This window comes from Benincasa hispida, chromosome 11 (assembly GCF_027475165.1).
Source record: "Benincasa hispida cultivar pf3 chromosome 11, pf3_genome.v1.1, whole genome shotgun sequence".
Taxonomy (NCBI): domain Eukaryota; kingdom Viridiplantae; phylum Streptophyta; class Magnoliopsida; order Cucurbitales; family Cucurbitaceae; genus Benincasa; species Benincasa hispida.
The window spans coordinates 15,091,556-15,163,644 of record NC_143488.1 but is presented as its reverse complement, the minus strand read 5'-3'; the positions used below and the strand labels follow the sequence as shown (position 1 = coordinate 15,163,644).

At 31.5% G+C, this 72,089-nt stretch overlaps 4 protein-coding genes across 6 annotated transcripts; 1 reads left to right on the top strand and 3 right to left on the bottom strand.

The window, feature by feature from the left end:
* Positions 1-27,914: 27,914 nt before the first annotated feature.
* Positions 27,915-32,266, bottom strand: LOC120091769 (nuclear transcription factor Y subunit B-9-like). The gene is made up of 2 exons (XM_039049891.2): positions 32,100-32,266; positions 27,915-28,806 (listed from the first exon to the last, which is right to left on the bottom strand). Exons 1-2 carry the CDS (start codon positions 32,176-32,178, stop codon positions 28,169-28,171), a joined length of 717 nt encoding a protein of 238 aa, XP_038905819.2. The 5' UTR covers positions 32,179-32,266; the 3' UTR covers positions 27,915-28,168.
* Positions 32,267-37,096: 4,830 nt separating this feature from the next.
* On the bottom strand, positions 37,097-44,233 carry NMNAT (nicotinate/nicotinamide mononucleotide adenyltransferase). Of its 2 annotated transcripts, XM_039047087.2 has the most exons (10): positions 43,900-44,233; positions 42,621-43,045; positions 42,367-42,440; positions 40,098-40,183; positions 38,326-38,409; positions 38,132-38,216; positions 37,759-37,838; positions 37,580-37,681; positions 37,435-37,493; positions 37,097-37,349 (listed from the first exon to the last, which is right to left on the bottom strand). In XM_039047087.2, exons 2-10 carry the CDS (start codon positions 42,746-42,748, stop codon positions 37,256-37,258), a joined length of 792 nt encoding a protein of 263 aa, XP_038903015.1. In that variant the 5' UTR covers positions 42,749-43,045; positions 43,900-44,233; the 3' UTR covers positions 37,097-37,255. The 2 variants fall into 2 exon arrangements, with proteins under 2 accessions (XP_038903015.1, XP_038903016.1); XM_039047088.2 differs by lacking the exon at positions 42,621-43,045 and having other exon boundaries at positions 43,900-44,147.
* Positions 44,234-55,126: 10,893 nt separating this feature from the next.
* On the top strand, positions 55,127-57,407 carry LOC120090926 (Concanavalin A-like lectin protein kinase family protein). The gene has a single exon (XM_039048619.2). It carries the CDS (start codon positions 55,252-55,254, stop codon positions 57,262-57,264), a length of 2,013 nt encoding a protein of 670 aa, XP_038904547.1. The 5' UTR covers positions 55,127-55,251; the 3' UTR covers positions 57,265-57,407.
* An 18-nt stretch (positions 57,408-57,425) lies between these two features.
* AHG2 (Polynucleotidyl transferase, ribonuclease H-like superfamily protein) lies at positions 57,426-61,617 on the bottom strand. Of its 2 annotated transcripts, none has more exons than XM_039048616.2 (7): positions 61,009-61,617; positions 60,733-60,863; positions 60,209-60,537; positions 59,653-59,766; positions 59,170-59,296; positions 58,822-59,089; positions 57,426-58,320 (listed from the first exon to the last, which is right to left on the bottom strand). In XM_039048616.2, exons 1-7 carry the CDS (start codon positions 61,380-61,382, stop codon positions 57,633-57,635), a joined length of 2,031 nt encoding a protein of 676 aa, XP_038904544.1. In that variant the 5' UTR covers positions 61,383-61,617; the 3' UTR covers positions 57,426-57,632. The 2 variants fall into 2 exon arrangements, with proteins under 2 accessions (XP_038904544.1, XP_038904545.1); XM_039048617.2 differs by having other exon boundaries at positions 58,876-59,089.
* Between the last annotated feature and the right edge of the window lie 10,472 nt (positions 61,618-72,089).

Below are 72,089 nucleotides of genomic sequence, written 5' to 3'. Positions count from 1 at the left end.
ACAGTCTAGATGTGCAAAAGAAATTATTCTTTTTAATTATTATTTTAATCAAGGAAGGGAAGTCCGAACTCTTCACTATGAAGTTGCATGATGAGTAGTGACTAATAACCAAAACCAACACCACTACAGAATGAATAATTTTTCGATGTTATGAGAAAAAGTTATGACTTGAATAAAATTTAAAAATAAGTAATTCAACTAAATTAAAAGAACAATAACCATTCCAATATAAGTGTATAATTGTCACACTCCGCCCCAGACTACCCTCTGAGCCTGAGGAAGGGCATGACTGCAACAGTTATCAACCCTTTCGTTGACACTTACTACCTAATAACTCTTGCTAAAATAACTCTGATACCAATGTACAAATTGAACAATCAACTGATTAAGTAGGCCCATTTTATTTTACAACAATGTAATATTTATACAACTCCAAGACTTAATTACAAGTTTACAACAACAACTGTAAAATCCTCCAGAAGTGTAACTGTGGCATGTGGCAGACCTTGACCTTAGCAGCACCCTGGAACTCCTCACCTTTCGCTACCTGGGAAGAAAAAAAAAACATTTGGAAAACATGAGCTATAAAGCCCAGTGAGTGACTAGAAAACTGATTTTTATCAAAAGAACTACCCCACACTTGGGTACTTTTTCTCAGATACCTTTTCAACTGTGTCCTTCAGTATCGAGCTACTCAGATACCTTCTCAAATGTCCTTTGGTATCGAGTTTCAAGTAAAACTAGTCATACAATGACTTTCTTTAATAAAACTTAGAAAACATGTATTTATCTGAAAGATCTTTCTTTAGCACGTGGTTTCTTAAAACATTTTAAATAATTTAGTCACTCACTTTGATCGTTTAGGAACCTCTCTCTCTAGAAGTTCCTTTGTCACCTCGGGATCCCTTTTGAACCCTAAAATCCAAATTCAATTTAAAGCTCAGATTACTTATAGTTCTAGGCTTTATCTCGAGATACTTCCTTCCACAAATATGCTCTAAAATGTCTTAGGAAGCTTACCTCAAAATATTAACTCCTAACTCCTCGTGGTTTGGCTGAAAAAATCAAAATATCAAGACTGGCCCAAGCTTATCCGACAATCTGACCCTTCTGCTTTCTTCTTAATTTCCAGCCCGATCCCTTCGAGCTTTTTCTCCAGAAGCCCTACCCTGAAAACTAGACTTCCGAAGCTTTCAGATCATTTTAGAATCACTCCAAACACACGAGTAAATTGGGAGAACTTCTCGTTCCAAATTGATGCTGCTTTCCAAGCTTCACTGTCCAATGTGTTCTCTTTGAAATTCTATGATTAACACATGGATTTTGGCCTCAACACAAGGTTTGCTTAACTCTCCCACTCTTTTTAATCTGAAAATGAAGTCTTTTGGCCCTATTTATAGGTGTCCAAACCTTCTCCAAAGTCGACACCTCCTACTTGGCTGCATGTCTAAGTGTTTTCTCCTCACACCAACAACGCAATTCTTTGATCAACGCAATCTAAGTGTCCTTCTCCTATGTAGCCAACGCATGAGCTTCCAATCTGATGCAACCACCTCAAATTCTTAAGGCTTAAGGCTTTCTCCTAAGAAGACACATGATTTAATGACGTTTTTTAGGTGATCTCATCCTTTATATGCGTCCAACTCTTAGATGTTCAACGCATAGTCCATACTTAATGCATAGCCTATAATCAACACATAGCAAGCCAATTCACTACCATCGCAATCCAACTTAGCCATTGCAAGAGCTAGCCATCACCAACGCATAGAATGGCTGCTCATCCTCAATGCATGGCTCACTAGGTATCATCGCATGGCTTGCTTGGCATGGCCGCATGGTGCTTGGAAAAGGCGCTGGCCACCGACGCATGGGCATGCTGCATATGCACTGGCCATCGCTTGAAAACTTGCTCGGCCGCATGGGCACATGGCAAGGAATTCGACGCATGGCAAGGGTGTTCGACGCATGGGCGGTGCGCTTGGCATGGCCGCTCGGCACATGGGCAGGGGCGCTTGGCTGGCCGCTCGACGCATTGGGCAAGGGCGTTTGGCTTCGACCGCTTGACGCATGGGCTACCTTCCAATGCATGCCTTACCTACCCTTGTGCCTTCCAATGCGTCACCTCCATCTTTCTTCCTTCAGCCGCATGTCATCACCAACAACCCTTCCAACACATCAACACAATCCTTCCAACGCATTGGTCCCTTCCAACGCATCCATCATCCAACACATCCAACGCATCCAACGCATCCAACACATCCAACGCATCCAACGCTTCCAATGCATCCAATGCATCCAACACATCCATCATCCAACGCAAAATTTTATACTTAGCCAAAATTTTCCAAGTTTTTTTCCCAAAAGTCAAGCTTCCAAATTCCCTTTTTTCTCCTCCCTTTGCCCAAATAATCTCTCCAAGATCTTATGGCCAATGCATAGCACCACATCAACGCATAGTCCAATACTTAGCCATTTTTCTCCTTGGCTTCCAACGCATGACAACTCTTGGTAATGCCTCTTGCCACTACTTCAGCCAATCATGCGTCCAACCTTACAAACGCATGGTTGCCTTTTCAACTTATTCATTAATGTCTCCTAATACTTCACGCATGGGTCCTTTTGACCTTATACTTAGCCAAATTTCATCAATTAAAACTTAACTCAAAATTACTCAAGGAAAATCTATTCAACACCTAGAAATTTCCTTCACTTCAACATAGGATTTAACTTCTACTTAGTTAATTTCCTTAACCACCTGCTTAAGTAGGAATAATGAAAATCTGGGTTTCACAATAATAGATAAAATAGATAGTGACTAAGAATTAGTTTGTGATTGATATTGTAGGTTTTAAGGTAATGACGGGTATATATATGGTTTTAGAAGAATGTGAAAGTTCTAAAATTTCAAATTGAAAAAGTAGATTAAAGTGTTTGACCAATCACATGAATATTATTTGTATTTTGATTATTAATATCCTATTATATAATAAATCAATTGTTAACAAGTTTATATGGTTTAAATTCTATGCTATATTGTTTAATTTAAATTATTTGATAATAGTTAAGGAAAAGCAATTGTTATAAACAAAAAAATCAAGTATAAATAATTATCTTTTTAGTTTTTTAATAAATATTTTAAAATGAAATATTTTAGTTATTTAAATGAACATACTAATGCATTTTTTCCACAAAATATTTTATAGTGATCCCCTTTCTCTTGAATTCCCTCACAAATCCCAACTCCTTCCATCTCTCATCAAAGAAAATTTTACAAAGAATTTTTAGCATAAATTTTTAGTTGACCAATTGGATTTATAATTTCAATCAAATAAACTTCAATAAAATCTATATTTAAACAATTTACATTTTTTCCATTTTAACATCCTTCACAAAATCGATTTTTAGGAAGAATTTTAATACAACGAGTAAGATTGAGTAAATAACCCAATTTAAATAGAGGTGCATTTTACTAATATGAAAAATTTTGTTTTAGAAAAAAAAACAAAGAATAGGAGAAAGATTGTGGAGACAAATAACTGCCGCAAGTAAAAATTTGTCATGTGACCCCAAATCATTGCTTTGAAGAAAATAGAGATATTAGATTTACATTATCAATCAAATATATTAAAGCATAATTTATATTTAAACTCTTTTGTGACACATGTCCACAACTAATATATATGTATTTAAAATTATACTAATATGCATGTATCTATCTAAATATTTACAATCCCAATTTATTAAGGGTACTTGCATAAATAAATCTTTTTAGCGTTTAAATAAAAATGTTTGCATAGATTTGTGTGATCTTTTATTTTGTAAATTTGCTCTTTGTGTGGTCTAGATAAGTGAAGAGAATATTTGTTTTTATTCTTAACAAGGAGGGGGACAAAAATCTTTTATATGAAGGAGCATGATAGATATTGAGAAAATAACAAATCAAAATACTATTGATTAACTTCTCGTGGTGATATATAATTTGGATGAAAATAGTTTTCCGATGTTATGAAAGAGATATCTACTTAAAAACATAGACTATTTCTATCAAGTTAAAAAAAAAAAAAAAACAATGTTTTGCATAAGCTTCCATTAAATTTTCACTATTTGCCAATTTTTATAATTTTAATAAAGGATTTTTTTATTAAATAGTATACTTGTTTTCTTTTACATTTCAAATTTAATCTGTCAGGTTGTAACCCAAAAATTTATCCCCAAATCCTCTTTTTCCTTTCTCAATATCTAAGAGAAAATATTTGGGTAATTTTTTTGGCAGTAGAATTTTCTTATACCCAAAAAGTTTTACAAATAAGTATACGTATAGATGTTTAATTTCTAATTAATTGAAAACATAAAAACAATTTCCAAATCACAACAACTTTATCTCCTAATTAATTTCTTTGAAAAGGAAAAACAAAAGGGTGAAAATGTGCACATGATAGCCATATGTTGACTTGCACATAATAGTCATGTACCTACGAAAATTGTTAATAGTTGGTTTGAGGTGTTACATGTAAAGTATTTCTTAATGATCTTATTATTTGTAGAAAATAAAGTTTTTTAAGTGGATTTTATTGGGTTTTTTGAAAAATTAAAGGCCAATGGCATTAGCAGGGGCATTTTTGTAATTACCCTTTTCTTCTCCTCTTAGGCAGTATTGCGTGTTTTTTTTAGAAACGAAATTTGCAGCCGTCTGTGAAGGAAAGGAGGCGCGCGCGGCCGACTTGAAGAAGAAGACGCCTGAAGCCGCCTGTGAGTAGCCGTCCTTGAAGAGTCACTCGGCTGGATCTTGGAGTCGCTTGGCTGGTTCTTGGGCGGCGGTTCGGAGAAGAGCAGCGCCAGTTCGAGCGTCGGTGGCGGTCCGGTCTGGGAAGCTCAAGGCGTGGGCGGGTTTCCGTCAGTGTGGGGTTCGGACGGTCCTGTCTGGAGAGGTTCGGTCTAAGCAGCGATTCATCTGGCAACGGTTGTCGGTGAGAGATACGCGTGGGTCTGCGCATGGTTCGCCGGTCAGAGGCGGGTAGTACGCTATTTTGGGCTGTTTTGCAACGGGTTGTTCTCCGTTTTCAGAGGCGACGTTGTGTGCGGATCTCTCGATATCAGTGGATACTTCAAATTACAGATTGGTGATTTCGTTGATTATCTGTTTTCGATTTATTTCTGTTGATTGTTTGCATTCTATTTGACCATCTAAGTTAGGTTTAGAAACTCTCACATTATAATGCAAATTTTCAAAAAGATATTTTATCACGATCCTCTCTCTCTTTTGATTTTTGAATTCCATCGAAAATCCCAAATTTTCCATCTCCTTGATTTCTTCATTATTTTCCTTTTTATATTCCACTAAAGCAATTTACATTTTTCTCCTTTTTTCTTTTTATGTTCTTGTTCTCTAGAAAAGAGATAACGTTGAAAAATTAGAAAAATTGGATTTTTGTTATCAATAAAATCTTATATTTAAAATCATCGATGACACTTGTCCACATCTAATTTGTATGAATTTCTAGAGAGTAGAAAAATGATACTGACACTCCTATTTCTATCTAGTTGCAATCCCTATATATTAGGGATACATGCATAAATGTAATATTTTTAGTCTTTTGTAGATTTAATCAACCACGTGTCAAGTATGTATGAAAATTTGTGCTCTATGTGGAATAGAGTGTAAACAAATCTCTTTTATTCTTTAGCAAAGGGAGAATAATAATATAGACTAAGATTAATTTTTCGATGTTATTAGAGAGATATCCAACTTAAACTAAAATTAAAACAATTTCTTAACAAACTATTTCATGATCTCTTTCTTTTTATTGTCTCCTCTATCTATCACTAATGAAGATATCATCTCCTTTAGCTTCTCCCTTTCAAGTTACAAATTTTTATCTCAGAAAAACAAAAATATTTGACATACCCACATTTCAATGTCGTCTCTCCACTTCTTTTCCTCTTTTGATTTATTACCATTCTCTTCCAACACCTAATCAAATACTCCAATTTCAATGTCCATTTGTAGAAATTTTCTCCTTAAATCAACAATTTCCCACAAACATATAAGAACTTGGAGCTTTAGAGGAAAACTAATGTTGTGTTTGAAGGATAGACAAATAAGTAATGAATAATAATCCAAAACATATATATATATAAGAGAGAGAAGATGTAGAACAGAGATACTTTTATGGGATGTCGATCATAATACATCAATATTTCATTAGGGGTACATGCGTTAAAATAGATACTTCCTTTTGAATATTAACCACTTGTTCTTTTGACTTTAATTTTAATAAATATGTGTAATCTATATATAGTCTAGATGTCTAAACATTTTACTTTTTTTTTCCTCCAATTAAATGCTCAAACTTCACTATCTTAGTAGCATTTTTTTCTTCACTTACATCAACAATTTTTGGCTTGAATTTAGTAGCCTTTTCATCAACCTAACAATAAAAAGATAAAAGATTGAGTAAATAATATGATTTGAATCTCCATTAATTGTGCCCACTTTAATTGTAGGAGAGAGATCTTTGAGTAGATATAATAAATATATTGTGATCCCAAATGCATATCTTCTTAGTTGTTTTAATTGAACAAAATATTTTATGATATCTTCTCCCTCTTGAATTTCCTTTAGGATCCCAATCCCTTTTGCACTAAAACAAATTTGCCTTGAAATTATTCTCACATCACTTCACAAAAGAAACTTCATCGTGGATGAAGAATTTTGAGTTTCAATTTACTATTTCTCTCCTTCACCATCTTTTTTCGACTAAGATCTTATAGAAGTATGTATTACGATAGAGAAGATGGTCTATTATATTTTTAAGAGAAAAAGTGGCATCTATCATGCAATTCCTATTTATTAGGGATACATGCGTGAATTTTTTTATAGGGACAACGACTCTCAAACTATCTCCACAATGGTATGATATTGTCCACTTTGGGCATAAACCTTCATGGCTTTACTTTTGGTTTCACTCCAAAAGACCTCATACCAATGGAGATAGTCATTCTCTCTCAGTTATATACCCATTTGGTCGCATTCCCAACACATTTGAACTTTATATATTCATGTAATCATCTTAAATGAAGATATGAGTTCTTGAGAAAACATAATAAGAGATAAATCATGGGAAGGAGAAGATTGAGCATGAAGAAGGATGAAAAAACTCATAATAAGAAGGAGATGAAGTTATAGCCTTCCACACTCCTCTCTTTATTTTATTTTTCTAATTTTTTCATCTTATTGTTCTCTTCTTCCCTTTATTTATATATATATATAAAGAGAAATAAGGGAGAAACTAGAGAAATTGGATTTGCATTATGGATCATATATATTAAACAAAAGCTTATATCTAAAATTATTAGCGTCCACACCAAATTTGTATGGATCTTTAGATGAGTACTACACTCCTATTTTTATCTAATTGCAATCCCTATTTATTAGGGATACATGCATAATATTTAAGGATTAATTGATCAAAAATCATAATCATTCAAAATTAATTGTTGGATGTGTAACAAATAAATTTAATTATAATTTTTTGCTTTAGTTTATTTGTTTGAGAATATAAATCCAAATTGTCAATATTTTCTTTTCTTTTTTTGGATCATGATCATTGGGTGGAGAGACTAGATTGAAGTGTGGCTATGGAAAACTTATATCTATATATATTTTCAAATTAAAGAGATTAGAAGAAAAGTCGAGATTTGAAATGGATAAGATATAGACATATAGAAGGGAAGATTTACACATGTTGACAGTTAGTTGATTGAAACCGCAAAAGAGATTTTAATTTAATCATGTATTCCTAATAAATAGGGATTGCATTTAGGGGAGTGTCAGTGTCATTTTTATGCTATCCATAAATATATACAAATAAGGTATTGATAGGTATCGCAAATGATTTTAAATATAATCTTTGTTTTTTAATGTATTTAATTGATAATATAAATTCAATATCTCTAATTTACCCGTGATTTCTTTTTTCTTAAAACAATCTTTCTTCCTTATCTAATACACACCTCTATAAATAATATGGTGATGTATTAAGGAGAAAAATAGGAAATTGAAACTCAAATTCTTCATCCACAAGAAAATTTATTATTAGTATAATATTATACTTACGTCTCTTCAACAAAAGAAATTTTCTCTATGTTTCAATTTCCTATTTCTCTCTTTAATGACTCGTCCATTTAGTTTTTATAGAGGTGTGGATTATGCCAAGGAAGAAGTTTGTTTGTTTTAAAAGAATGAAGGAGATCCGGAGTGAATTAGAAAAATTGGATTTATATTATCAATAAAATATATTAAAGAAAAATATTATATTTAAAATCATTTGTGACACAGTCTACACCTAATTTAAATACATTTTTTTAGGATATCATATAAAAATGACAAGTCTAAATGCAATCTCTATTTATTAGGGATACATGCATAAATGTAATTCTATTTGCAATTTAAATCAACCAACGATGAACATGTGTAAATCTCCACTTCCCTTTGTATCTTCTCTATTTCAAATTCCAACCTCTCTTTCCAACCGTCTCTTTAGTTTGGAAATATATATAGATATAAATTTGGCATGCTCACACTTCAGTAGTTTCTCCACTCCGATTCCTCTTTTAATCCACTCTAATTTCGTAATCCTTTTATGGACACATGTAATTTAAAGACTTTGGATTTAAAAAAAAGAAAAGAAAAGAGAAATCGATTTGATAAGATTCATAGGATTGAAGAAGAGAACAGTAATAGGCAAATAATCCAATTCAGAGATAATTATGGTGTCCATTGAAAGTTTATATGTTTATGTAATTATCTTAGATGAAGATGGGCTTTTTCTAGAGAAAAGAGAATAAGCGGGATAAATCATGGGAGGAGAAGATTGAGAATGAGGGAGGAAGGAAAAAACTCAAAATAATCTTTAGGGAGGAGATTGGAGTGATAGCCATGCATATATTTTGTTGAGAATTTAAGTCTATATTTTTAATTGAATAAACTAAAACTAAACACATACGAATACATGCCAATAACTAATTGTAGAACCACTTGTATCTTATTAAATATAGTTTAACAAACAAAATAGTAAAACCACTTGTGTATGACAAACAAGATACTTCTCTTCGATATGTCAACCACTTGTTCTCTTAATTTTCATTTTCATAAATACTTTACTCTCTATAATATACATGTGTAAGCATTTCACTTTTCTTCCTTCACCAAATGCACAAACTTCAACATCCACGCCAATTTTTTCAACTACATGTATCAACCATTTTTGCTTAAAATTCCTAGCCTTTTCATCAATAGCACTAGGAAGATAGAGCAAATAATATGTTTTGAATTTCAAAGAGAGACCGTGAAAGAGAAAACAACGAAGGAAGGAAGGTGTATACTTTTAATTTAAAAGAATGGAAAAGAGAGAGTGGGAAAAATTAGAGAAATTGGATGTGCTGTCGCACCCCGCCCCGAGCCCGCACTACTGAGCCCAAGGAGAGGCGTGAGGGACTACAGATACCATCCTTTTGTGATACCGACTGTCCAACTATACTCAATAGACTTTAAGTCAAGGAGATAAACAACAACTAATTAAGTAGACCCATTTTATTACAACAATGTAAAGTGTATGCAACTCCAAGACTTAACAACAAAGTTTACAACAATCACTCTTAAAGCCCTCCGGAAGTGCGACGATGGCATGTGGTAGACCTTGACCTTAGTAGCACCCTGGAACTCCTCACCTTTTGCTACCTGGGAAGAAAAACATGAAAGAAAAGAATGAGTTTCACAAAGCTCATTGAGTGGTAAGCAACTTCTAGAGTCTATTTCAACTCATAAATAACAAGCATATCATAAATACGAGGTTACATTCAAACTTCAGCTTCGAATGGGTCTGTTCTTAACTCTATCTACACACACGATAGATAGCTAAACTGATAACTACTTAGAATGAGTATGCTGTTTACCTACACACACGATAGATAGTTAACTGTTACTAATTACAAACGCTTACTCTTTTGCGTTCCCTTTGTTCCATATGCCTCCTATGTGCACATAGCTCCCCGCTCATGGGCTTAGAAGCTAGACCCGTCGGCCCTCTGACCATCCCATACGAGGATCCTCCCACAGGCTCAGGAACTAGACCTCTCGATTCCCTGACCATCCCGTGAGGTTTTGCTTTCGGTTTCAGGAACTAAGTCTATTGACCCCCTAACCATCCCGATCACATAATCTCATTCTCATGCTAGATACTCATTCATAACATAAGCATATACAATTTAATCTAAAACATATGCTTAATACTTCAAGAAAAGTACCACTCACCTTGGTAAGGATAAGAATCTTTTTCTTAGAAGTTCCTTGATCTTCCCGGGCTCATCTTTTGAACCCTAAATTCTAGATTCAACTTAAAACTCAGATTACTTATAGTTCTAGGATTTATCACGAGTTACTTTCTTCTATAAATATACTCTAAAATGTCTCAGAAATCTTACCTCAAAATCTTAGCTTAGACCTTCTCGTGGTTTGGCCGAAATATTCAAAGCATCAAGACTGGCCTAGCTTACCCGACAGCTCGACCCTTCTATATTTTTCTCATTCTTCAGCCCGATTCCTTGGAGCTTCTTCTCCTGCAGACCTACTCTGCAAACTAGACTCTCAGAGCTTTCAGGTGGCTTTAGAATCACTCCAAACGCACGAGTATTCTAGGAGATATCCTTGTCTCAAATTGATGCTACTTCCAGACTTCACTGTTCGACAACATCTCCTTCTCTTGGAACTTCATGACCAACGCATAGCTATCTCCGAAACTGCTCTTAAACACTCTTTGTATTGTATTTCAAGGGGATTTCGGATTATATACTCAATAGAAGGCTTGTGGAGGTATTTATAGGCTTAAGAAAATGACCATTCTCATCTTTACCAAGCCTCTAATGCAAGACACCTCCTACTCTTGAAGTGTTTGCACCATGTTTTGCCACCACCTACTCCCTTGACATTCACCTACTTCCATGTCACATACCTACTTGAGTTGTCCTCTTCATGCATAATACTTCCTTTGCATGAAACTTAATTCGTCCAGCTCCTACTAACTCAAGTCTACCCATCTCTCGGTACAGCCATTTGTCCAGATGAGTTCATCAATCTTGTGTAACGCAGTCCTCAGCACCGTCCCATCGTTTAGTTCCTGCCTCTATCGCCTAGCTCCAACAGACCATCGTGTAGCTCAATCGTTTAGCAAACGATCTCGCACATAGCCTATTGCTTAGCTACTGCGAGCATCGTTTACCTCCGTCATTTAGCGTTGATGCCTTATTGTCTAATGCACACGCTCATCGCGTAGCGTCATCGTCTAACGCTTAACGCTATTGTCTAGTGCTATCGTTTAGCACTATTACCTAGCTTCCACGCTTATCGTCTAGCACTTACACAGATCGTGTAGTACTTTGTCTATCGTATAGCCTGATCGTCTAGCGCTCGCCTACACGATCGCATATCTCATCGTGTAGCTCCCCGCTTTGCTACACTATCGTCTAGCGTCCGCCTACACGATCGTCTATCTCATCGTGTAGCATTGCTCACTTACTAAATGATCGTCTACCTCTTCGTGTAGCATTACTCATTTGCTACACGATCGTCAGCCCAGCGCCTTGCGCTCAACATCTCGTTTTCTCTACTCTTGCTCACACATACCCAACGCATGAGCAACTCTTGGCAATGCCTCTTGCCAATACTTCGGCCAATCATGCGTCCAACCTTACAAACGCATGGTTGCTTCTCATCTTATGTATTAATGTCACTTAACGCATGGGTCCTTTCGACCTTACACTTAACCAAATTTCATCATTTAAGGATTAACTTCAAACTACACAAGGAAAATCTATTCAACACTTAGAAATTTCCTTCACTTCAATATAGGATTTAACTTTCACTTAGTTAATTCTCTTAATCACCTGCTTAAATAGGAAAAATGGAAATTCAAGTTTCACATTTGTATTATGAATTAAATACATTAAACAAAAGCTTATATTTAAAATTATTAGTGACATATTTGTTCGCATCTAATTTATGATTTGACATTCCTATTTATGCCTAATTGCAATCCCGGTTAATTAGTGATACACGCATAAATATTTTGTTATTTTTTAGTCTTTTACGGTTTAAATCAACCAACTTCAAATGTATTTGTAAATTTGTGTTCTACATGGAATAGAGTGGAAATAACATGTATGCTTTGGTCAAATACTATAATTCCTACTTTTTCAATTTTAAAATGAAAAATTTTTTAGACAATAATTTCATGTTATGATTGATTTTTCTAAAAGTACAGTTGTCAATAATTACTTTTAAAACTACCACATTAACCCTAAACTACGGCTTAGTCACCAGTTTCACCTATTACTCCCTTTATTTCTTTCATGGTTAATTGGTTTTGAGATGAAAACCTATATTGTCTAATATATATCGATTGCAAATCTCAACCTCTCTTCTAATATTTTCTAATCTCTTTAATTTGGAAATATAAGTAAATGTAAATTTAGCATGCCCATAGTTCAATCTCGTTTCTCTCCACTCCGATTTTTGTTTTTGTAAATATGTGTAATTTATATAGTTTACACATGTGTGTAAACAACTTTACTTTTCTTCACCAAATGGCCCAAACTACAACATTCACACATCAATTTTTTCAACTACATCAACTATTTTAGGTTTAATTTCCTAAGCTTATTTTTCATCAACACAACAATGAAGATTGAGCACTGACATACTTTGAATCTCCATTTTGTATCCGAGAAATTGTTTAAAAGAGAAAAGGAGAGAAATGATGAAGTGAAAAGAAAAAGAAAAAGGATTTCCAATACCCACCTTTCAATTATCTCCTCTCAACTTCAATGTTCATATATATTGAAATTTTCTCTTAAATCAATAAGGTAAATTTATTTAAAAATTATCATCCTATTAGGAGAACGAGAAGGATGAGAAGATATGCACATGATAGCCATATGTTGAGTATTTTGATTTCATATTTTCAATTAAATAAACTAAATGTAAATACGTACTTACACATGTTAACAACTAAATCTACACAAGTCTACATAGTAGAATCACGTGTGTTTCATTCACTTTAACAAACAGATACTCTCTTTTTACATATCAACCACTTGTTCTCCTTTGTAAGTATACGTATACTCTATATAGTCTACATGCATAAACATTTTACTTTTCTCCCACCTTAATGTTCATACATAGAATGTTTCTCTAAATTTTCTTAGCCCTTCTCATGACAAAACAAGTAATAAGAACTTGGAGCTTAAAAGCAAAGAATTAGCACAACAATCCCTTTAATTAGGATGCTAGACAAAGAAGAGAGAATATAATTGACATTTTTTACATTCAGATCTCATATATATATATGTGTATTCATCCAAAATAACGAGAAGGATTTATATTAGAAAAATTAAATAAGAGAAATCATGGGGGAATATAGAGATTTGTTTTATAAAATGTAAAAAAAAAAAACTAAAGAAAAGAAATTTTCTTCTTAATCAACAATTTCCACTTCTTTTCATTCACACTACAAACAGTAAGAACTTGGAAATCTAAAGAAAAGAAAACCCAATCGGTATGAGAGAGATTTGGAATAAATATAATTGTATATGAAGAAAAGAATTGTAATCCAATTTGAGAATTAACATTTTCTCCATTAAAATATTATTCCTTTTATGTGATCGTCATAAATAAAGAGAAGATTGGTTTTTTTTTATCAAAAAGAGAATAAAGATGAGAAATCATAAAGACGAAGATATTAGAGAATAAAAAACTATATTTTGATTCTAACAAGAAGGAGAAGAGATGTGATACTCATATTTGGTTGACAAAATTGATTTATATTTTCAATCAAATAATATAAAGTCAAAACTATTATTAAACTTAATTTGTGATATGTGTCAACGACTAATTTTATACCGGCACAAATAGTACAAATTGTACACAGATACATTAGTATTGTGCTATATTTAGATACTTCCCTTTTACATATCATCTACTTGTTCTCCTAACTTTTTTTCTTAAATATTTATTCTATACGGTGTGCAAAAGAAGTCAATGTTTTTAATTATTCTTTTAATCAAGGAAGAGACGTCCAAACTCTTCACTATGAAGTTGCATAATGAGTAGTGACTAATAACCAAAATCAACACCACTACGGATTGAATAATTTTTCGATCTTATGAGAAAAAGTTGACTTGGATAAAATTTAAAAATAAGTATTTCAACTAAATTAAAAGAACGATAATCATTCCAAGTTGTAGGTTTTACCGTAATTGTTGGTATATATATGGTTTTAGAAGAATGTGAAAGTTTTAAATTTTAAAATTGAAAAAGTAGATTAAAGTATTTGACCAAAAGCATGAATATTATTTGTATTTTGATTATTAATATCCTATTTTATAATAAATTAATTGTTAAAAAGTTCATATGGTTTAAATTCTAAGTTATATTGTTTAATTTAAATTATTTGATAATCGTTAAGGAAAAGCAATTCTTATAAACAAAAAAAAAAAAAAAATCAAGTATAAAGAATTATCTTTTTAGTTTTTTAATAAATATTTTAAAATGGAATATTTTAGTTACTTAAATAAACATACTAATGTATTTTTTCAATAAAATATTTTATAATGATCCCCTTTTTTCTTGAATTCCCTTGCGAATCCCAACTCCTCCCATCTCTCATCGAAGAAATTTTTACGAAAAAATTTTAGCTTAAATTTTTAGTTGACCAGTTGGATTTATAATTTCAATCAAATAAACTTCAATAAAATCTATATTTAAACAATTTACATTTTTTTCATTTTAACATCCTTTAAAAAATCAATTTTTAGGAAGAATTTTAATACAACGATTAAGATTGAATAAATAACCCAATTTAAATAATTTTTAGAAAAAACAAATAATAAGAGAGCGATTGTGGGGCCAAATAATGTAGCAAGTAAAAATTTGTCATGTGACAGTTTTTTTTAAAAAAAAAAAATTATTAATTTTTTTCTACTATGTATAAAAAGACTGCATGGTTATGCACAACACCTAATCATTCTTTTGAAAAAATTAGAAATATTAGATTTATATTATCAATCAAATATATTAAAGAATAATTTATATTTGAACTCTTCTATAACGCAAGTCCATTAGTAATATGTATATATTTAAAATGATACTAACATGCCTGTATCTATCTAAATATATACGATCCTTATTTATTAGGGGTATATGAATAAATAAATCTTTTTACCATTTCAATTCAATATGTGCATGGTTTTGTGTGTTTTTTTATTTTGTAAATCTGTGCTCTGGGTATTCTAGATATGTGAATAGAATCTTTGCTTTTATTCTTTAACGAAGAGAGGGACAAAAATCTTCTATATGAAGGAGCATGATATATATTGAAAAAATAACAAATCAAAACACTATTGATTAAGTTCTCGTGGTGATATATAATTTGAAGTTAAAACTAAAAAATAGTTTTGTGATGTTATGAAAGAGATATCTACTTAAAAACATAGATTATTTCCATCAAGTTAAAAAAAAAAAAAAAAAAATGTTTTGCAAAAGCTTCCATTAAATTTTCGCCATTTGCCAATTTTTATAATTTTAAAAAATGATTTTTTTATTAAATAGTATACTTGTTTTCTTTTACATTTCAATTTTAATTTGTCATGTTGTAACCCTAAAATCTATCCCTAAATCCTCCTTTTCCTTTCTCAATATCTAAGAGAAAATATTTGGGTAATTATTTTGGCGGTAGAATTTTCTTCTACCCAAAAAGCCTTTACAAATAAGTATACATATGGTTGTTTAATTTCTAATTAATTGAAAACATAAAACAATTTCTTTAACAAAGTATAATGATCTCTTTCTTAGTCAAGATATCACTCTCCTAAATCTTCTCTTAAAAAAAAAAAAAGAGAAATGTGCACATGATAGCCATATGTAATAGTTAGTTTCAAGTGTTACAGCTAAAGTATTTTTCTCCTTAATGATCTTATTATTTATTATTTATTTTTTTTAAAAAAAATATATATGTTTTTAGTTATCCAATTGAAGATTTGAACGTATAATGCAAATTTTCAAAAATTTATTTTATCATGATCCTCTCTCTTTTGATTTTTGAATTCCATTGAAAATCTCAACTCTTCCATCTCCTCGATTTCTTCACTATGTTCCTTTTTATATAGCACTAAAGCAATTTACATTTTTAGTGCAATTTACATTTTCTCCTTTTTCTTTTTCTTTTCTTTTTATGTTCTTGTTCTTTTCTGCTATATATATATATATATATATATAATACTTTTTTAGAGAATAGAAAATAGATAATGTAGAAAAATTAGAAAAATTGGATTTTTTTTATCAATAAAATGATACTTCTCCATATCCAATTTGTATGGATTTATAGATAAACAAAATATGGTAGTCCACATCTAATCTAATTTGTATGGATTTCTAGAGAGTAAAAAATGATACGTTTTTATCTAACTACAATCCCATAAATGTAATATTTAAATTTGTGCTCTATGTGACTCTTTTATTCTTTAGCAAAGGGAGAATAATAATGTGAATTAAGATTAGTTTTTCAATGTTATTAGAGAGATATCCAACTTAAACTAAAATTAAAATAATTTCTTAACAAACTATTTCATGATCTCTTTCTTTTTATTCCCTCCTCTATCTATCACTAGTGAAGATATCATATAAAATTAAAACAATTTCTTAACAAACAATTTATTTCCGTTTTATATTGCACTTAAGCAATTTATTTATATTTTTAAGAGAAAAAGTGGCATCTATCATATAAATAAGACCGCTGACACTATGTTTCAACTTAAATGCAATTCCTACTATTTATTAGGGGTACATGCATAAATATAATCTCTTTTGCAGTTTAAATTAACGGTCAAAATGTGTAAATTTTCAATCCTTTCACTAGCTTCTCTATTTTAAATTCTAACATCTCTTAATTTCTTTAATTAGGAAATATATGTAGATGTAAAATTTCCATGCCACACTTCAATTTTGTCTCTCCGCTCCCATAACTCATTTGATTTACTCTCATTTTGGCTTCAATTTCATAGCCCATTTCATCAACATAATTATACAAACATTGGAGCTAAAAAGAAAAAGAAAAAGAAAAAGAGGAATTGGCGTGATTGATTCATAGTGTGGTAAAAAAAGAGGAGAAGATATGAATTTATATGATTGATTTGGAGAATAATTATGATGTTCATTAAAAGTTTATATGTTTATGTAATCATCTTGAATGAAGATATGAGTTCTTTAGAAAATAAGAGAAATCATGGGAGGAGAAGATTGAGAATGTAGGAGAATGAAAAAACTCAAAATAAGAAGGAGATGAAGTTATAGCCTTCCACACCCTTTTCTTTCCTTATTGTTCTTTTCTTCCCTTTATATATATATATATATATAAAGAGAAATAGGGAAGGAAACTAGAGAAATTAGATTTGCATTATGGATCATATATATTAAACAAAAGCTTATATCTAAAATTATTAGCGACATTTGTCCACAGCAAATTTGTATGGATCTTTAAATGAGTACTACACTCCTATTTTTGCCTAATTGCAATCCCTATTTATTAGGGATACATACATATTATTTAACAATTAATTGATCACAAATCATAATCAATCAAAATTAATTGTTGGATGTGTAACAAATAAGTTTAGTTATAATTTTTGCTTTAGTTTATTTGTTTTAGAATATAAATCCAAATTGTCAATCTTTTCCTTTCTTTTTTTGGATCATGATCATTGGGTGGAGAGACTAGATTGAAGGTGGCTATCGAAAACTTACATCTATATATATTTCCAAATTAAAGAGATAGAGAAGTTGAGATTTGAAATGGAGAAGATATAGATATATAGAAGTGAAGATTTACACATATTAATAGTTAGTTGATTTAAACTACAAAAGAGATTTTAATTTACACATGTACCCTTAATAAATAGGGATTGCATTTAGGGAAGTGTCTTCATTTTTATGCTATCCAGAAATATATATAAATAAGATATTGACAGATGTCGCAAATGATTTTAAATATAATCTTTGTTTTTAATGTATTTGATTGATAATATAAATTCAATATCTCTAATTTACTTGTAATTTCTTTTTTCTTAAAACGAGAAAAATAGGAAATTGAAACTCAAATTGTTCGTCCACGAGAAAATTTTCTTTTGTGGCTATGAAGATTGAGCAAACAATATACTTTTGAATGGAGAGTGTTTCCAACAAATTTGTATTATTAACAGAATTTGTCATTTATTATTAGTATTATATTATTACTTACATTTCTTCAACAAAAGAAGTCTTTTCTAAGTTTCAATTTCGTATTTCTCTCTGTATATATATGTATCTAAAATACTTTTTTAGAGAACTGAAAAGAGACAACGTAGAAAAATTAGAAAAATCGGACTTTTGTTATCAATAAAATCTTATATTTAAAATCATTAATAACACTTGTCTACGTCTAATTTATATGAATTTATAGATAAATGAAAAATGATACAGAGTTCAGCCGACATCTAATTTGTATGGATTTCTAAAGGGTAGAAAAATGATACTGACACTCCTATTTCTATCTAACTGCAATCCCTATAAATTAGGGATATGTGCATAAATGTAATATTTTTAGTCTATTGCAGATTAAATCAACCAAGTGTCAAATATATTTGAAAATTTGTGTTCTATGTGGAATAGAGTGTAAACAAATCTCTTTTATTCTTTAACAAAGAGAGAATAATAATGTGAACTAAGATTAGTTTTTCAATGTTATTAGAGAGATATCCAACTTAAACTAAAATTAAAACAATTTCTTAACAAACTATTTCCTAATTAATTTCTTTTAAAAGAAAAAAAAATGAGAAAATGTGCACATAATAGCCATATGTTGAGTATGTAAATCTTATAGTTTTAATTAAATAAACTTAAAGTAAACATGTACTTACACATGTCAACAATTAATTATAAACATGTCTAAATTATTTGTATCTGATTCACTTTGACAAACAGAGATTCTCTTTTTGCATATAAACCACTTGTTCTCATTTATAAGTATGTATACCCTATATAATTTACAAATGTAAATATTTTTCCTTTCTCCAATATCAACGCCCACATATATTGGTAGAATTTCTCTTTGAATTACCTTAACCCATCTCATGAGACTTGGAGCTTTAAAGCAAAGAAGTAACACAAACATATAATTGACCTTGTGTTTACCATTCAAATCTTTTATGTATTCATCCTAAATAAAGAGAAGATTTGTTTTATAAAGAAAAAGAAAATAAAAGAGAAATCATGGAAGATAAAGAATTGTTTTATAAAAGAAAAAAGATTTTCCATATTACCCACCTTTCAAATCTAGTCTCTTCAATCCCAACTTCGATAGACATACATATAAACTTTCTCTTAAATCAACAATTTCCTATACCCCTTTTCGTCAACACAAACTATTAGATAATGTGGAGATTCAAAGCAAAGAAAACACCAATTAGATCTATGACAATGAAAATAGGAATTAAAATCCAATTTGTCAATTGAAATTCGAAGATTTTATTATTAGAATAAAAAATATAAGAAAATACTCGATTCAACCCCTGTTGCATCTAATAAAAAATTGACACATGCTAACTTTTTTTTAAAAAAAAATGATTAAAATATATATATTGTGTATGTATAGAAAAGGAAAAAATGAAACTAAGGTGCACCTAAATATTGCTAAAAAAATCATAATAAGAAATACAAATAGATTTTATATTTCTTATTTTTGTCCAAATACACAAGGTTAAAAGGTTGTAATTGATATGTCTTGTATTCCTCACAAATCACAATTTTTATTCTAATAAAGTATTTTATGATAGTTTTAAAACCTTGTCCGATACATTATGAATAGAACATAATTCTTCATTTCTTAATTCTGAATTTGTAAATTATCAATTTACGTCATCTTTCAAATTTTGTAACTACGAAAATTGTTAATGGTTGATTTTATGTGTTTCATGTAAAGAATTCTTCTCTTTAATGATCTTATTATTTGTTTTTTTTTTATTATTTTTTAAATATATGTCTTTAGTTATCCAATTGAACATTTGAACATATAATGTAAATATTTTATCACGATCCTCTCTCTTTTGAATTTTGAATTCCATCCAAAATCTCAATTCTTCCATATCTCCTCAATTTCTTCGCTGTTTTCCCTTCTTATTGCACTAAAGTAATTTACATTTTGAGTGCAATTTACATCTTTCTCCTTTTTCTTTTTTTCTTTTTATATTCTTGTTCTTAGATAATGTAGAAAAATTAGAAAAAATGGATTTTTGTTATCAATAAAATCTTATATTAAAATCATCAACGACACTTGTCCACGTCTGATTTGTGTAGATTTCTAGATAAAAAAAAATGGCAGAGAGTACTGTCTACATCTAATATGTATGGATTTCAAGAGAAGAAAAATGATACTGACACTCCTATTTCTATCTAACTGTAATCCCTATATAATAGGGATACATGCATAAATATAGTATTTTTAATCTTTTGCAGATTAAACCAACCAAGTGTCAAAGTGTATTTGAAAATTTATGCTATATGTGGAATAGAGTGTAAATAAATCTCTTTTATTCTTTAACAAAAGGAGGATAATAATGTAAACTAAGATTAATTTTTCAACGTTATTAGGTAGATATCCAACTTAAACTAAAATTAAAACAATTTCTTAACAAACTATTTCATGATCTCTTTCTTTTTATTGTCTCCTCTATCTATCACTAATGAAGATATCATCTCCTTCATCTTCTTCCTTTCAAGTTATAAGTTTTTATCTCTCTAATCTCTTTTTTGAGAAAAAACGAGGTATAAGAACAAAAATATTTGACATACCCACATTTCAATGTCGTCTCTCCACTTCTTTTCCTCCTTTGATTTATTACCATTCTCTTCCAACACCTAATCAAATACTCCAATTTCAATGTCCATTTGTAGAAATTTTCTCTCTAAGTCATCAATTTCCCACAAACAAATAAGAACTTGGAGCTTTAAAGGCAAAGAAAAAACCAATGGTGTGTTTGAAGTACGATAGACAAATAAGAGAGGAATTTGTGTGAAGATTATTTAGGTTATTAATTTTCATCCTCAATCAATTTGAGTATCTTAAATTTATATCAACATATAGACATTTCTATCTACATATTCATATATTTATAGGCTCAAAATCATCATATGTAATGAATAAATAGATAAAATATAATTAAAATGTCAACAAAATATCATTAATATAGACTAACATTAAAAATCGTATGTCGTAAAATTTCAAAAAACAACTTTTCTAAAAAGCCATATATAATATTAAAAAAATTCACATTCCATCCTTTATGTATTCTCCATCCTATATAAATTTTTTGAATTGATTCATTTGTTTTTGTTTGTTTTATAAAAATGTTTTTCCTTAACTTCTATCAAATAATTTAAATTAAACAAAATAACTTAAAATTTAAATCATAATCAATTTCTTAACCATTAATTGATAATAAACTAAATATTAAATAACATGTATGCTTTGGTCAAATACTATGATCTCTGCTTTTTAGTCTTAAAATTGAAAATTGTCATATCTAATTCATTTCATGTTATGATTGGTTTTTCTAAAAGCACAATTGTCAATAATTACTTTTAAAGTTACAACATCAATCCTAAACTAAACCCTAGTCACTAGCTACACCTATAACTCCCATTAATTGGTTGTCATATATCAGCCTTCTTTTAAAAATAAGTTGGATCCACTGCCATTAAAAAATATGTATGAATAAAGAGACTACCATACTTCTGTAGTACTAGAAATTTCACCAATTCTCATTCTCCCTCTTTGTGAAATGATATATAATGTTAAAGATGTCTTTACACATGTAAACCATATAACATTTATACAAGCATCCCAAAATCGAATACATAAGTATCCATCGTGACATGCATAGAATTTTTTTTTGTTACTCATGTTGTGTAGGATTAATTGTTGACAAAATTTTCCAAATGCATTTAAAAATATTTTTTGGATTTACTTGATTGAAAATATATAAAATTTCTTAAAAAGGAAAAAAAAATTGCATCACATCTCCTTCGATCACGATCTATTTATTTCTATAAAAGAAAAATAGAATGTTTAGACATCTAGATTATATAGAGTATATATTTACATAAAATAGAAATATTAAAAGAGCACATGACTGATATGATCATAAGACCAATAAATTGATTCGAGATCTCGCTATCAATCTCTTGGTAAAAAAAAGTAATATTTTTCGATAAAGTCGGTTAAAAGAAAAATATTTATTTTAATGATAAAAATTTGTGTTTGTTAAAGTACATTTATGCATGTATCTTTAAAGATATATCTGTTTTAAATTTTTAAATAGAAGAATCTTTGTTACTTTAGACATGTGTAAAATTGTTGGCAAGGGTAACAAATAAGTTTAATTATAATTTTTGTTGTGCTTTAGTTTATTTGCTTGAGAATAAAAATCCAAGTTGTCAAAAAAATGAGTTTATCACATCTTTTCCTTTCTTTTTTGGACCATGATCATTGGGGGAAGAGACTGGATTGAAGTGTGGTCATGGAAAATTTATATCTGTATATATTTCTAAATTAAAGAGATTAGAAGAGAAGTTAAGATTTGAAAGGAAGAAAATATAGATATATAGTAGTGAAGATTTACGTATGGGACAGTTTCTGTTGATTTAAACCACAAAAAGATTTCAATTTATGCATCTACCCCTAATAAATAGGGATAACATTTAGTAAAGTGTCAGTGTCATTTATATGCTATCCAAAAATATATACAAATTAGATATTGACAGTTGTTATAAATGATATTAATGTATTTAATTTATAATATAAATCCAATATCTTCAATTTAGTCGTGATCTCTTTTTTTTTTAAAACAAAACTTTCTTTCTTGTCTAATATACACCTCTATAAATAATATGGTGATATATTAAGGAGAAAAATATGAAATTGAAACTCAAATTCTTCGTCCACGAAAAAAAAATTGTGTCTATGAAGATCGAGCAAATAATATGAATTTTCTCTAAGTTTCAATTTCCTATTTCTCTCTTTAATACCTCATTATATTTTGTCCTTTTAATTTTTATAGAGGTTTGCATTATGCTAAGGAAGAAGTTTGTTTTGTTTTTTTAAAGAAAAAAAAAATCATAAGTAGAAAATTGGATTTATATTATCAATGGAGCACTTTAAAGAAAAATATTATATTTAAAATCATTTGTGACACCTATCTACACCTAATTTAACTATATTTTTGGATATCATATAAAATACACTTATGTTTCGGTCTAAATGCAATCTTTATTTATTAGGGTACATGCATAAATGTAATTCTATTTACGGTTTAAATCAACTAACTGTCAATATGTGTAAATCTCCACTTCCCTTTATATCTTCCCGGTTTCAAATCCCAACCTCTCTTTCCAACCATCTCTTTAATTTAGAAATATATATAGATATAAATTTGGCATACCCACACTTGAATAGTCTCTCCCCTCCAATTCGTGAAAATGAAGGGACCAAAATGATTCAAGATTAAAAGTATAGAGACTAAAATGAACTAAAACCAAAGTATAAGGACCAAAGTAGATTTTCTCTTAAATCAATAATTTCCTTAGCCCTTTTTGTAAACTTTATATATCTTTATGAAATCATCCTAAATAAAGAAAAGATTGGTTTTATAGAAAAAGAGGGGGAAAAGAGAAAGAAAAAGAGAAAAATCATGGGAGAAGAAGAGAAAGATATATAAGTTGTATCTCAAACTAAATTTTATATTTTCAACTTAAAAAGTAAATCGTAATTACACATATTAACAACTAAATATATACACGTCTATATAGTAGAACCACTTGTATCTCATTCACTTCTAACTAATAGATACTCGCTTTTTGCACATCAACCACTTGTTCTTCTTTGTAAGGTATATGTATACTCCATATGATCAACATGTGTAAACATTTTACTTTTCTCCAACCTCAACGTTTATACGCAGAATTTTTCTCTGAATTTTCTTAGCCCTTCTCATGACAACACAAATAATTAGAACTTGGAGCTTAAAAGCAAAGATTTAGCATAACAACCCCTTTATTTACGATGCTAGACGAAGAAGAGAGAATATATTGTTGAAATATAAAGAACAGCATGCACAGCGGAAGCAAGGATCGGAAGTAAGGATCGATAACGTTCTAATTACATAAAACTAAGAATAAGCATACATAAAGGGTTAGAAAATACAACTTTTGTAGAATCTACCACAATCTTCCTCTCCGTGTTTGATCAATACCACCAACAGTAAATCTTGATTGAAGAACACGGTGGTGGGACTCTTTTGTTGGTAAAGACAAGGGAATTTCACTCTAGAAAAGTGGAGAGTAAAGAGATTTGGTGGAAGAGTCAAGTGAAAAGTCAAAGAAGCGTTAGTCTTTCCAAAAAAACAAACTATATAAAGACAAATTACATGAAAAATCTTATTTTGCATGTTTTCTACCTCAAAATCTACTAGCATGTAATTTTTAGGTATCAAACTTTAGAAGTGTCACTTCAAAGTCCACTTAATTAGTGGAAAAATCTAATTAATTGAATTTTTTTTTTACATTCAAATCTTATATATCTATGTGTATGCATCTTAAGGAGAAAGAATTTACATTAGAAAAAATTAAACAAGAGAGAAATCATGGGAGAATATAGAGATTCAAGGAGAAGATAGAGATTTGTTTTATAAAACGTAAAAAAAAATCCCACTACCCACCTTTCAAATCTTGTCTCTTGAAATCCCAACTTCGATGTCCATAGTCTACGTAGGAAATTTTCTCTTAAATCAACCAAAATTTCTTGTCCCTTTTCGTCAACACAAACTATAAAAATTTGAAGCTTCAAACCAAAGAAAACACCAATTAGATTTACGACAAAGAAGATAGGAATTGTAGTCCAATTTATCAATTAAAATTTTATAACTTCCAATAAGCTTTGGTGATAATGGAAAGTAGCAAAATAGATGTTAGAGGAAAAAGCTTAAATGAAGTAAGTGTAATGATATCCCTTCATAATATAGCGTGATTTTTTATAAAGAATAAAGAAATGAAAAGGAACTCAAAAGATAATCATGATCCAAAAAAGAGAATTAGAAGATGTATGCATATATGTTGTTTGATTATTTCAACTTTATATTTTTAATTAAATAAACTAAAATTAGACACATATGACACATGTCAACAACTAATTATATACATGTTTAGATAGTATAACCACCTGTATCTGTTTCTATTTCACTTTAATTAACAGACAGAAACTTTCATCTCTCCTTTTACATATCACTCACTTGTTCTCCTTTGTAAATATCTATACTCTATCTAGTCTACGTGCGTAAACATTTTAACACTATCCACCCTAATTTTCTTATCCTATCTCACAACACAAACATTTTAACACTATATTCCAACACTAATGAAAAAACACTCCAAAACCCAACAACTCTCATATTTTGAAATTTTCTTCTTAATCAACAATTTCCCACTTCTATCTTCCTTAGCTCTTTTCATCACACTACAAACAATAGGAACTTGGAGATCTTAAGGGAAAAAAAAACCCAATCGGTTTGAGAGATTTTTTAAATAAATATAATTGTATATGAAAAAGAAAATAGTAATCGAATTTGAGAATTGACATTTTATCTATTAAAATATTATTTCTTTATGTGATCGTCCTAAATAAAGAGAAGATTTGTTTTTTATAGAAAAGAGAATAAACAAAGAAGAAGATATTAGGGAATGAAAAACTATATCTTATGATTCTATCAAGGAGGAGAAGAGATATGATAGTCATATTTGGCTGACAATTTTGATTTATACTTTCAATCAAATAATATAAAGTAAAAACTATTATTAAACTAAATTTGTAACAAATACATCAGTATTCTATTGTACTCAATACTTTGCCACTTGTTTTTTAAACTTTTGTTTTTTTCTTTCTTTTTTGTAAATATTTATTCTATATGGTCTAGATGAATCTTTTCATCTACATCTACGGTATTTTGAACTTTCAATTTCCTAGCAACCTTCATCAACACAATGTTAAAGATTTAGCAAATAATCCAACTTCAATTGTCATGGTCTAAATGTAGAGGATAAGTTTTATGTGGAGAAGAATGATACCTTTCGTTTTCTTTTTTCTTTTTTTCTTTTTAATTTATGTACTCTATACAGTCTAGATGTGTAAAAGAAATATTTTTTTAATTATTTTTTTAACAAAGGAAGGGATCGAACTCTTTACTATGAAGTTGCATAATGGGTAGTGACCAAAAACCAAAATCAACACTACTTTGATTGAATAATTTTTCAATCTTATAAGAAAAAGTTATGACTTTGAAGAAAATTTAAACATAAGTATTTCAACTAAATTAACAGAGCAATTATTCCAATATAAGTGCACAACAGATAAAAAGTAGTGACTAAAATTTAGTTTGTGATTGATGTTATAGGTTTTTAAGTAATTGTTGGTATATATATGGTTTTAGAAAAATGTGAAAATTTTAAATTTTAAAATTGAAAAAGCAGATCATAGTATTTGACCAAAAGTAGGCGTATTATTTGTATTTTGATCATTAGTATCCTATTTTATAATAAACTAATTGTTAAAAAATTCATATGGTTTAAATTCTAAGTTATATTGTTTAATTTAAATTATTTGATAATAGTTAAGAAAAGCAATTTATAAACAAAAAAATCAATTACGAAGAATTTTTAGAGGCTTTTTTTAAATATAGAAAAATGAACCAAAATATTTACAAAATATAACAAAATTTTAAAATTATCCATGATACATGTTGATAGACCTATCTCATTTATAGTTTTAAAATTTGTTATATCTTATAAATATTTTCAAGAATTTTACCATTTGAAATAATCTTCCAATTTTTAGCATTTTAATTGACCAATTGGATTTATAATTTCAATAAAATCTATATTTAAACAATTTACACTTTTTTCCATTTTAACATCCCTTTACGAAAGCAATTTTTAAGAAGAACCAACTCCAATTTTTTGGACTTTAAACTCCTTATTGAGATGTATTAATTTGGACCCTAAACTTAAATAAGTAAAGCAATTTTTACTCTTTGATTCCATTTTTGCTAATTTGTGCATTAATTTAATTGAAAAAAAAATTGTATAAGAGTCTTCGAAAGCTCATCAATTACAATAAAATAAAGTTTTATACAAAAATAAATTTAACAAATACTATACAAACTAATAATTACAAAAAAAAAAAAAAATCATAAAATTTTCAACAACAAAAATATTTCTAATGCTTTTTTTCTAATTCTTTTTTCTTATTAATTTATTATCACAAGTACGTTTTATAATTCATTTTAAGTGAGGAACTAATTAAAGGGTTAAAAACAACTACATTTTTCAAACTTTATTGTTAAAATTGATACAATATTATTATCCAAGTAGGTAGACGTGGAATTAGATGAAATAGAAAGTTTAGGATTAAAAAGTTGATACAATTTGACAAGTTTAGAAGTTGAAACCGATTTTTCGGGGGAAAAAAAGTATTAAATGTTAAATTAGCATTATCATATAAAATATATTATTAAATCTAACTCATATTTACAAAATTTTGGTACTAAATAAGCACAATTATATAATTTAGGTTAAACATCAATCTCACCTATGAAGTTCAACCAAAAAAAGTTGATGAACACACATCTTTATCATTTATTCCATATCATTTATCAGATAATTATTAGTTTCTTGGTTAAAAAGAGAGTTTATATAAAGATGAAGGTAAAGAAAGTTAAGACAGGCATTTTCCTTAATAAAATTTACATGTTCTCATGATGCAAGAAAGTTTTTGGGGAATAACAAGAATTTAAAAAGTGAAAGAGAGAAGTTAGCAAAGACTATCTTGCAGCCATACAAACCACAGCAGCCAACCAGCCAGCCACCACCACCATCAAACCTAGCTAGAACAAATGGGTTATAATCACTTGTTGCTTTTTGATATTTATTCATTATATATATAGCTTTCATTTCAAATTAGTACCCTACTTCAAACTCATATCAAAGCTGGCTACCGTTTCCGGCGCTCGGGCCACCGCTCCCGCCTCCGTTATAGTATCCGCCCATTGCATCGAACATCCCTGCTGGGACATGCCCTATCTGAAATGCCTGCCCGTACGGTGGCATCATTCCCACTTGTGGCCCGTAATCCACATTGCGCCTCAAGATTGGCTCAGTGCGAATTCGGTCACTTTCCGACTCACGATAGCGGTTGAGGAAAACAGTTAGCGGTTCAATATAATCATCAAAACCTAGCTTCCCCATAGCCCAAAGGACATCCTCCGCCGTCACTGTCTTGCGTTGCTCCCGTTGGCATCGTTCGTTTGCCTCGCCAGTGATGAAGCTAATGTACTCTGACACACATTCTTGGATGGTCTCTTTGGCGTCGTCCGATATCTTTGCATGGGAGGGTAAGATCCGTCGCATGATGCGTATCACATTAGCTATCGGCATGTACTGGTCTTGCTCTCGCACCATGCATTGTTGGTTTTGCTCATTGTTGGTGGCGGTAGCGACCGGGATGGGGCTAGTGGCTGGGGAGTTGCCGGTGGCGGCTCCACCGTTAGAGAGGTGGTGATTGCTGTTTGGAGTGTTGTTGGCGGAGGTTGGCTTGTTTGGGGTCAGCAACATGTTCAATGCTAAATAAACCAAATGCTTAAAATTAAATTCAGATTCATCAAACGAACATAGATCCATATTTATTTATTTATTCCATTCATTAATACCCCTTTTTCAAAAATAATAAATTCGTAATCCAATACTTAAAAAAAAAAAAAAAAAAAAAAAAAAAAAAAAAAAAAAAAAAAAAAAAAAAAAAAAAAACTAAGGCTATAGATTTACGAATTTAGGCAATTTTTTTTTTATTTTATCCCTAACATTAATATCTCTTTATATTTTTTTTAGACTTGGCAAGTATTTTATTTTATTTTTCGTATGATCAATATTTTGTCAAAAGCTAACTCCACTAATTATTTTTATTTTATACAATATTTAAAGATTAAATGAAGATTAAAAAATGACAACTACAGAAATAGGATTTAAATAGGACTAAATATATGTTTTAATATTTAGTCTTTTGGGGGTTTTTCAATTTAGTCTCAATAGTTTAAAATATTTTAATTTAATCCCTTAATGTTTAATATTTTATATTTATTCCTTTTTCATTGGTGAATATTAAAATTGACCGATGAATAATTTATTTACATAGCATGATACTTAGTGAGGGGATAGAAGAGAGTTTCTAAATTTTTAGAATGTTAAGGTGTGTTTAGAATATATTTGTGCTTAATTTAAAAAATAAGTTATTTTAAAAAAAAAATTATAATATTTGGCAACCACTCAAAATAGTTTTGTAAGTATATTTTAATCAATTTTTATCAAAATTGTTTAAATAAAAATAAGTTTTTTGAAAAACACTTTTTTCTCAAGTCAATCAAACGAACACTTAGTCTACATCTTAATTTTCCTTTTCTTCAATACCATGATTTTTCTTCTGAATTGTTTAGCATTTTTAAGGGTGGAATTAAAAAAAATGATTTTTTGTTATTGGAAATAAAAAATGCTTAAATGTAAGGAATCATTAAGTTAAAACTTTTTAAATTACGGGGCTATAATTGAAAAAAAAAACAAAAAACAAAAAAAAAAAGACTCTAAAAGTTAAGGCTTTACATAAAAATAGAGAGAAAATACTTTTTATTTGTCAAGTTTTGAGTTTTGTTTCTATTTGATTTCTAGAATTCAAAATGTTTTAATATCTCAAAATATCAATTTAATTCTCACTTTATTTCTAAGTTTTAAAATGTTACATTTTTACTTTTGAACTCAAAATCTTGAGACTTTAGAAACTAAATAAAAATAAGGGAATAATATCTTTTTGGTCCCTAAATTTTGGCTCTGGTTTTTATTTGGTCCCTAGGTTTTTACTCTAATTTTTATTTGGTCTCTAGGTTTTAGTTTCAATTTACTCCCTAAGTTTCAGAATATTATTACTTCACGCCCTTGATGTTTGAGTATTATTTCAATTTGGTCCCTTAATTTTCAAGATTGTACATTTTCAACCTCAATTTTCCATTACGTACTTACTTTCAATCATTGACATCAATTTCCATTAATTAATTAAAAATAATTATGAAGTGAATTTTAAATTTAATTTTAAAAATGATAAAAATAGTAAAAAAAATTAATTAATTATAATTCTTTTAACGATTCTTAATTTATAAACAATTAACTCTAAAAATGAAAAGTGAGTATTTAGTGAAAATCAAGATTAAAAATATAAATCTTAAAACATAAGAGCCAAATTGAAGCAAAACTCAAATGTCAAAGATAAAATTGTAGTATTTTGAAACATAAAGACTAAATAGAAACTAAACTCAAAATATAGGGACCAATAAGTTTTTTTTTCTTAAAAGTAAAATTCAAAATTTAAGAATAAAAAAGATAAAATTTTGAAATTTGAGAAGAAGTTGAGAACTCAACCCAAAATCTTGGGATGAAAAAGTAATTAAATTTAACATTAAAAAATAAAAGAATAATAATAAAAAAAAAAAATGAAAAACAGACAGCGAATAGGAAAGGTGGCTGGGATTTAGAGAAGATGACGATGATAAAGTGAGTGGACGCGCACACGCGCCGAAGAAGGCGAGTGAGGAAAGGGAAGAGAAACAGGTAGTTACTTCAGTTCTGGAGAATCAAAAAGGCTGAATTAGGGCAAGAGGTTTTGGACTGTTTGTATTGGCACAAAGACAACATATTAATTTTTTCTTTTTACTATTGGATTGGCCACGTCACCAACACTGCCAACTCACTCATCTTACAGAAAAAAAATTGTAATACATATATTTATATATCCCTCGTGCGAGTGCGAAAATCATAACCAAATTTAAATTTAGCTAAGAACACAAATGTTTATATCAAAATTATTGTAAAGGAATTTGCAAGAAAACAAACATAGTTGTAATCAAATGGGACTTTTAGTTTTTAAAAACTTATAGTCATGTTTATTTTCATTCAATAATTTGATTTTCAAATTTCGAAATATTGAAAAAATAGTTTCTAAATCTCATCTTTGTTTTTAGGTTATTTTAAGAGATGTGAAAATTATAATCAATAAACAGTAAAGAAGCAAAACACAACTTTCAAAAACAAAATCGTGACCAAACAAGACCTTTTGAACTTTTCTAGAGACAAGATCTCTATAAATCTACGATAATTCCCAACTCCACACTCCATACATGCATTACACAATTTAGATATAAATCGAAACAATTTTTCTCATATATCTAACAATGAAAAACTATCATTCAAATCTATTGTGACAGCCTCTTTGAATAATTTCTCTATACAATCACATCCATTGTGACGGTCTCCTCTAATAATTTCTCAATGCAACGATGGTGTGAGTGGGTCCCACCACCACACCCCTAATGTAAAAAAAAAAAAACACAAGTAAAAACCTTCATATTCCTCTCTCTTCCACAAGACCCACCAACCCCATTCTCCTCTCCCTCTCTAGAATCAACAAAAAAAAACCCTTAGAACTAAAACTATGGGTATGACATATGAGAGAGAAGAACAAAAGAATCCTATTTTCCTCCTCCTTCTCTCTCTCTCTCTAAACCAAAGACTCAAGCTTTTACTTATACATGCACACATACACATCTAAAACACACAAAAATAATTTTTTTTAAAAAAAAAACATAACAAATTAAACAAAATACACAAAGATTAAAAAGAAAAAAGCATTTTAATGGATAAAAAAAACCCTTTAAAATTCCTCAAGATTTACACTAATGATGATCCAAGTGAAGAGATCTATATATGTTTTGATACATGCAACAAAAAATAAAATAAATAAAGAGGCATTTACATATATATTTGCATGCAAAGAAAAAGAGGAGGGGTAAAATGGGGAATATAGAGTGGAAAATACCAGAAGTTGGTTTCGGATGTTGCCTTTTATAGCTATGGAAGCCATCTCCTCCTCCTTGTGCAGTTCCTCCACATTCCATAATTGCCCTTCTTCTTCTTTATATTTTCTCTCTCTAAAAGATGAGAGTGACAATGAAAATAAGAGGTGTGTCTCTAAGTTGAGAAGCAGTTGGAGCAATATAGAGATTTATAGAGAAAAATAGAGTTCTTTTTCCTTTTCTTTTTTTTTTTTTTTTGCCGGTTGTATTGACCTGTAATAGCCGGTGTCCGGTCAAAACCTTTGCCTTTACCACAGATGAGAAGGGCATTGGTAATCACGACACCAATTCAATTGGTCTCTCTCTCTCTCTCTTTCTTCTCATTTTAATTAAATCTTTTTTTCTTTTCATTTCTTCTTCTTATTATTAATTAAATTAAAATATTAGTGTAGTTATTGTGCTTTCGAGTTTGTGTAGTTTTAATCTATATACTTACAAGTACGAACATAATTTCACGGGAGTTTTTTTAATAATATACTCTCCTTATTTACATTATAAATTTTTCTTCATAAATATTTGTAGACTCTACATTAAAGTGAATAGCTCTCACCTTATTTTTAAAAATACGTTGATGTGACACATAATAAATATAAGTAGTATGGAAAATTGTCCCTATCATCATAGTATAGAAAATTTTCAATAATTCGACTAGTATAAATTTGTACTATCAACCATAAAGCCTAAGGTTCATTTTTCCACTCTCTACACATATAGTCTCTATATTTTCAAATGTTCAATTTTAGTTCTTGTATTTTTAATAAATCTTAAATTTAGTCTTTTGAAGTAAATTTTTATTGAAATCGGTTAAATAACAATAGTAATTTACATGCAAGAAAATATATTACGTGAATATATTTCTAAGATTTTAGAGTGAAAATGTTAATAGATAATTTTTTTTAAAAAAATTAAAATATATATATAAAAATAAACTAATTAACCCTATCAATAGGGACTAAATTTAAGATATATTAGAAATACTAAAACTAAAATTCAACCTGTTGGGGGGCCAAAATGCTATTTTAATAAAATTGTTGTTATTATTATTATTATTATGTTTTTGCATTTCCCTTTTTTGCTTTGCATGCACAGTGGCAGAGCCTCGATTCGCTGTTCCTCTTCTATGCTTACTCTTTATTTCCAACCAATCATATTATTTCCTTTTTTATTCTTTAGTTTTTAATTATTATTATTTTCTTCCTTCGTTTTAGAAAACAAATAACTATTTTTTATGTTTGTTACATATACTTGTTGGCTCCTTGAGGTTTATTTTATGTAAGTGACGAAATTTTTGAAATTATTATTTTAGTTTGTTGAGCTTTCGAAAAACGATCAAAATAGTTTTTGAAACATAATTATTTTAGTCATCGTCACGAATTTTGACATAAAAATTAAAGGCACACATATATTCTACTAGTTAAAATGGATATTTAGAGGTGGTCGAAATATAATATGTGAGTGTCAATGTTGATTTCAGATATGTTAAACTCATGCGGTTAAAAACATGACCTATGTCAGTATTTTTATTTTTTTATTTTTTTCTTTTTTACGAAAGAAATTGAAATTTTAATTACCAAATAGTGAACGTTACAAATGAAAAAGAAGTAGGCCCCTTCTTAAACTAGACTCGTATGCCATAAGAAAAACAATGTGTCCAAAAACCATAAGTACTCCTCGAACTAATTGCCTGTTTTGTTTTAATTTTGACAAAAAGTCGATACAATTCTTTTTAACCAGAAAAAGGCATCTTTTACTATTTGAAGGAAAATTACTATAATAATAATAATATTACCAAATTAAAGCCAATTTGGTTTTGAATGTTATTAATTGACCAATAAAAACCATGAATATATTTTGAAAAGGGGCTGTTATAGTGACAAATTGAAGTCCCCATCTTTCCTTGATATTTCATAAATGGAAAGAGAGTAAAGAACTTATTTACAAAGATTTGAACCACTTTATAACATATAATTATGGTCTTAGCTTAGCCAACCTCCCAATTTTAGCCCTTTTCACAGCTTCCATCCATACCATTTCTTTTTTAATATTTATCATCATTTTTATTTATTTCCACTTCCACTACATTTTTTTTACATATCTTAATTTACTACATTGCAAAATATATATATATATATATGATGTTAATCTATAACTATAATTAATGAGAGTGTAAAATTTCTCTATTGTAGTTTGTAGCACCATTTTCATTTTTAATTATATTTCTTTAATTAGGGGAAGTAGAAATAATACTTTAAAAATATTTATTGCACTTTGTAAAGTTTAACGACCTATTTGACACAACGTAAAGTTCAAGAAGCTATTAAACAGTTTTGAAATTTCTATAATCGTATAGACACACATAAGTGAAAGTCTGAAAGTTATCCGAGATCAAATTCGTAATTCAACTTAAATTTAATACTTGAACTTTCAATTTAATAAGTCATGAACTTTAAAAAATATCTAAGACAATTCTATATGTTTCAATGTTGTGTTTAATAGATCCATAAAATTCACAATTATTTAATAGGTCTTTAAAAGTTTTCAATTCTATTTCTAATAAATCCCTAATATAGTGATACATTTTTTACAAATTCTATTCATCTATTTGATTTAAAATATTGAAAAATGTTAAATAAGTTAAGAATTTATGAGACACATAACCGAAAATTCGTAAACTTATTATAAAAAAAAAATTATATATTAGCTATATTTAAAATTAGAAGACTTATTAAATATAAAATTAAACATTGGGAGAGGAAGTCTAAAATTTTAGTTTTTCGTCTAATTTGAATGAATTAAATCGTGTTTCTCATTAAAGCCCAAGGCTGAATACTAGAAATGTACAAGTCCCAAGTTTTAGTTAGTTAAATATTGAAGTCAAGAGCTCTTATTTTTACCTTGAAAATAGGGCTAAAAATTAATTAAAGGACTTGTAATCCGTTTCTTCATTACGTTGTAATTTGTACAAGTATAAATACAAGGCTCAACCTTTCAATATTTTCAAAGCTACATTCATAGATGTTTGGTTAAATTATAGGAACAATCGTGAAAATAACAATCAGGTTTAAAGTATTAATAGATATAGTACAATGTAAAAAAATTGTAAATATAGCAAAATTTAGATTCAAATTATTAATGATAGACCATGTTATTGATGAAAATCTATTAGCAATAGAGTCTAACAATGATAGAGTTTATCACTTATAGATTTTACTATATTTGCAATTATGTAAAAATGTTACTATGCACTTAATTAGTAGTCCTCGAAATGTTATTCATTGTAATTACCTTAAATTTATAAATATAGTTTGATCTCTTACCTCTCAAAATTACAAATTTAAGTTTTTTAGATTTTGAATTGTTAAATTGTTTTAAAATTTAGGAGCTTTTTAGGCATAATATTGAAAGTTTATGATTCTGTTACACTAATATATATCTAAGATCCATAAACTTCAACTCAAGTGGAACAAATGTCATGGAAAATCCCTTCTTATGATTCACACAATTATCATATGGAAAATCAACTTAAATCTTTAGCACTAATACTTCTTTATTTGAAAAGTAATTTGCTATTTGACTAGCTAGGGGCTTGAAAATTATTGGATAATACCTAAATTAGTAATAAAAAAGTACACTTGTTCCATTTTAATTTTTTAATCCCCTTTTTACATTCAAAATGTTTATTGAAGTCTGTATAAAAGATAACTATGTTTTGGTAGGTTTTGGTAGGTTGTTCTTAAATATAAAAAAATGAACCAACTTATTTATAATTATAGCAAAATATTACTGTCTATTTTTCAGTAGTAGACTCATGTCTCTAACATCAATAGATGTCTATCATTATCTATCACTGATAAACAATGACATTTTATTATATTGATTTTGTTATTTAAAATAATTGCCCTTTTTATACCTATTTTAATTTGTCAACTATTGTGATTTAAATTCAAGTCAGAGGTAACGCAATTTTACACTTATCTCCTATGAAACACAAACACAGATACAACTATACAATACGGATACGATTGGATACGGCAATTCATCAATTTCTAAAAAAACTAAGATACGGATACGTCTAAAGATATGTCATTTCTTATATTTTTTTTTAATATATATATTTCTAAAAAACGAGGATACTATACATTGAAGATACTTTTTTTTCTTTTAAAAAAATATAGGATAAATTTAGCATACAAGTTAATAACAATAACACAAAATAGAATACAAACACTGAAACACAATACAAAAAAAAAAAAACAACATCTAAGATATTGAAGTACAATAGTTAATAAAATGCAATAAAAAAGTAACTCATATTGCAGAGAAGAAGAAGATTAGAGGGAAAAGTATGAAGATACACAAAGAACTTCTTCATTGAATTGTTGAACTTCTTCATTGAATTGTTGAAGATATCCTTATGGACTTTGTGGGGACTCAAATGTGAAGATGGAGATTAGACGATTCTAATCTAAGGTTTGGTCCATTATTTATTTATTTTTTCCTTTTAATTTTAGACTCGAGTAGTAAACTTGTTAAATAAGTTGTCTAGTTTTAGATTGGAAAAGATTATATGAATTGCTTGTCTTTTTTAAAAAAAAAATACGCATAGAAATAGATATGTCAAATCGCGTGTTAGATACATATCTGGAAAGTATCTAGAAGTATCAGTATCCGATACGTGTCTGATATAGATTCTTTGCCTCACATGAAGTATTTGTGCTCCATAACTAATCAAATGATTCAAGGTCAAATGACTTTAAAAATTTCAATAACTAAGAAAAGATAGATATGTTAAGAACAATTTAAAACTAAAATGAAATAAACTTGAAAAATCCTAAGATCAAAATAAAATAATCCTAAAAGTTTGGCAAAATGGAATTCAAACTTAACAAATACTTAGATTGATTATATTGTTTCTTTAATCTTGAAACAAATGCAAAAGTATAAAACAAAAAATGCTAAGTAGTTACAATTGATACAGGAATTATTATAACTATGATATCAATAAAGTCTGTAATTTTAGAAGTATAGGAATAATAATTTTGGATTTATTGGGGTTACAATTGACTTATTGATCCAAGTATAGGGGTAAAAGGTAAAATGTGAGAAACAAAACAAAACATCAAGGACTCAGGTACAAATGTTGCTCTCTTATATACTCAATAACTTCATCTGCAGTGAGATATTTGATTGACAGTCCTCTTGAAATGCAATCCCTGTAAATCAATATATATGATTATATAATTAATACCAAAAAATTTCGCATTTCCAAATTTACCCTTACATTCTGTTTCTGATTACCTTACTCTGGTGGAGCTTATTTGGTTGGGTACAATTTCATCTACAATTTTGATATTGCTCTGCAAAGAAGATTTTTCCCAATATTAGAACTTGCAAAAGAACCCACAAATGGTCAGTGTCTTGTGACAACAACATTGCTTATTACCCTGTTCTCATATAGAATTTCATCATCCAATATGATTTTCTCAACATCTTGTCCTTCTCTGCAAATGCAAACGAGACCGAAATCTCGACATATGATTTCAACCTAAGGGAAATGAGAGCAGTATCAAGCTTGAATCAAATTATAGCGATTACTACATGAAATAGAAACGATATCCATACTTGATCGCGTATCCAAACTCCAGGTGTTACGAAAGACTGAAGCAAATCAGAACCACAAACAAGCATCACCTTCAGGGATTCTAACAAAAGCAAAGAGAGACAAGAAGATTATTCTAGTAACCTTTGGAAAAATGTAATACAATTATAATAGGTAGGTTCGGTATGAAGAATGCTCTTTTTACTATTCAAGGATGAACACTTGAACAGCAAAAGACCAAACCACCACGCCGCACGCATTCTATCAACTTTTTCTTATTCGCACCTTTGGGTATAAACATATAATGTAAATTTTGCTATGCAAGGATGAATAGGAAAAGATCATCCCATGAAATGGTCTAATGATGTAGATGTTTTCATCCTCTAGAAACCATACCTTTGGGAAGTAATCCACTGTCGAATAGCGAAGTCTTGACTCTAGACAGAACAGTTAATGTGCGTTGGTAGGCGTTTTGACTGGCCTAAATCAGAAGTCAAATTCCAAAATATCCAAAACATAAAAACAATGAAATAATGGAGTTTCGACAAAATTAACACATTATGTATGTTACAAATAACATTCTTTTTTACCTCCCATGGATCGACCATGATGTATTCTGAACTTTGGCATGCTAGATTGCAGAGCTTTATTCGATGTTCAGAAGAAATGAGGCCCTAAATAATAATCAGAATCTCTGCTCTGTTAGGCCATGCAACAGAACTTAATAGAAATAGTAACAATAATACAGTCATCCTTTGTAGCTATTACTTCATATGTGATCAAAACCACTCAATCATTTCAAAATTTTTGCAAGGTTAAGAGATGAAAGATAGTCCTTTTTAAAGGAGTGGACTTCTTTCAGCCCTTTCTAACATCCTTTTCTACTCTCTATCTCATTCCAATACTGATAAAAAGGAGGAAGTTTTTTCTATGAAGCAACTATTATGAAACACAAGTATTTTCCTCATATAAATACTGCTGTGCATGCTTCTTGTGCAGGAATGCACCTCAATGGGTGAATGCTTTTGAAGCAAAGTGCCTTAAAGGGTGCACTTTTAGAACACTACGATCAAGAAACAAATTCGATATGTTGTTTTCTGTTTTTTGTTAAGTGGAAGTGTCTTTGTCTCAAGTAGTGTTGGAGATTTTGTTTTAAACCAAACACTATTGCTAATACTTATTACAGACTCCTTTAGGTGGCTTTTGGCAGAAAAGTACATAAGTTGTTGCAATGGCTTTGGAAGTTCATCTCCAAAAAAAAAAAAAAAAGGGAAAGAAGAAAACGAAGGTAAAAAAGTCCTTCCTCATCGAAACTGCAAATTGAAAAATCAAATTTGCAAATCGAAAGTAGAGAAGAAAATCGATTTGTTCTATGCCCACAAGGAAACAATAGCACCACTTAAGACAGATGCTCTACTCTCTCGATGGCAATGGAAGTTCATCTCCAAATGTGATTGCAAGTTAAGTCTTCTAGAAATTCTTGTCAGAGAGTCCCACTTCAAACTCTTGTTTCTGATCAAGAGGTCATCCTCAAGGAAATTGTTGGAAGCACAAGTATCTAAGAAAATTACAGTCCATTGTCTAGCTGTATATGATGGTATTTTTCTTCCAGATATTTTTCTTCTCTTGTTATCCTAGAAGCTTCAGTGAATCCATCATCAGTTTGGTTATTTTTATTTCTTTTTTATAAGAAACAAAGAGACGTTATATTCACACACACAAAAAAATAAAAAAAAGCATCCTAAATGCAAAGGGGAGAGAGAACACCTCCCTAATGAAATGCTATAAGAGAGCCTTTCAATTGTTAATAATCAAGGAAATGCTATAATTACAAAACAGTTTTGTGTGATTTGTGGACCAACAAGAGGTATCAATTTGATGTATATTTAAACCGTCATGAGCAGAACTAAAATTGTCATTATGGATTGGCACAGTGATCAACCCAAAAGGCAACAAATCCAAGTCCAAGTAATAGGTTCAAACTGCAATGGCCACTTTTTTCTACAAGTTTTTCAATGTCGAAAGAGATTGGGTGGTTGTTTGGTGAAAATAGTCGAGATAAACATAAACCGTTCTAAACACCTTTTCCTCTAGTTGGAGATCCTTGTCCAAACATTTCTAAACTCCCTCTCCCTTTTTTATTTATGCCAAACGATTAACTTTTTTCTGATCTCAATTGATATTGAACTTGGGTTAATTCCTTATCCCTCATTCTTGTGAAACTTTTTATAGGAAATAATTTGTTTCCTTTGATAAAAAGATAAAAAAAAATAAATAATGTGACAACTGCATGTTGCATCATGAATTTTATGTATCGTTTTACCAACAAAAGTTTTTTTAAATTTTCAATAAAGCTGCATACCTTTTTCTTGTATGCATCATTAACTGGAGACATATAACCTCCAATAACACAAAGGCCCTCTAATTTCAGTGCATCCCTTGCCAGCTCTATGCACAAAATGAAAATCTAAGTTTGCACGAAAGAATTGAATAACAAGTGAAACTCATAATTTTGAACAAATAAGTAGCCAAAAAATTACAGTACTTCTACATAACTTTTTTGTTACTAACTTTCTCTAACTTTCTCTAGGCAACTACCATTCAATAGGAAATTGTATGAAAAAATAACTAATATAAAATTATCATGTCAACTGTATCCATTTTAAGCAAGTAGCAAAAGAATTTTGAAAAGAAAAAAAGAAATCTCATCTCAATACATTCTAGAGAAAAGAAGATTTCTACACCATCAACTGAGGAGCTAACTAAATAATAAATACTGAGCAAGCATGGCAACCACCCTTTTGATTGGGTGGCTAAAGGGGTTTAAGGCATACACCGAAATCCGTGGAAAGACATTTTGTTTGAGCTTCCCACTTTTCCTCATCTGGTCCATTGTATTCTGGGGAATAGTAAGGATATGTATTTTTGGGAAGATCAATGGGTGGGGAGATAGTCCTCTTTCCTCTATTTTTCCGCATCTCAACCATTTGTCTTCCTTCAAAAATCGTCCAGTCTCAGATTTCTTGGTTTGGTCCAGAAACTGTCTTTTTTGTTCGGGTTCTGTCCTTATTTGTCCAATAGGGAAATGACGGAGGTTGCCTCTCTTCTTTCTTTACTGGATGAGTGCAATTTTAGGACTAGGAGGAGAGATGTTTGAGTTTAGAGTCCAAATCCTAGTGAAGGATTTTCTTGTAAATCCTTCTTCAGAGTGTTGGATCCCTCCCCCTGTAGAGAGTCAGTTTTTTATGTGGTTTGGAGGATTAAGATACCTAGAAAAATCAGGTTCTTTACTTGGTAAATTCTGCTTGGTCGGGAGAACACCTTAGATAGGCTTGCTAGGAAGATGACCTCACTGGTGGGGCCTTCATCTCCTTTGGGACTGTCAATATGCACAGGTTATGTGGAGTTGCTTCCTGCAAGAGTTTGATGTTTGGATTGTTGGCCAAAGGGACGTTCGTGCAATGATCGAAAACTTCATTCTCCATCTGCCTTTTAAAGAAAAAGGTCGTTTTTTGTGGTTTGCTAGGGTGTGCGCGGTGCTATGGGATATTTGGAGGGAAGAGAAACAATAGAGTGCTCTGAAGTAGTGACAGGGATAGGGACCCTTGTGAGGTTTGGTCCTTAGCGAGGTTTCATGTGTCCCTTTGGGCTTCACTTTCGAAGCTTTTTTGTAATTATTCACTTGGTAATATTTTACTTAGTTGGAACATCTTCCTTTATTAGGGGTGTTTTGGTGGGCTTGTTTTTTTTATGCCCTTATATGCTTTCATTTATTCTCAATGAAAGTTGTTGATTCTATCAAAAAAAAATAATAATTATTATTATTATTATAAATATTGAGCGACATATTTCAATTGGTTGTTCAATGTCTGGAGGAGGTGCTCTTGAATTCTTCTTTTCACGAGAAAAGAAAGGTTTTTTTGGCATTCTTGTTTGTTTGCTTTGTTGTTGGACATCTGCTTGAGAGGAATAGTACAGTTTTTTTTTGTGGTGTGGAGCGGTTTGGATAGGATTTTTGGGATACAATTAGATTTAATTCCTCTTTGTGGACATCTATTAATATAGTGTAATTATCAGGTTAACCTTATTCTTTTGGATTGAGGCTCCTTTCTAGAATTGGACATAGGGGTTGTTTTGTTCTTGGCCTTGTTTGCTTGATGCCCTTGTATATTCTTTCACCTATGTTAATGAAAACATTATTTCTTATTGTTATTTTTTAAATCAAAAAATTAAATATATATATATATATTAAAAAGTTGGTGCATTTATCAACCATCATAGGTCATATATAGATGTGCCACGACAAACATGATTTTCAAGGAATAACGACTAAAGAACCCTACTCAATAATTTCTCCAATTGTAGAGCACTCGTCTGAAGATCACATGAACTTAGACATTTACGTCCATCATATAAGTTTGAACAAACATAAACTTCAAATGTCATATTGTAAGGTCTATCATAACTTCATAGGGACTCTTCCTAAGATGAAGAATGCAAGTCAAAACAAGCCCAGTTGTCTCACTGAGACATATCTGATATTTCCACATTGAAATTAATTGCATCATAATTTATTAACTTCCTCCAAATTCTCATCCGGAAACATATGAAGAAAATTTTTAACAACTCACCAAACATGCGTAAATGCATATAAGTGGGAGGATTGAAGCTTCCAGTAGCTACAAGAACCACAAGCATTTTAGGCCTACATTTAAAACAGAATCCCAAGAAGAGTTAAAACGGTGAATTCACTTAAAAACTAGAGCAAAGTAATGCTTCAAATGAAGAAATGTATGAAACTTGTACACAAGTGGCCATTTGAAAAACCTCCCATTTAGCTAACAACAAAGGAAAAATGTCAAAGAAACTGTAATGCAAAACTAACTTGATCGAAAGGCCAGAGGAGGAGCCATGGCCAACCAATTCCAATGCTAACTTATCAACCGGCAGAGGGATCTCCATGGAACTTATTGTTTCTGATATTTGATCATGTGAAGAGATATTTTCCGCCATGGGAAATTTTCAGATGAAGCTAAAGGGAACAGGAAGATAGAATCACAGGGGCATTAAGACGTTTTCTGTGCTAGGTAATTTTCAGACAAAGACGAAGGTACAAAGTACCAATGGATACACGTGCAAATACGAGTGAATCAATTCCCCGAGAACTGACTTTGCAGCAAATGTCCTCAGCAACTCAGTCTATTAGGTTAAGTTCCTCAGCACTCAATTTGGTGCTTCAACAGATTCGAAAATTTGATTGTTCTCAAGCAAAAGCTGATATCGACCAATTTCTTTGGAAATCCATGGCACCTAAATAGAGGAAAAAGAATAATCACAATGAATACTCCATAATAATTAGAGGTGAAAGGAACCTAACCTCGATTCTTTTAATAAGTTTGGGAGCTTGGTATAGTCCTACTTCAAGAAAAAAGTGTAAAGACATTGCATCACTAGGAACTAGTGAACAATGGTTGCTTTATGTTTTCATTTGCTCTAAATCTGAGATCATCTGGAGGTTTTAGGAATTATTCAAACTTAGAAAGTGAATCATTCTCCAAGGTCTTTTGATTCTATTTGAATAATAAAGGTTCAAGTTTGTCCTAATTTTTTGAGGCAACCATATTCATGAATTATTCTGACATTTATCCTTGAAAATTCGAGGCCTAAATTGATCCAAAGATTAGTCTATTTTACTTTACAGTAATGCAAATAATAATTTCTGGGTCCAACGCATGAGGTAATCAATCTGAAGATACAGTAGAACAAATTAACCTCAGAAACTAAACTACCAAACAATAGTAAGATCAGATACAGAACAATGGAAATCGAGGATAAATGTCTCTGGAAATCGGTTGATTGTATTGAAGAATGTAAAATCGAGAAGAATCATTGGTTTTCAGAACTAGGATGAAGATTGGAGTGACTGTAATAACCATCAATTCAATACAACACACCAAAAATAAGTTTTCAAATCACAAGAACAATAACGAACAGCAATCAATGAACTTAACAACAAGAAACCCATAAAAAAAACAACAAACAGTGACTTTAACATCAGGAAACTCAATTCAAAGCCAGCCAACAATTTCCCATCACAAGAACAGAAAATTCATTACTGGGTCAATTGAATAAATCAATTTGAAGCCCCTTATAAGTGAGATTACCTGAAATATCAGCCCAGAAGATGCTTGGTTCATCGTCTTTGTCCGGCAAATAAATCAGATGCTAGATTCTTCCATCGGAAAAGGGACGACGGAGACGGTGGCGAAGAAGTCGACGATAACGGTAGCTGAGCGATGCCCGACGGCAAAGGTGAGAAATGCGAGACTCGAGAAACAGGGGGAGAGAGCGACTGATGGTATGTTTGTTTGCTGACTGACTTCAAAGAAAAGAGAAAATCCAGCATTTACCAAAAATTAAAAAATATATATATATATATATATATACAAAACAAATAAATCTATTATATCTATATTCTAATTTCTATACCATATTTATAAAAATTTAATCAATACCTATATTTATATTTATGTCTCTTCTCTTTTTCTTGGTCCTAACAATGTTGGATTAAAACTCCAACTTTAAAAAAGGAGGGTATGTTTATAGTAAAGAATCTATTAATTCACTAAACTCATTTTGACTTATCTATATTTATATTTATATTATATAAAATATGTTATAAAGGGAGAATCTTGAACTTTAATTATTAGTTATTAATAGTTCGTTTCAAATTATAATTAAAGTAAAAATCACTTCATTCGGTTATAAATAGTCAAATTTGGAATGAAATGCAATTTTTCAAACATCTTGAAGACTATAAAAATGTCAGTGACTAAAAATCAATTAAAAAAAGTAAACAATGTAAATTTACAAAATTAAATTAACATATAGTTATCAATAACTAACTTCAAAGTGTAGTTAAATTTATTTTAAATAGGAAAAATATTCTTTGATCCTAGGTTTTGATTGTTTTCGTTTAGTCCTTAGATTTTAAATTATTTCATTTTTACTCCTTAGTTTTGAGTTAAATTTTATTTTGGTTTTTAAGCTTTAGAATGTTATATTTTTACTCTTGAATTTTGAGTTTAGTTTTCATTTGGTTCCTAAATTTTAATATTTTATACTTTTACCCTCAAGTTTTTATTAATGCTCACTTCAGTCTTTGGCGTTAATTTTTGGTTAATGAATTTAAAAAAATTATGATATAATTTCTAATTAATTAATAAACATTAACACCAATAACTAATAGTGAGTATTAAGTGAAAATCAAGATTAAAGGTATAAATTTTGAAGCCGGTAGACCAAATGAAAATAAAATTCAAAAGTAAAAATGTAACATTTTGAAACTTAAAAATCAAATAGAAATTCAAAAACTCAAAGGTCTTTAAGTGTAACATTTGGAAACATAGAATTAAATGGAATTTACTCAAAATATAAAACCATTTTTTTTCTTTTTAATATTTACACGAATTATTGGTATAAATCTTGAAATTTCAAGTAAAGTTTATATTTATATTTTTTAAAACAATCTTTCTATCTATATAAATAGATAACTATATTTATTTATACTAGGAAAAGCTACCTTTTTTGTCCCTAAAGTTTGGTTTAGGTTGTACTTGGGTTATTGAGTTTTAAAACTCAACAATTTTACTCTTGAGGCTTATATTTGGTAGCTTTCTTAAAGCGTATTTTGGAATGACTTTTCAGGTGTTTAATTATGAAACTAAGTCATTTAACAAACATTTTGACACCACTCAAAATGACTTTTTAAAATGATGAGTTTGAGAAAAAAGTTATTGAGTGAAACACTTCAAGTCAACTTTAGAAAAGAAAAAAATTTGCTATTTAATTGGGAGTCCCCTCAGGTTTTCATGACATGTCCCAAATCTTTCCACCTTCATTTCCACGATAATTGCTGCGAATGAGTACCACCCATCACTCGCCATTGGTGATGACCAATCCAACACTACCACCACCACTATCAATCACCACATGGCTCAAAGACTATCAATCAGGACCAGTGGTTAATTCACCAATGATCTGAATTGAAACGAGGGATTGGGAACTGGGCCTGACAACTAGTGATCAGTGACTAGGATTGGAACTGACAATTGGTGACCTGTAACCACTGCGTCGATAAGTAGTCAGTGACTAAGATTGGAACCAGTGATTAATGGATACCAATTGAGACAAAAAAAAAAAAAAAAAAAAAAAATCAATGACTTGTGACCACTCCAGTGATGGCCAATGGTCATTGGTCCCTGTCTCGATCCTTTGCCCTTAGTCATTGCTTATCGATCCTCAATCTCAATCACCATAGGGGTCGTTGGTCACCGATCCCAATTGGTTGGCCAACTAGTCCTCAGTCTCAATGGTTGGACATCAATCATCGACGAGTGAGACTAGAGATCGAAGATCGTAATCAGAGACTAAGACCAACAACTGCCAGTTTGGGACTGAGACCAATGTAACACAAATTTTTGTATAACAATAGATGCAAGCAAGGTTCAAGTCCATGTCCCCATTACCAGTTCCCCGGCAACAGCGCCATAAACTTGTAACACAAATTTTTGTATAACAATAGATGCAAGCAAGGTTCAAGTCCATGTACCTGTTACCAGTTCCCCGGCAACGGCGTCATAAACTTGTTGACATAAAATGTGATGCAAGAATAGAATGCGAGATATAAGGTACAAGCCTATGTCCCCATTACCAGTTCCCCAGCAATGACGCCATAAACTTATAATGCAAATTTTTGTATAATAATAGATGCAAGCAAGATTCAAGTCCATGTCCCCGTTACCATTTCCTCGGCAACGGCGCCATAAACTTGTAACGCAAATTTTTGTATAACAATAGATGCAAGCAAGGTTCAAGTTCATGTCCCCGTTACCAGTTCCTCGGCAACAGTGCCATAAACTTGTAACGCAAATTTTTGTATAACAATAGATGCAAGTAAGATTCAAGTCCATGTCCCCATTACCAGTTCGCCAGCAACGACGCCATAAACTTGTAATGCAAATTTTTGTATAACAATAGATGCAAGCAAGGTTCAAGTCCATATCCCCGTTACCAATTCCCCGACAACGGCGCCATAAACTTGTAACGCAAATTTTTGTATAATAATAGATGCAAGTAAGGTTCAAGTCCATATCCCCGTTACCAGTTCCCCGACAACGGCGCCATAAACTTGTAACGCAAATTTTTGTATAACAATAGATGCAAGCAAGGTTCAAGTCCATGTCCCCATTACTAGTTCCCTGGTAACGATGCCATAAACTTGTTGACATAAAATGCAATGCAAGAATAGAATGCGAGATACAAGGTACAAACCTATGTCCCCGTTACCAGTTCCCCGGCAACAGCACCAGAAACTTGTAACGCAATTTTTTGTATAACAATAGATGCAAGCAAGGTTCAAGTCCATGTCCCCACTACCAGTTCCCCAGAAACGACACCATAAACTTGTAACGCAAATTTGTATAACAATAGATGCAAGCAAGGTTCAAGTCCATGTCCCCATTACCAGTTCCCCGGCAATGGCGCCATAAACTTGTAATGCAAATTTTTGTATAATAATAGATGCAAGCAAAGGTTCAAGTCTATGTCCCCATTACCAGTTCCCCGACAACGGCGCCATAAACTTGTTGACATAAAATGCGATGCAAGAATAGAATACGAGATACAAGGTACAAGCCTATGTCCCCGTTACTAGTTCCCCGGTAATGGCGCCATAAACTTGTAACGCAAATTTTTGTATAACAATAGATGCAAGCAAGGTTCAAGTCCATTTCCCCCATTACCAGTTCCCCGGCACGGCGCCATAAACTTGTTGACATAAAATACGATGCAAGAATAGAATACGAGATACAAGGTACAAGCCTATGTCCCCATTACCAGTTCCTCGGCAACGGCGCATAAACTTGTAATGCAAATTTTTGTATAACAATAGATACAAGCAAGGTTCAAGTCCATGTCCCCGTTACCAGTTCCCCGGCAACGACGCCATAAACTTGTAAAGCAATAACCTCAAACAGTCCCTGTGTTCGACCTCGGATTACACCGGAAAACTTGTGGTGGAATTATACTTGGTTCCACGCGAGGAAACTTGTGACAACGCATAGTATACTACAAGATTCTCATAAATAAGGCATATCTAGAAGTAGTATCGCATACAGATAATAAAGTCATCATTCATTCATGCGTTGTATGGCATAAGATTAGAATACATTTTAACCAACATCAAGTTTATGGCGCCGTTGTCGGGGAATTGGTAACGGGGACATAGGCTTGTACCTTGTATCTCGCATTCTATTCTTGCATCGCATTTTATGTCAACAAGTTTATGGCACCGTTGTCGGGGAACTGGTAACGGGGACATGGACTTGAACCTTGCTTGCATTTATTGTTATACAAAAAATTGCATTACAAGTTTATGGCACCGTTGCCGGGAAACTGGTAATGGGGACATGGACTTGAACCTTATTTGCATCTATTGTTATACAAAAATTTGCATTACAACCAACAATCAACATTAGCAACCATTAACATTTTAAGTTATTAGTTCATAGTGTTTAATAGTCCTTTATAGTAATTTATCATTGATTAATGTCAAAAAGTGCATGTTTTTACCATATATTTTAGTAAATTTTTATAATAAAAAGATACTTTATGTGATATTTTGACCTCAAGGATGTCCTAAATTAGATAAAATGAGCAATCACATTTCTTTAGATTGTCTAAAACGTGTTTTTTTTTAGTGATTTAGGTTACCTTTATGAGCTTTTATACTGATTTTTGTACTATTTTGCAAATCTTGACTTCACTGCGACTGCATCAGAAAGCCTTAATTTTCCAAATTTGTGCCCATCATTCAAGTTACCATTTCCTTAATCAAAGTTGTTATTCAACGCCTAAAATGATGGGTGAACATCCAGAGCATGATTTTAGGTTATTCCTCAACTACCTTGGCCTATAAAAGGAGAGGAAGCTTATCTTTTCAAGGATAAACTCTCCATCGAACTCCATCCACCCTCCACAAATTCAGAAATTCAGTCAACCCTTGGCCAAAATCCATCTTTCTTTCTGGTTAGCAAGTTTCAAAAACAAAAGTCCTGATGAGCACTCTAGGTTAATCACCTGAGGAAAGGAAAGATTGGGGGAGTGAAAGATTGCCACAAAGTCGTGTTTAATCATATTTCCAACATTTCTTCTAATTTCTCTTTTCATTTTTCTATCTTTATTTTTTCATCCATTGAACATTTATCTTATAATCATGATTTATGATCTAATGAAATACATTCATTTGTTCTTAATCATGAGCAAAATTCTCTAGAGGTTAAATTATGTTAATACCCTAGGGTTTTATGACTTGAGAAATGCTTATGTTTCATAACTCTTTAACTTTTGCATTTCCTTTGTTGAGTTCATCGAAAAGTATTGTTAAGTTAAACTGATCACTTAATTTAGCAATCTAGTGAACTCCTAATGTTGAGAAGGTTAGGATATAAACTGATGTCACAAAAGAGTATGAGACTAAGAGTCTAGAAATAGGACTACCACATTGACTTAGAAATACGGGACATCATAGGATAAAGAAATTGCATGTGAATTAATCTAAGATACAATTAACCATAGAAATATTGGCATTAGTTGCTTAGGGCTTCTAAAGGAACTTGATACAAGACCGAATTGAGAGATTTTTTATCCGTGTTAAGTCACTATTTTTGGTATGATGCGGCCGCATTGCCCACTGCCCTTTTGGTTGAAACATAACTGTGTCTCTGTTCAACATTCCTTATTTACTGCTTTTGTCAACATTCAACCTTAAAATCATTTATTTAATGGTCATCCCTGGGTTTGCATCAAAAAACTCTTTCTTAGAAAAATTGAATTGTATAAACAATCTTGTGGGATTCGATTCTTGGAATACTTTAATATTTATTACTTCATGGACAATTTATGCTTGCACTTAGACCATATCCATTCTCATTCTTATCACTCGTATGCGTTTGGTCGATCAATCATCAGTAGAAATAGACGCTCTAGAGTAAACCAAACAAATTTTTGTATAAAAATATTTTTGAGAAAATGTGACCAAACATATGAATATTCAATTATAAACAATTTTCTAAAAATGTTTAAAGGAAAATTCATTATTATTAAACATTTTTTTAAAAATTAAATGTTTAAATATAGATCTCACATTTATTTTACCAAAAATTAAAATCTATGATAATAAATTTGTAACTCATATGTCAATTTATATTACAAAAGGTTGAATTCTCACTAACCATTAACTTTTGCATGAAATTTACCCACCACAAAATTTCTCCACTAATTTTGTAGGGACGATGCTTTTGAGTTGGAGTTTTGGTTCAAGTAGACCCTTTCTTGAGAGAAATAAACAAGTGGGTGAAGTGATACATAAAACAATATAAAATGGATAGTGTTCTCAAATTATTTAGAAATTGACAATTAATGCATTGTTGGGTAACCATTTTGTTTTTTGTTTTTGTTTTAAAAAATTAAGCCTATAGACACTACTTTCAACCTTTAAATTTCTTCATTTGTTATCTATCTTTTATCAATGGTTTAAAAAATAAATAAAAAATTGAAAACTAAAAAAAGTAGCTTTTAAAAATTTGTTTTTATTTTTAAAATTTGGCTAAGAATTCAACCATTATACTTAGGAAAGATGCAAATCATGGTAAGAAATGGAGAGGAAATAGACTTAATTTTGAAAAACAAAAACAGAAAACAAAATAGTTACCAAACGGAGCCTAAATAACATCATTTTTATTATGAAACCCTTCATATTGAACAAAACTTTAAAAACTCTAAAACTAGTTTGAAATCAAACCAAAGAAAGTGAAAATCCAATTAAGTTAACAACAAAATATTGTCAACAAGAGCATAGCTCAACTGACATAATGTTCATACTATCAACCTCGAGGTATGAGATTCGATTCCCCCATCCCACACTTTAATTATAATACCTTTGCAAAAAAAAAAAAAAAAAAAAAAAAAAAAAAAAAAAAAAGAATATCTCAAGACAAGGAGGATCATCTCTTGTTTGAGGGTTGAGTCACACCAGTAATAGTACATTGATAGAGTCAAGCTTGAATGATTCTAAGCACGCAACCTACACTACATAGAAGCAAAGAAACTTACCTCGGTGTAAAAAATGAAGCTCAAACGTTTCAAAAAATAGTTACATTTGTTATCTTTTTTTTCTTATATCTCTTCATATTAAAATGCTCTTTTGGTCCTTAAAGTTTGAGGTTAATATCTATTTAGTTTCTAAAGTTTTAAAAGAGACACTTTAGTCCTTAAGGTTTGAGAAATGTTTTCTCCGATTTAATTTGACCATTGATTGACTGACGAAAAAATGACGTAGCATGTTGAACGGGCAAATTTTAAATGAGGTGACAATTTTTACTAATTATATATATTACTTTCTTAGATTAGGTGGATTTTACTCTTTATATATTTTTATTGTTTTTCCTTCTCTCTTTCCCCTCTCTCCTCTCCATCTATTTTGATTGTTCTTTCACCATGGCCGCCCAATCTTTCAAAGGTAAGGCCTCCATAGACCCTTTTGGCTCCTCAAATTCTATGCGTGCATTAGGTTTCTTAAAAATATATATTTATTGTTTGATTGTATACCCTTGAAAATAAATTCTGATATTAGGTTTTTTTTAGTGTTTTGCATATATATTTATTATTTAAAAAAAGAGACCATTTATTATGGAGTTATTATGTTTTCTATTGTGCAAGTGCCAAGAAAAACTAAAAGAAAATGTCTAATTTCAATCTTGAAAAAAAAAATCAGCTCAATTTTAATTTTGAATTAGCAAAAAGGAGGCCATTCAAAATAAAGTTGGAAATAAGAATTAAAATTTATAAGAAAAAAGATAATGTCGAAAACCGATAACCAAATCGATATTAAACCAAACTAAATAAAAATCGATCTATTAGTTTTTTCTTTATTGGACATCGATATGAAAATCTTCTTTATAACTGATTGGTTTGGATTGATTCTTGTTTGATCTCAAAACCGACAAAACTGAATCAACTATCACTCCTATAAAACACACACATATAATATAATTTTATCCATTATCTATTTTGTAATTTTTAAATTTCATGTTAGATATTTACTATTTAAATTTAATTAAAAGTATATTAATTTAAAATTTTATGTTCTCAAGATTTTTATATATCTCAAACTAGTGTAACCTGAAAAGAAAATAAATATAGACTTAAAACTGAAAATACATTCAAAAGACACCATAAATTTGAAAATATTTGTTTTCAATCATCCAAAAATTTCCAACTATGCAAGAGTTAAAGTCTTTGTTCCTTAAATGTTCTTTAATTACTCTCTATACTTAATTAACTTTTTTTTTAATTTAGACAAAATATAGGGTTCAATTTCAATCCCAACATTTTTTATTGTGATTCCTTCATTTGTATCAATATCACTTTCTATTAGTCCTTATTTACCATCAATTTATCGTAGAGACTATTCGAATTTATTCAAATTTCATGAATTAGTGTTGTTTTTTTAATCCAATCAAATAAACATCAACTTTAAATTTCATGTATAAGTCTATCTTAACTTAAATTGAACATCCCGTTTAGTAATTATTTCGATTGTGTTTTTTGATTTTTAAAAATTAAGTCGATTTTCTCTTAATTTCTTATAATAGTTTTATCTTTCTTGAGTAAAAGAGTTGAATTCTTAACTATTTTTTTTTAAAAAAAAAATAAGTTTTTTTTAGTTTTTTAAACTTCAATAAAAATTAAATAGATAACAATGGGAATAAATAAGATTTAAAAAAAAATAAAAATTGATTACTAAACTGAAGATAAATAATTAGATTTAGCGAAGAGAATAATAAAAGACATTGGAAAGTGGAAAAATTGCAGGTTGGGTCCATTTCCCATGATTGTTGATTTACAACGGCTATATGAATCGTACAATTAGATTTGCACTTTGGTCCCTATATGGGGGATGCCTTTGTAATTTTATAAAAGTGCCAATGCAGAAAGCACTCATAATTTCTCTTGAAAGATTTCCCACTCACAATCTTTTGGTATTGTGATTTTCATTTGGAAAGTATTGTTGGATTGAAAAATATTTATGTATCTTCACCCTCATCTAATCAAATTATTCAATCATAATTTGTCATATGAAAAATCTTTTTTTATATATATTTTAATATGATGTAAGTGATGATGTTCTGAGTGCACTCAAATATTTTTCTTATCCATTATCCTTTTTTACACAAAAAAAATCATTGCTTAAAATACATTCTTCGACTTTAAAATTTATTCAACTTTAGTCCTATATTTTCAAATATTTAATTATAATGCCTATACTTTTAACAAATCTTAAAATTTAGTTTTTGCTGTTAATTTATTGTTAGTTTTTCTAAAACTTTTGATTATCTACAAACCTTTAATTTCTACTATAAATTTTGGAAATATGTTTCCAATGTATCTTTATGCATGAAAATTACTATTATTATTTAACCAATTTTGATAAAAAGATAAATAATTTTTAATGATTAAATTTAAGGTCATTGTTTTAAATGGTAAAACTGCTGAAAATATTTACAAATATAGCAAAATGTCATTATTTATCAGTGATAAACCGCGATCGACATCTATCATAAAGATCGATAGATCACGATATGTGTTTATCATAGTCTATCATGGTCTATCACTGGTAAATAGTGACATTTTGCTATATATGTAAATAAGTTTATTCATTTTCTTTTATTTGAAAACAACTCTTAAATTTAAGATTTTTTTAAAGTATAAATTTCAAAATATATAGATTAAAATGATATTTTTATCTATTCTCGAATCACTTTCTTCCATATTCACAGAATAAAAAATATAACTTATTTTTTCCTCCAAACAGGGAAAAAAATGAAGAGCTTTCTATTTTATTTCAAATAGATAAATTTCAAGCAAACTTATCAACTACAATGTGATAGGTCTATTTTCAATTCATAATTTTACAAAAATTTCAAGTACTTGGAAGTTAAAATCATGATTCTATAAAAACACTTGACAGACCTTAAAAGATAAATAGAAAAAAGAAAAGAACAATGGACAAAAAATAGAATGTATTCTATAAAAATAGTTTATTTGTTGTTAAAAAAGAATGTTTCTCATATTGTGTCATATTAATCAACTTTGTTAAATAGACTTACCACAATTTACTCAATCTATTGTTTTTGTTGATAAAGATTACCCAAAACCATGATGGTAGGTAATTAAAAGTTTATAAAGTTTGGAATCTAGATAGACATAATCATAAAAGTTTAAAGATTAAATTAATAAGATACTTCAAACATAGTCTAATGGATAAGACACCAATTATCATTAAATAGCTTATTTAATTTTTCACACGCAATCGTTGTACACTAAAAAAAACTAAATTTATAGTTCAATCAACAATTTTATTTTATTTTAAAGAAAAAACTCATCTAAAAATATCCATTAATTAAATTATATTTTTCAAAAATATAATTATTTAAAATAACAAAATTACTTGAAATATTTTCAAATATAGCAAAATTTCATTATAGACATGAAATTCTGCTCTATTTAGAAATAAGTTGGTTCATTTTTCTATATTTAAAAACAACTTCAAAAAATTAGATAGACTAAAATTTTATTAACTAAATGTTAAAGGGTCATTAATTTTTTTTTTTCACTAAAACATTTAGATTTGAGTTCATGTCACTTGGAAGCATAAAAAGTTCAATTCGTCAATCATTAAAACTCAACCTGTCTAATTCTACTGACATTAAAGTTTATGCTTTCAATTTTGAAGTTAAAGGTTTAATTATCCCACTTCACATGTTGTAAAATAATAATAACCTAACAAAACTTACAAAGAATTTAGTTCAACGATAATTGATATGATTTTTTTCTCTAAAAATTGAAAGTTCGATCCTTTCCTCGTTCCGTTATACTAAAAAAAAATGGAAAAAACAAACAAAACCCAACGAAACTTACATTTTATGTCCAAATATGTTGACATTGATTTTTGGAAAGGCCTAATTGTAGGGACCAATGGTTGATTACCTAAAAGTTTAGAACATATTTTCACATTTATAAAATTGAAAATGATTGTAATCAAAAGTGTCTTTTCCTTCCTTTCTTTCTTTTTGATATAAATACCATATAATCTCTCTCTTATTATTCATAAAATCGGAATAATTATTACTGACACAAAAACTTACATAAAATCTTTAATATATTATAACATTATTATCACATTGGTCATACTTTGACCAAAACGACGGCGTTTGCTGTAGTCTTTTCCATCATTACCGTTGCCATTCTCTGTTCTTCTCCATTATTTTTCAAACCCCATTTTCTAACCGTTTAAACTCCATTTTCTTTCACTCAAGAACATTCACACATCATCAAATTCAATTCAATCCTCTCGGTTCTTGAAAACCCATTTCCAATTCCTTAATTCCTCCCCAATGATCCCAAATAATCTCCTTCTTTTTGCCCTTTTCCTCCTCTTCACTCCCCCAAGAACAGAGTGTATCGGTTTCGATTTCAGTTCTTTCAACATCAGGAACCTCACTCTCCTCGGCGATTCCCACCTCCGCGACGGTGTTATCGGCCTCACCAAGGAGCTCGGAGTCCCTTCCTCAAGCGCCGGTACCGTAATTTACAACAAACCAATCGGATTTTACGACGCCGATGCTAACATCACTGCCTCTTTCTCTACAAGATTCTCTTTCTCCATCACCAACATTAACCCCACTTCCTCCGGCGACGGCCTTTCCTTTTTCCTCTCCCCCGATAATCAGACTCTCGGTAGTCCAGGGGGGTATCTGGGTCTCGTCAATTCCTCCCAATTGACCAAGAACAAGTTTCTCGCGGTTGAATTTGATACACGGCTTGATTCTGTCTTCAATGATCCTAATGCCCATCATGTTGGATTCGACATTGAGAGCTTGATTTCGATCAAGACGGCTAATCCTGCTTCTCAAGGTATTAATCTCAAGAGTGGGAAGTCGATTACGGCTTGGATTGAGTACAAGAATGAGGAATATAGGTTGAGGGTTTTCTTGAGTAATTCTAGTGTGAAGCCTTCCAAGGCGCTTCTCGACGTCGGTGTCGATCTTTCGAGCTATCTTAAGGAGGTTATGTTTGTCGGGTTTTCGGGTTCGACGGAAGGGAGTACTGAGCTTCATTTGATTGAGAATTGGAGTTTTAATACTTCTGGGTTTGTTCCTGTTAGGCCTAGATTTAACCCTCATAATGTTTCTGATAGCACTGTGATTGTTTCTCCTAATATTTCTATATCTGATTCTGGTAATGGTCATCACAGTAGGCTCGGGTTGGGTCTCGGAATTGCCGGACCGGCTTTCTTTTGTGCTGTGATTGCTGTGTTTGGTTTCTTTTCACTTAGGAAATGGAGGAAGATTAAGACTCAGAAAAACATCAAGGCAGAGCTTTTGACAGGTCCTAGAGAGTTTAGTTACAGAGAACTAAAGACAGCCACAAAAGGATTTCATTCCAGTAGGATCATTGGCAATGGGGCTTTTGGGACTGTCTATAAAGCTTTTTGCATCTCATCAGGAACCATTTCGGCGGTTAAAAGATCGAAGCATTCCCACGAAGGGAAGACCGAGTTCCTAGCCGAGTTGTCGATCATAGCTCGGTTGAGGCACAAAAATTTGGTTCAGCTCCAAGGTTGGTGTGTTGAGAAAGGTGAATTGCTTCTTGTTTACGACTTTATGCCAAATGGGAGCCTTGATAGGCTGCTTTACCAGGAAACTGGAGAAGCTAGCTTGTTAAACTGGCCTCATAGATACAACATTGCTGTTGGATTGGCATCTGTGATGACATATCTACATCAGGAATGTGAGCAGCAAGTCATCCACAGAGATATAAAGACGGGTAACGTACTGCTGGATGGGAACTTCAATGCGAGACTGGGCGATTTTGGATTGGCAAAGCTCATGGATCACGACAAGAGCCCCGTTTCGACTCTAACTGCAGGAACAATGGGATACCTTGCACCTGAGTATCTTCAATATGGGAAAGCGACTGAGAAAACTGATGTCTTCAGCTACGGTGTGGTTATCCTTGAAGTGGCATGTGGGAGGAGGCCGATCGAAAGAGAAGCGGGTACTCAAAAGATGGTAAATCTGGTAGATTGGGTTTGGGGATTGCATTCTCAAGGCAAGATCATTGAAGCAGCTGATAAAAGGTTGAATGGGGAGTTCAGGGAAGAAGAAATGAGGAAGCTCTTACTTGTCGGATTGAGCTGTGCAAACCCAGATAGCTCGGTGAGACCTTCGATGAGGAAGGTCCTGCAGATTCTGAACAATGAGGCAGAGCCAGTGTTCGTGCCGAAAATGAAGCCTAGTCTTACATTTTCTTGTGGCTTTTCACTGACTGTGGATGACATTATAATAGAGGAAGAAGGTGGAGGAAAGTGGGAATCTTCAAAGACAACCATTGTCCAAATAGACTGAAAGTAACTTTTGTTAGTTTTTCTTGCGCCTGATTGTTAAATTCTTTTATTGGTTTATCACACTTGTATTGCCATTTTGTACTCTTCAAGTATCTAGAAACTGAGGGGAGTTCAATACAATCTATTTGAACTCTATTTGTGGTTTCTGCTCAATTATCCCACTGCTATAAATTAGGCTTTCATTTCCAAAAACATACAATATACAATGCCAATTTGCAAAATAAAAAAAAATCGATACAATTTTAGTGTTTCGAGTGAGTTTACATTGAAAAACAAAAAATCCATACATTTTCAGTAAACTATGGTAGTCAGTGCTGTTGCTTAGATCATTTGCTCCCATCCCCTTCCCCTGTATTTCAGTAGTTTCATTCAACATGTTGTGGCTTCATGCATTTGGCTCTTTTCTGCCTCAGATTTTATCGACGCCGTCTTACAGTTAATCCCAACTGCCTCTGCCTGATCGGCAAACAAGAGTTTAGAAATGGGAGAGCTGCAAATTTTCTTGTATGCTTCATAGCCTGCAGCATGAGTAGTCCTAGCTTCAAAAAGTTCGGTGAGAGGATGCAAAACTGATATTGGATCATCGTGCCTCTCCAAGTTCTCCTTTAGGTTGAGAAATTCGGAAACCATTTCTGGCTTTGCAAACTGCACAAACATAGCACTTTCATCTAAATGGTAGACACTAACGACGTTCATCACGCCAAAGGCTTTATACATGCAGTCTTCGATCTTCCTTGCATTAAATTTGGTGGGAAATCCCCAGATCAGAACAATGTTCTCGAACAATATATTTGCTTGATGCTTTTTCGATGTATTAGACCTCAAAGACCCAGTCACTCGTTTACCGGTGCTCAGATCAATAATATCTCCACTGGCCCAACTCAAATACAGATGGTTGACGTGCTGCTGCAATTTCTCGTTGTCAACCAAATTTTCAGAAGGTGAACGAAGTGCAAAATCAATTCCTATAAGATTACATGCTTGAGCAAATACACATCCTGTCATAAAAGCATCGTACCCAGCTTCATGTTTATCTCCAGAGTTCCAGTTGGAGGATCTGTATAGAGATTGTAATAAAACACAAAGATGCAATGAGATTTTAATAAATTTAAATCAGTTATCAGTCTTTACCTTCAGTTTCTAAATAATGCCAGGATGTCACAATAGATCCCTTTGTTTTTCAAGAAAACAACAATGGTATATAGAAAATACTAGCGAACCACATATGCCAGGAAAAACCTAACTTAGATCATCTTTTTAATATGTACATAAATTAATTATTTGAAAACGTAGAAATAAAACACAGATGCAATGAGATTTCAATAAATTTAATTCAGTGTTTACCTTCAGTTTCTAAATCATGCCAGGATGTCACAAAATGGATACTTGTGTTCTCCAAGAAAACAACAATGTACATATCAGCACAGACGTATACCATTACACAAAAATGATCAGAAATTCAATATTCATGTTGGCAAGTTAGAATTTGACCCTGAGTTTCGGCCATGTTCAATATAGAAAATACTAGTCATTCACATATGCCAGGAAAAACCTATACCTCAAATCATCTACTTGAACCTCGACTTGCACACCAGATTTGAAGGTAGGATACCTCTGAAAGCTAGAGGCAAGATGCGGGCATAATAAGCCAAATGCAGAGGATAGAGATGTGCTGGACTTCTTCATCCGTAGTTGAAGAATGTTATCACCATTTAAAAGAATTTTGGTATCCATGATGTATGGAAAATGTTCTCCAATAGAAGAGACAAATTCCTCAGCAGTTGAAGGAAGAGAGCCTATAAATTTTGTGTGTATGTGAGCAATATCTGGTCCAAAAATAGATGTGTCAGTTGGAAATTTAATGTTCATTAGTTATTGCCTATGAAACTAATGCTGAATACCTTACCAAGGAAGCAATTATGACCAATGATCAACTTCTTTTCCGATGAAAGGAGATCAATAACATGACGAAACCCAATTGCAGATTGGATCTTCATTTCAGCTGCTTCCTTCTGATCGCTGTTTACCTCTTGCTGCATTAATTATTACAATTCATTATAGGCCATTAGGTGCTGTAACTTTTTAAATGCTTTTTACTTCTATATCTCTCTCCCAAAAGCACAAAGCGTAACAACAAGGCTGTAGACCTCACATATTGTTTTCCACTACTGCTGACAAAATACATAACATTATAGATTTTCACAACAAAATTTCAGAAAGCTAACTTCCAGAACTTAGTTTATGCTCTAAAACATCTAATAAGCACGGATGTAAATTTAAAAGTTAGAAAGAAAAGTAACCAAGTCAAGATATTTGTCTTCATTTCAACTCCCTCACTTGCTAGTTTCTAGTCCAAGTTCTGTGATGCCATGAAGGGGAAGTGTCTTACCATGAGCAGCTCTTTATCGTCTCTAGAATCCACGTACACGACTAAGTGTTGTAGATTAGCATCACCATCATCCACGACAACAAAACAGAGATCCTCAAAATGCTTCTTAATTACCTGCATGTGTTCACCTCCACATGATCGTCACTTCAAGAAATAACATCAAGTTATCTAGAACAAAGGACATTGAATCATTAATATTCAAACAGTTCAAATTAACTAACACGCTGCCAACCATAAATAAGATTTGATGAATAAGTAGCAAAATATTGGATCAGAAAAATATTTATGTCAAAGGCAGTTTCTTAACATGACAAACAAAAGAAACAAGTACAAAACATCTAGCAACTGCAAAATATGACCATCTTCTTAGAATAATAAAATCACATTTCCCTCTACTCTTGTTTCCATTATATTTCATTCTCCATTTTAAGTAAGCACACATATTTGTGCATCAAAGTTTAAAATTGATGTAAAATATGTAATGCAGATTTATCATCACGCGAAAGATATATGGAAAGTTTCTTCCCTTTATCGAGGGAAAACATTTCTATCTTACCAGCCGAATCAATCTTGTCTGATGAGAGGTGAAATCACTCAAAGTAAGAGCAGGACGCATCTTGAAGAAAATTGTTTGAAATTGTCGTTTGTAATCATTTGAGCCTTCCTGGGCTTGAAACTCCATGTTTCTTTCAGATAGTAATCTGTCCCGCCATTCACGTAATCTGTTTTTCATTCTTTCCTTGAATAAAACATCAGCAATGCCAATTCTCTTCTTATCCTTAATATTAGTCACCTTAGAAGATGCATCTGACATTTCATCCCTGTATGCAAAATTCAGGCGTTTACGTGCTGCATCTTCTTGTGCTCTGGACAAATAAGATATTCCTGAGATTAATTACAATTCAAGTTCTCAAAATCTGAGAGGACCAAAAGAGTAGAACAATGAAATGACTAAAAGTAAACGATTATGGTTGGCAATCAGACTGAATAATCGTGTAAAATGAATTCTATGCAGTCTCTGTACCCTGAAGAAAAATTGTATGTCCATCAAGTCAAGGAGAAACATGAAAACAAAACTACCTTCATGTATGCAAGTGTTGAAATCAAACTGGTATTTAGCCAAGAATTCCATGGAGGCTGTCTGGCAGAGGAACTCGGAAGAATGACCATCAACTTGAATTTCATGGCGTGGGAAAACAAAAAAGTTATGCCTGCAACTCAAACAGCGAGATAAAGTCAAATTCCTGGAAAATAAACCATTTCGCCATCACTGTAAGCTGGCAATACTGCATGGTTCACACGAAATGTCGCAGTATTTAAACGAAATCCAATCAAACGAAGAAGAAAAACAATTACGGGTGAGCGACGAATGAGTTTTTGGCAGAGTCCCAGCGGAATGGGCAGACGCCGAATTGAACAACAGCGAACTTCTCGGCAGAGTCCTTGACCTTGAGGTAGCGAATATCGAAGCGATCGAACTCGAAGGATTCGCGCCAAGGGGCGCTGGTGATTCCGGTCATTTCGAGGTCGATGGCAACGAAGTCCGCAGCTCGGACATGGTCCCGAAGTTCAGATAGCGCAGCTTCGAAGTTCAACTTGGTCACATTCTTGAGGGGAAAGCTAGAGTTTGAGGCGGTGGTCGGAGCAGTAACGGCGGCGGAGGAGTACGTTGCAGTTCTGATGAAGCATAGAAGCCGCGGGAGAGCCCAAGGAGGGCGATATGGATTCATCGCGGAGTCTACCGGGGGATTTGCATCACAGAGGCTTAAGGGTAAAGAGACGATGATGAAACGGAGCCGACTTGTCGTTTCAGCCTACACAGGCTACGGATCTGAAACGACGTGTCGAACTTTCCTTTTTATTTTTATACTTTTTGAGAAATTTTCCATTTTTATAAGGGTTCTTTTTAACCATGTAAATTTATGTCTCGATTTTTTATTGCTTTATCATGTCTGTCCATTTTTTATTATCAATTTCTTAACATCATTACATAGTTGAGTAGAGAATGATCTTTTTTTAGTACAATTAAAAGTAAGGAGATTTGAACCACAGATCCACGATTACTAACACACTTGTGTGTCAGTTTGGTTATGTTTGATTTGGCGAAAATGACTATTTGGTTAAGAGAATTTTGTTATATTTAGAATCAATTGAATATAAGATTTGAGTTAGGAGTGATTTATGTTGTTTTGGACGGAATGAAACAAAATGATAGATTGTATTAATTTTATTTGGAATTATCTTTTTAGTTGTTGCTAAGGAACAAAATAGTAGATTGTCTTATGAACCACTATTATGAGTTATTATGAGTTAATATGGATCCCTCAAAGCATATGTTGGAAAATTTTTATTTGATAAGTTAGATAATTAAATTATTGTCGATCAATTTTAAAATATTTTCGTGGATGACAATTGTAATATACTAAAATTTATTTATTTATGGAGTATGAAAATTTTGTTATAGATTGTTCTACTAAATTTTTATTTGTATTTCCAACATATAAAATTCGTGGAATGGCTATCGGTCCTTAACCACTAATGGATGTTAAAATTGAATGATGACAAATTTGTACAATATAGTTTTTAGTGAATTGGTGAAAAATTAGAGGAAGAAAAAGGATTTCTAAGATAGGAAAGTCCCACCCGTATTTGATAAACATTTCTTTCTTGTGTGTGTTAGTTTTAAAAGAAAGCCAAATATGTTTGATAGCTATTTTCTGTTATATATTTTTAAAATGTTAAAAGGTAGACAAAATCGTTTGAAAGAGCAAAATATGTGAATGAAAAGAAATACAAGTTTTAGAGGAAGAAAAGTTGAAGAGTTGCTTGGTGTCTTATCATTTATCATATTTGGTGCGTGTATAACATACATGTCCATGGTACCACCTTGTGCTCGCCTCAGGTGATTAGTCAGGATGTTCAAACTAAGATTTTTATATATTGTTCTAAGTGAATTGAGGCTTCTCTTGTGGAGACTCACAAGGAATCTTCTAAAGGGATGAGCGATCATCTGCAGGGGTAGTGGATCGGATCTCCATTTTCATTATTTTACAGAAACATAAAAAAACTAGAGGACGAAAACTAATTATGCATTAAAAAACACAACATGCTTTAATAAAAAGAGAGAGAAAAATAGGGTTTTTTTTTAAAAAAGTTCACCCTTGAAGTCAACAAAATCTTCACGTATCCTTTACTACGAATTGCACAAACACAACGAACACCCAAAATGGACACCACCAAGTGGAAACAATTGCTTAAATTAATATAAGACTTACACTAATTTAATTAATTTTTTAAAAATCTAACTATTACAAATTAATAGTCAAACCGATTCTAAACAAGTGAACCGACCCTTGAACCGCTCGAATCGAATTAGGAACAACTCGAACTAGCCACAAATCAATCCAGCAGAACCCAAATCAACCAAACCGAAGAACCCACGAATCGAATCGGAACATCACTCCATGAACCACGCCAAATCGAACACTGAACCACACTTCTTCTTGTTTCAGAGCGTCACGATATTGCGCCTTAGCGTCGCGATGCTACGAAAAAGAACTCCATCTGCCACATTACAACATTGCAACGCTGTTGTACAGTCGTGATCTTCATAGGAATTTCGTCGAGTTGGGCCTCATTTTCTCTAGAATTTCATCAAGAACGCCACGAGTAACTCAACACAAACAAATATAGACTCGATTGTAATTTATATGCCCAAAACATGGAACCTTACAAACAAATTTTGTAAATTAAAGTTGTAAATTTAAATGGCCAATCCCAAAACATCCAATAATTATAAACCACATTCAACAAAATATTCATCATATGAATATATACAGAATGCTATCCGCCATTACTGTAATTCAATTCTAGAGAATAAGAAAAATTGGGACCAAAACCATACTCTAATACAAATTGAATGAACTTGTGAAGGCCTTAAGCAAAAATGTGGATTGTCTCTTTTTTTTTTTTTTTGGTTTTTCACACAACGCAAAATTACAGAAAATGATTATTATGCAATAACACAAAATTGACAGCATGCCAAAAAATGAGAAAATAAAAATTAGGGTTTCTAAAAAACCTTACCTTTGAAGAACCTTTCACATGAATTGTCTTCTCCAGATCTGTCACGAATAAAACACGAACAATCCAAAATGGCCACCACCAATTGGAGTCTTCTGTATTCTCTTGGGATGAGAATCATAGGAGTGGTGGGCTCTGTGAATTTTGGTAGAAGGAAAGATTGAGAGGAGAGGGAGAGTTTTTGGGATTTTTGTGTGTCACACACCCACAGAGAGATCAAGAGCTACTACGAAGAAGACAATCTCACACCCAAAACCAACTCCCCATGATCTTAAGTTTTCCCTCCCTTTAAAATTAATATATATATATATATATATATATACATATATGTTATATCATATATAACATATTGTTGGGGTTGATGCCCTAAAGTCTCGTGTCCTGTAGTTTGTAAACAGTTTGTACGAACACTTGTGTTGTATAATATATGATATTTACTTCACATCTTGTTTTTTGCTCAGTTGTATGTTTTATTTACTTTACCACAAACCAATAAACATAAAATCCCTGGTTATCTGTATGTAACTTAAGCATATATGTGGTGACATACAAGTGGATCATGTCTTGAGTGATAACCAAAATGGTCTGTAGTATATGGATATAGGAGGGAAACCTTATCCTGGTAATGCTATGGATGCGACCCGTTTTGTGAAATGGTCACAGGTGTTGTGACTTGTCACAGATGGTCTAATCCTGATCATTCGTGTAGGGGACATGCGAGTGGGGGCGTCCTATACAAAGAGTTTGTATAAGACTTGACCATGAAGTGTTAACGTCTCGTTATATAACACCATTCATAAAAAAGACTTCACTTCACTAGGATAGCCATAGGTAACATGACCTCAATCCTGAGTGAGTTGGGAACTCCTGCCATTGAGGGTGGTCCTTTGATTTGTATGGGTGCGAGTGGCCAGGTCACCGATTCAAACCTACCATTTTGGGGATTCGTCTGATTTGAGAGCCGGGAACTCAGCTACACAAGATGGAATTCACTCCTTCCCCGATGCAGAGGTAAGTAGATAGATAACTCCCTTAAGAGCTGATTCCAGGGCTTGAATGATGTGGTGCCACACACCTTATCTTGGCCCAAGAGGTGTTCACATATAGTTGGACTATGTTGTATTGTTCATTAGAGGAATCGGTGGTACTTAAAAAGTGAGATGTAACTACAGGGGCAAAACGGTAAATTGGTCCAGCTGTACTTACGAGCGTCTGTGAAGGGTCATCGTACTCATGATTGGTTATATCCGATGGACACATAAATATATCTATGGTAAGAAGAGTTTAGTTGTTGATCTTTAGTGGAATGCGTGGCAGTTAACGGATGGTGGATCTCGTGGCTAAAGAGTTTAGTCAGCTATTCACGTACTGTTGGAGCTTCGAACCAAGATCCATTAGGCCCCCTTGGTAGTTTGGATAAAGTCGAGAATTAGTGTTTGGGTCAGTTTGAAATGTTGAAATTGACAAGAGGGAGTGTGATTATATATGATATAATTGACTAAATGTATGAGATACATTAAATGGAGGAAATTAGATATAAATATGATTTATATCAAGTGAAGGAGAAATTACTATAGTAGATATGTGATATCAAACTATAGGGTAAAAATATAATATGATTATATTCATTAATTATTAAATTGGTTAATTATATGAAAATTGGCCAAAAACCTCTCCTCAGGCGTGCGTTAGTGGGAGAATCTGAAATCAGTTATTGTAACTGAAGAATAAAATGACAATTTGTTTCATTTTGCAAAAGATTCGAAAATTCCCAATTAGTGTTAAAACGTAACGATCGCCTAGCTTGAGAGCTTATACGATAATTGCTCATCGTCTAAACGATTGCACACCAGTGCATAAACGATCACACACCCGTCTCTAAACAATCGTTTAGATTTCCTAAACGATTGCATAGCATGCCACGTTTTCTAAACGATCGTCTACCTTTTATTAAACGATCGCTTAATAAAACCTACACGATCGTGTAGCTTCTTCTAAACGATAAGCACACTGCTATATGATAGCTCTTTCTCTCCCACTTGCTTATCGTTTACACGATTTATCTTTTCTCCGACCTCTACCAAATTCATCAAAGACCACACTTTGGATTCTCACTTCGAGAATAGCAAGGGCTCCAATTGATGGTGTCGTCCCCGCTGCTTTCTTGTTCTAACTGTTCGTGTTGCTACTGTTCATGTAGACTATCGTGCTGTTGCAGCCGAGTTATTTGTTGGGCGATAGAGTTCGTGTAAAGGTTCTTCCGCTGCATCTGAGTTCAACATTTGAAGTAGGTTTTCAACTGGTATGAGAACTCTGTCCTTTGTATTTTTATTATTTGAAGCATGCTTTTAATTAGTGTGTATTGCATAACTGTCTATTAGAATGTATGTGTTGTATTTCGATCACAATAAAATCGAAAAGATCTGAACATGCTCGTGGATGATCTTCGTTAAGAGTTCCTTCACATATAACCTATGGTTTAATATTGTATCATGTTCAATATAACCTATAGTTTTAATTCTCTCATCAATGATATTTAATATAAATCTCATTTATATTAAACTTAATTACATGAATCCAATTCACATAATTAATATTTGAAACATATTCAAATATTTATTTCCTCTCAAATAATGTATCAAATACATTATAGTAATTATATAATATATAATTAAGTAAAATTAATTAAATCATATATAATTCATTCATTCATTCAATTAATTTGAACAATTCAAATTAATCTAAAATTGATTATCATTTAATCCCTGTTGAGCTACAAAAAGGATCTTATGAACTTGTAGATTGAATCTCCAATGGTACTTGAATAATTAATTAAATCCCTTTAATTAAATTATTCAACATTCATTAACTGTCAAACACTCCACTAAAGACCGACAGCTACACTCTTCGCATTGCAGATGTATTTTTGTGTCCATTGGATATAACCAACCAACAATGCAATGACTCTTCACAAATTGCTCGTAAGTACAGCTGGGCCAAAATTATCGTTTTGCCCCTATAGTTACATCTAACTCCTTAAGTACCACTATGACCAAACCTCTCTCGGGCTAGGAGAAGGTATGGCGCCACATTGTTCAAGCCTCGAAATCAATCTTACTTACCCTGACATTGGGAAAGGAATGAATTCTGTCTTGTGTAGCTATGTTCCCAACTCCCCAATCAGACGAATCCCCAAAATGGTAGGCTTATTGAGTCCGCGATCTGGCCACTCTCACCCATACAAATCAAAGGACTGCCTTCATAGGCAGGAGTTCACAACTCATTCAGGATTCAGGTCATGTCACCTATGGTCATCCTGGTGAAATATAAGTCTATATTAAGAACGACGTTATAAAATGAGACTAGTCATTTCGTGGTCTGGTCTTATATAAACTCCTTTGTATAGAATACTCCCGCTCACATGTCTCCACATGAATGATCAAGCTCAGATCATTTGTATCACTTTACAACAATTATAATATCTACAAAGCGGGTCGTATTCATAGTACCACAAGGATAAAGTATCTGACCTTATCCATCTACTACAGACCATTTAGGTTATCACTTAAACGTGATCCACCTATATGTCTCTACATACACGTTTAAGCTACATATGATAACCTTGGATGTTAGTTTATTGGTTTGGGGTTTAATGCTGCTAAATGTCAAATAAAACATCTCATATTTTATTAAAAAAATAAAATATTTATACAATACAATTACAAACTATAGAATCCTACGACATTTAGGGCATTAACTCCAACAATCTCCCACTTGTCCTAAAGTTAGTGGAGTGTACAATATACAAGTCATATTAATATACAAATAACAAAGCAATAAACTAGGGCATAAAACACGCCCAATAAAAAATCTCCCACTTGCCCTAGACTAAATGTGGTATGTCCTGTAGACCCATATTATGCAAGTGACTTTCAAACACCTTAGCCGTGAGGCCTTTGTAAATGGATCAGTAACATTGTGCTCTGAAGTTATCTGCGTGATGATCACATTCCTTCGATACACAATCTCTCGGATGAGATGATATTTTCACTTTATATGCTTCCCGCGCTTGTGACTCATAGGCTCTCGGAAATTGGCCACAACACAACTATTATCACAATAGAGGGTGATGGGCTTTGACATTTCTGGAACTACTTCTAGATCTGTTGAGAATTTTCTGAGCCACACAGCTTTCTTAGCAGCTTCACAAGTTGCTATGTACTCATCCTACATAATGGAGTCACCAATGCACCCCTGCTTGGTGCTCCTTCAAACTACTGCTCCTTCGTTTAGAGTGAGCACGGATCCTTATGTGGATTTCTTATAATCCTTATCAATCTGAAAATCAAAGTTCGTGTATCTTGTAAGGATCAAATCCTTAAAAACATACACAAGCATGTAGTTCCTTGTTCTCTGTAGATACTTAAGAATATTCTTAATGACGATACAGTGATCAAATCCTGGATTAGACTGATATTTACTGACTATCCCCACCGCATAGCAAATGCCAGGTTTAGTACATAACATTGCATATATCAGACTGCTAACAACTGATGCATAGAGGATCTATCTCATTTCTTCAACTTCTTAAAGTGTCTTAGGACACTGTTCCTTAGAAAATATAACTCCATGCCTGAAAGAGAGTAAACCTCTCTTGGAGTTCTGCATTGAAAATTTGACAAGCATCTTGTCAATGTACGATGCTTGAGACAGGGCTAGCGTTCTTTTCTTTCGATATCTAAAGATCTGAATGCCTAGAACAAACTGTACCTCTCCTAAATCTTTCATTTAGAATTGGGTCACTAGCCAATTCTTAATTTCAGACAGTAGACCTACATCATTCCCAATTAGTAGGATATCATCTACATACAACACTAGAAAAGCTACTAAACTGTTGATGATTCTTTTGTATACACAAGTCTCATCAACATTTTGATCAAAACCATAAGATTTGATTGCAGTATCAAATCTTATATTCCAAAATCAAGAAGCCTGATTCAATCCAAAAATGATTCGATTAATCTTGCAAACCTTTTGCTCTTGAGTTATGAATCCTTAAGGTTGCTGCATATAGATAGTCTCATCAAGATTGTCAGTCAGAAAGGTAGTCTTTACGTCCATTTACCAAATCTCATAGTCATAATATGAGACAATGGAAGGAGTATCCGGATAGACTTCAACATGGCAACAAGTGAGAAAGTCTTCTCATAGTTGACTCCCTCAACTTGGGTATTATTGGGGTTGATGCCCTAAATCTTATAGGGTTCTATAGTTTGTAAACCTTGTATGAATAATAATATATGATATTTTATTCACTTTGTCTATAAAATATATGATATTTTAGTTGTATTAACCACAAACCAATAAACTAACATCCAAGATTATTATTGTAACTTAAACATGTATATGGAGACATACATGTGGATCATGTTTAAGTGATAACCTAAATGGTCTGTAGTATATGGATAAGGCTGAGTACCTTATCCTTGTGACACTAAGAGTATGTCTCGCTTTATAGGTGTTACAAGTGTTATAAAGTGCTACAAATGATCTGATCTTAATCATTCATGTATTAGACATGTGAGGGGGGGTATTCTATACAAAGGAGGTTGAATAAGACCGGACCACAAAATGTTTAGTCTCATTAAATAATATCGTTCATAATAGAGACTTTCATTTCACCAAGATGACCATAGGTATCATGACCTTGATCCTGAGAGAGTTGTTAACTCCTGCCTATGCGGGCGGTCCTTTGATTTGTATGGGTGAGAGTGGCCAGATTGCTGACTCAACAAGCCTACCATTTTGGGGATTCGTCTGATTGGGCAGCTGAGAACACAACTACACAAGATGAAATTCACTCCTTTCCCCAAGCAGAGATAAGTAGATAAATTACTCCCTTAAGGGTTGATTCCGGGTCTTGAAGAATGTGGCGCCACACCCTCTCCTAGCCCGAGAGGGGCTGCCCAACTGTACGTACGAGCAATTTATGAAGGGTTATTGTACTGTTGATTGGTTATACCAGTGGACACAGAAATATATATGTGGTACGAAGAGTGCAGCTGTCGATCTTTAGTGGAATACCATACAGTTAACGGATGGTGGATAATGTAATTAAAGAGTTTAATTAATTATTCACATACCGTTGGAGCTTCAAGCTACAAGTCTATAAGGTCCCTTTGGTAGCTCAAAAGGATTTAGTAAAGAATCAATTTTTGGGTTAATTTGAATTGTTCAAATTAATAAGAGGAAATTTAATTATATATGATATAATTAAATTGATTCAATTATATATGATATAATTGTCATAATGTATTTGATACATTATTGTTTAATTGGAGGAAATAAATATTTGAATGAGATTCAAATATATTTTCTATGAATGTGATTCATAGTTGTCAAATTTAATATAAATCTGATTTATATTAAATTCCATAAAATATAGAAAATCAGCTATGGTTTATATTGTATACGATACAATATTAAAACTATAGGTTATGTGTTATATTTAATATAACATATAGTTTAATATAAATAAGATATGATAAGTTAGTTAACATATTTATTTATATTATTTTGGATAATAATTCCTAGTTTCTCTCCAACCACCTTAGTGGGTGATTATTTGGTTTTATGGAAAAAGGAATAAAAGAATTTATTTCTCTTCTTCCTTTCAGTGGTTACACGATTGAGAGCTTTGCTATATGATAGAAAGTATCATAGAATTGTTCTGTGTCTTTTTCAATCTCCTTCCTCCTCCAAACTCAAAAATCCTCCAAACCAAAATAGTCAGAGCCCACCAATCTGGACTTTCACCCTGAGTATACCGAAGGCTCCCTATGGTAGTGTCTGTTTTGGTTCGTTAAGTTCTTGAAGAAAGTCTTCAAGGTTTGCTAAGTCGAGGTTTGTGATAGTTCAAGGGATTTACATGAAGAAACGTTCTTCAAAGGTATTATCTCTTGAGCCCTTTTTCTTTACAAAAAGCATGTTGTAATTTGTTTAGAATGCATATCTTGTATGTTTACTGTAAATTTATTTTTTCAATCAAAATGGAATTTGGATGATCCGCTTCCACTCAAGGATCTTTGTAAAACGAGTTCCTTCAGGTATAACCCTTTGCCACAAGTCTAGCCTTGAAGGTTTGCAACTTCCCATCAGCACCCCGTTTTCTCTTGTAGATCCATTTGCAACCTATAGGTTTTATCCCATCAAGTTGATCTACAAGATCCAAAACAAAATTGAAGTACATAGACTCCATTTCGAAATCTATAGCTTTGATCCACTCATCTTTGTCAACATCCTCCATGGCCTCCTTTTAAGACAATGAATCCTCAACATCTCTGTCAGCTACCATATCTAGGATTTCTGTTAAACCCATATAATGAACAGGTGGGTTCGAAACCTTCCCACTACATTGAGGCTCCCTCAACACTTGAGGTGAATTTGACCTACTAGATGATCCAAATTCCCCAAATATTGTTGGGGTATTGGATTCTTCAACAACTCTTATTGATGGTTTAATAGTTTTGTTGGAAAGTTCACTCAACACAATCTTACTGTAGGGTTTATGCTCCCTTATGTGATCCTCTTCTAAAAATGTAGCATTCGTTGACACAAAACACTTTATTTTCTTTAGGATTATAAAAGTAACCACCTCTTAGGATTTGCCTCAAACACATATGCTAGACCACCCCATATTTTGAAATGATGTAAACTAGTTTTATGACCATTCCATAATTCCAAAAGTGTTCTCACAACACACTTGGATGGAAAAAAAAGTTCAAAATATAAGTTGCAGTTTGTATTACATAACCCTAAAATGAGTTAGGTAATGAAGCATAACTCATTATAGACCGAACCATGTCCAACAGGGTTTGATTTCTTCTTTCTGATACACCATTCTACTGTGGTATACCAGGTCCTGAGAGTTAGGATACTGTTACATGTTCTATCAAATAATTTTGAAATGTAAGATCCAAAAACTCTCCACCTTAACCAGATCGAAATGTCTTAATTGTTTTATTTAATGCATTTTCAACTTCAGCTTTACACTCTTTGAACTTTTCAAAAGCTTAAGGCTTCCATTGCATTAAATAAACATACCCATATCTTGAATAAGCTCGACCGATAGGGAGAGGGGCGAAGCAGCTCGACTGAAAGGAGAGGAACGATGTAGATGTAATTTCATCAATAAAGTGATGAAATATTCAATCCCTCATTTTGCCTTAATATTCATTGGATCACAGAGGTCTGAATGTACAAGTTCTAAGGGTTCATTGGCTCTATGAACTTTTCCAGTAAAAGATCTTTTAGTAGTTTTGCCTTCAAGGCATGACTCACACACATGTAAAGAA

Excerpts from the sequence above, each read along its gene's own strand:
- LOC120091769 (XM_039049891.2), bottom strand. The coding sequence starts at position 32,178 with ATGGAATGTGGAGGAACTGCACAAGGAGGAGGAGATGGCTTCCATAGC. Across the intron at positions 28,807-32,099 it reads ACATCCGAAACCAACTTCTG|CATTGAACATGTTGCTGACC; the intron begins GTATTTTCCACT and ends TGGTTTATTTAG.
- NMNAT (XM_039047087.2), bottom strand. The coding sequence starts at position 42,748 with ATGGCGGAAAATATCTCTTCACATGATCAAATATCAGAAACAATAAGT. Across the intron at positions 38,410-40,097 it reads ATGATGCATACAAGAAAAAG|GGCCTCATTTCTTCTGAACA; the intron begins GTATGCAGCTTT and ends ATTATTATTTAG. Across the intron at positions 37,839-38,131 it reads CAGTGGATTACTTCCCAAAG|AATCCCTGAAGGTGATGCTT; the intron begins GTATGGTTTCTA and ends TGCTTTTGTTAG.
- LOC120090926 (XM_039048619.2), top strand. The coding sequence starts at position 55,252 with ATGATCCCAAATAATCTCCTTCTTTTTGCCCTTTTCCTCCTCTTCACT.
- AHG2 (XM_039048616.2), bottom strand. The coding sequence starts at position 61,382 with ATGAATCCATATCGCCCTCCTTGGGCTCTCCCGCGGCTTCTATGCTTC. Across the intron at positions 60,538-60,732 it reads CAACACTTGCATACATGAAG|GAATATCTTATTTGTCCAGA; the intron begins GTAGTTTTGTTT and ends AATTAATCTCAG. Across the intron at positions 59,090-59,169 it reads TGGTCATAATTGCTTCCTTG|ATATTGCTCACATACACACA; the intron begins GTAAGGTATTCA and ends TTTTTGGACCAG.